The sequence below is a fragment of the Notothenia rossii genome, assembly GCF_949606895.1.
Source record: "Notothenia rossii genome assembly, chromosome: 6".
In the NCBI taxonomy this organism is placed as follows: domain Eukaryota; kingdom Metazoa; phylum Chordata; class Actinopteri; order Perciformes; family Nototheniidae; genus Notothenia; species Notothenia rossii.
In genome coordinates this window covers 61,165,516-61,237,604 of record NC_136909.1, presented here as the reverse complement: position 1 = coordinate 61,237,604, position 72,089 = coordinate 61,165,516, and the positions used below count along the sequence as shown (strand labels likewise).

The 72,089-nt window shown below is 41.6% G+C and overlaps 4 protein-coding genes and 1 long non-coding RNA gene across 8 annotated transcripts in view; 1 reads left to right on the top strand and 4 right to left on the bottom strand.

Moving 5' to 3' along the window:
- Nucleotides 1-3,929, bottom strand: part of LOC307045373 (SERTA domain-containing protein 2-like) — a 57,289-nt gene extending 53,360 nt beyond the window's left edge. The window contains exon 1 of one of the 2 annotated variants that reach the window (XR_013809898.1): nucleotides 3,650-3,929. The gene's annotated coding sequence lies outside the window, so the exon portion shown is untranslated. The remainder of the gene's footprint in view (nucleotides 1-3,649) is intronic. The other variant, XM_079690998.1, reaches the window with a different exon arrangement.
- Nucleotides 3,930-5,215: 1,286 nt separating this feature from the next.
- Nucleotides 5,216-10,774, bottom strand: LOC307044419. 2 transcript variants are annotated; one of them, XR_013809637.1, is made up of 4 exons: nucleotides 10,357-10,774; nucleotides 6,458-6,631; nucleotides 6,202-6,354; nucleotides 5,216-6,069 (listed from the first exon to the last, which is right to left on the bottom strand). It is a non-coding gene; the product is annotated as an uncharacterized lncRNA (long non-coding RNA). The 2 variants fall into 2 exon arrangements; XR_013809638.1 differs by lacking the exon at nucleotides 10,357-10,774 and having other exon boundaries at nucleotides 6,458-7,577.
- Nucleotides 10,775-13,331: 2,557 nt separating this feature from the next.
- Nucleotides 13,332-38,806, top strand: polr1b (RNA polymerase I subunit B). Of its 2 annotated transcripts, XM_079689615.1 has the most exons (16): nucleotides 13,332-13,601; nucleotides 14,531-14,698; nucleotides 16,448-16,525; nucleotides 18,566-18,712; nucleotides 18,798-18,930; nucleotides 19,041-19,177; nucleotides 20,978-21,201; nucleotides 22,922-23,093; nucleotides 29,909-30,080; nucleotides 31,187-31,468; nucleotides 34,354-34,487; nucleotides 34,974-35,144; nucleotides 35,318-35,474; nucleotides 35,766-35,962; nucleotides 36,035-36,285; nucleotides 37,659-38,806. In XM_079689615.1, exons 1-16 carry the CDS (start codon nucleotides 13,425-13,427, stop codon nucleotides 38,539-38,541), a joined length of 3,483 nt encoding a protein of 1,160 aa, XP_079545741.1. In that variant the 5' UTR covers nucleotides 13,332-13,424; the 3' UTR covers nucleotides 38,542-38,806. The 2 variants fall into 2 exon arrangements, with proteins under 2 accessions (XP_079545741.1, XP_079545742.1); XM_079689616.1 differs by lacking the exon at nucleotides 16,448-16,525.
- An 834-nt stretch (nucleotides 38,807-39,640) lies between these two features.
- nanp (N-acetylneuraminic acid phosphatase) lies at nucleotides 39,641-42,245 on the bottom strand. Its single transcript, XM_079689618.1, has 2 exons — nucleotides 42,013-42,245; nucleotides 39,641-40,710 (listed from the first exon to the last, which is right to left on the bottom strand). Exons 1-2 carry the CDS (start codon nucleotides 42,100-42,102, stop codon nucleotides 40,072-40,074), a joined length of 729 nt encoding a protein of 242 aa, XP_079545744.1. The 5' UTR covers nucleotides 42,103-42,245; the 3' UTR covers nucleotides 39,641-40,071.
- A 10,592-nt stretch (nucleotides 42,246-52,837) lies between these two features.
- LOC307044417 (uncharacterized protein) lies at nucleotides 52,838-57,273 on the bottom strand. The gene is made up of 2 exons (XM_079689617.1): nucleotides 57,195-57,273; nucleotides 52,838-55,949 (listed from the first exon to the last, which is right to left on the bottom strand). The coding sequence occupies exon 2, from the start codon at nucleotides 53,781-53,783 to the stop codon at nucleotides 52,851-52,853; it is 933 nt and encodes a 310-aa protein (XP_079545743.1). The 5' UTR covers nucleotides 53,784-55,949; nucleotides 57,195-57,273; the 3' UTR covers nucleotides 52,838-52,850.
- Between the last annotated feature and the right edge of the window lie 14,816 nt (nucleotides 57,274-72,089).

The following is a 72,089-nucleotide window of genomic DNA, read 5'->3' as shown; positions in this document are numbered from 1 at the left end:
AAAATATTAATTTCATTGAGATTTCCACTACATTAGTGGAGTGCTTTGTTTGAACTATGGGTTTTAGGACTTATTCCTTCACCACTCAACTGGCTAATGTTTGACAAGGGTTTACCTCGATAGTAACTCAAAATTAGCTTATCAGGTCATAGACATACTGTATTTTCTCTACTCAAATTAGCATAAAATAGAAGAGGAAGTCTTATTCAAGATATCTGCACCGGAACCCGGACAAAAATCCAATGGGTGTCAACTTTGGGTGAGAACAAATGTACTCATGCTTAACCTTGAGCACCAGCTGCTCTATCTTGTGGAACAACAGTTTCGAATTGCAGGTTGTAAATGAGTTGAATTGAAGAACAAGATAGGATGTGACCTGTTTTCTACTGACAAGTTTACAAAATGTGGACAGGTTTAATTTGCTCATTACTCTACCAGCAGTTTTGAGATGTACCATAGGGAGCTAGTTCTGGGTCATGAATGTATCATGTGAACTCTGGATGGCAGCAGAGTTTATCTGCCAGACGGGCCGCAGCGTCTGAGCTCTAGGCAGAAACTCAGACAAACTACGGCACCTTAATCTGGATTATCTGATGAATTAGAAACCAGGTCGCTTGTGTAATCCCGTTGACAAAGTTGTGGCAGCTTTTCAGCCATTTGATGGTAGCCAAATTATCCAGGGCAGGCATCCCAACATGGGCGAGACTGACTGAAGCAGTACCTTTTTTTTTTTTAATTACCGTTTTTGTTAGTTTTAGGTTTTTTGTGATTTGTCAGAGAAGCACCACACTTTGGTGGAACTAAGGTCTAGGGGAAACTACACACTTTAAAGTCAAAATGATACCAATTCATTTTTTATTTCATAAAGTTCACAAGGTTTTTTTATTTTTCCATCTCAAACCCTAATATGAGAGTAAATATTAAAGCTGTCAAATAAATACTGAAAAAACAATACTTCCATCTAAAAAGTATCGTAGTTTAAAGTAACATAAATGACTATACGTTTTTGTAGGCCTTGAAGTACCTCTAATGCCCCTTTCACACCAAGGCTTTTCCCGTTCTAGCTCCGTGCTAGAGCTTTTCTGGTTCAGAACCGGTTCAGCTCCCGCCCTGTTCACACCGCTCAGAACCCGACTGGTGCTGCGTCATCGTTTGCGTCATGACGTAACCGTTTGCGTCATGACGTAACCATTTGCATGCCTGCTTCATAAAGCCAAACCGCGCGGAAACCCCTCACATCGACAACAACAACAATGGCCGATTGTATTGAAGCGCTACTCGTTTTGCTCTGTCGAAACGAAATGAAAGAAATGGGACGACTTTACTACCAACTTTACATGCTACATTCAAAAGTGTTTTACAATCATCATCGATTTCAACGATGATTCCGTAGGAGAAAGAAGGTAAATATACGTCCTATTCGATGACGTTAGAGCTAGCTGTTAGCCTCTGCATGCGCCAAGCTCAAAATACCCACCGTTGCAGCATTAATTACTACGGTATAACATTAAAACTGATTCTCAATGTTATTTCCACGGATCATGTTGAAGCTGGCGGAAAGGCGGTGTGAACATGAAAAAACGGTGCTTTTCAAGCTCCAGCTCCGAATCGGCCCTGGAACCGCGTTGGTGTGAAAGGGGTAAAAGTTGTAGTACAGTGGGTTACTGGGCTTATTGAACTTTTCATCATTAGGCACGTTCACACCGCAAGTACTTTTCCCACTTTAGTTCATGAGAACTCTTTAGTTCTCATGAATGTACTAACTAAGTACAGATCACAAATGAAGCCGCTGACGTCCCTTCTTCTTTTTCTGCTTTGGGTTTACTGGCAGGCCGCAAACAACTTCACAGCGTATACTACCGCCCGAAGTCCCCAGCCGGAAGTCCCCGGAGTTGGGGACTGGCTTCAGTAGAAGCTGCTGGGACTCCGAGCAGCTTCTACTGAAGCCTTCGAGTAAATAGCCAGAACGCCGACACCTCCTCGTCTCCACCGCTCCCATGTTTTCTTTTGTGTTGCCATAAGTTAGACTCTCTGCGTTTGTGCGCTGGGCTAATGCTAATAATGCTAATGCAAGGATAATAAAATGGCGGCTTCACAAAACTTTTTGGGGAGTTTTTACGGGGCGTGGTTTGCATTCCGCCCAGCCAATCAGACATAGGAACCTTTTTCTCCCACGAAGTCCCTGCTCTCTAGCAGGGATAGAAAAGGGGGTAAAAAAGGTTCTGATGAACTCATTTTAGTTCCGGCTCTTTTTGGTGTCAACGCGACATTTCGGAACTATATCGGAACTAAAGTGGGAAAAGTACTGCGGTGTGTACGCTGCTAATGTGACAATTTACACACTGAACCGGAAACTGAGACATAAAAGAGACGACAAAAACATTTATAATTATAAAAGTAAGATGACACTATCGTTGGCAATATGATATTCTCATAAATAATAATAGAAATACATTTAAAAATAAACAATAATAATTACATCAATCAGAATAATCCATGCAGTAATTGCGTTATAATCAATTAAAAACATGAATTATCCTACAAATATCATTTTCCAAAAAATGAACTTGATGACATTGCACACACACACACACACACACACACACACACACACACACACACACACACACACACACACACACACACACACACACACACACACACACACACACACACACACACACACACACACACACACACACACACACACACACACACACACACACACACACACACACACACACACACACACACACACACACACACACACACACACACACACACACACACACACACACACACACACACACACACGAGAAGAGCACATAACTGACGGTGTGAGCTTTACCAGAACCTGCTTATAATGCATACAGCAACACAGCGGGGAATACACTGCTTTCCTCAGAGTGGAGAGTATATCATGGCCAGCTAATGTCATGGTTTCAATCCGAGTCTGATGATAACCTTTTCTTATGATAACCTTTCAAACTGTAGTTCCTGAATATTGCCTTTTGGAAAATACACATTCAAAGTAAATATATGGATGTTTTAAATGTGACAGTAATTTACAAAATGTGGCATAGGCTACATATAAAAAATATGTCCATATAATGTAAACCACCTGTGTTCTAAGGCAGTCCCACTGTCTGTCAATAGAAGGAGGATGTCAGTACAATTTCGAAAATATAAATCAATACATTTCTTTATAAATCCAATTAATATGATTATTTGGTGCGTCATATGTATGCCGATTTAAAGCACTGCTTCAATAAATATAAAACATATAACTGAAAGCTCATTCTTTCATGTATCAGCTTTAATAAATAGGCAAGATCAAATAATCCAGCATTTCCCTGGTGCAGTTTGGCGGTAAAGGCAACGCGTAACGGGGGTTCCACGCTGCGCGTTTAGACTTGTGGAAGTGTTGACTAATTAAGATAGAAAAGACTACCTGCCCGTTCATTTGACCCGTATATATGTGTTAACGCTACCAATGAAGGAATCATTGTGAACAATGTTTAAGGTGCTGAAACAAGGATGCGTTATATTCAATCCCAAGAAGTTAAAGGGGAACATAACAAGAAACAACCAGGAGCCCCAAACACCAGCAAACACGACAAGAGTTAAAGGCAAAACTCTAGGCACTCACCCTCAATGACACAGCTGTCCAGCACGGTGCTTAAGTAGAAAAAATATTTGACAGCGATGGCTTTGGAGATGTTGTTGTTACAGCAGAAAGCTCACTCCGATGCTGTTGAGAGGTCTACTTTTCCTTAAAACTGTGAGCCTCTGTCCAACGCCTCCAATGTATCAAAAAGCGGCCAATGCGAAGTCATGTAAAGCAGCCAGTCTGGTGATGCGTTTAAGTAGCATGACACGGACAGAAAATAAGCTACGATCAACCCACTCCTCTGTCCAAGGGTCTTTAAAACAGCCTACTCGGTAATATCCGGATCACTTTGGAGTGTAACTGCTGAATACGATTATAATTAAGGCTAACGCTACTTTAGCCTTAACAATACATGCAGGGAATATGTTGCCTAATTAAACTTTTATCAATGGGTGCGGGAGAGTGTGTAGAAACTTTACTGCATGAACGAACAATAATAATGTATATAATGTAGACGTATGTTTATAGGTTTACAATGCTTAGATTAGAAGACTTGTTTGTTTCCTTTCCAGTAGCGATATTTTTCTGACACGAGTTAAAAATATCATTTTTTCCCCATGGTACATGAACGCAGCAGCAGGCAGTATTTGACAGACAGGTCGTGCAGTGACTCAGAGCTGAGTCACAGCGTCGTGTCCCGCCCACACCGCGGTGGCGGCCAATAGAGATTTCTGCGGAAGCGGGTACAGTTAAGCAGCCCCCACACTTATTATACATCCATGCCCCCACACTTCTGTGTGTTTGGTTTATATCCAGGTGTAAAACGAAATAGTTATGTGTATTCATTATGCAAACATGTTTGAGGCAGGGTTGGGAGGGTTACAATAAAAATGTATTCTGTTACAATCACTACGTGATAAAGATGTAATCAGAACCTAATCTGAGAATCCAAATGCAATTAACCTTGTTACTCTCTATTACGTTAAAGCCAGGTAATAGGAGAGCTTCTGAATGCAGGCCACATTGTATTATGTTAGCTTAAAGTACAAATATTAAGTTCTACATTTTTGCTTTAAAAAATGTATGTTAATGTTGTCAGTGACACCTGTGCTGTTTCTACCAAGACCACTCAGCATGTGTGCTTATCAGAAAAGTGTAAATAATAAGATCATGGTCAAATTAAAGGGTTCTTCAACTGAAATCCTTCATGTATTCCTCTGCCCCTCAAACATCTTCTGATTTTAAGGTTGTCTTTTTTCATTAGACACTATTACTGACATGTGTTGTCCCGCTGCGCCCCCAGGTGGTGGAGGTTGGTATTTTCTCACTTGCACTGTTTAGTGGGATTGTTTCTTTTCCTACTTAGATTTTTTTCCAGTTGCTAACACACTAAAATTAGACATAAAGCACAATTATTTAAACTCGCACTCAAAGAGCAAAACCTCAGCTCAGATCTCCAAAACAAAGCAGACTTCCTACATTGGAGTAGTGTCAACAAGGGTAAAGTGTCTTGTACTATAAAGGAAGTCAAGTGTGTGCCATTGGTTTTGTATTGGTAAGTGTTTATAGTTCTGAGTGCGGGCTTCAGTTTGCAAGATATGAGGTATTTTGCACTTACAAACATAGTAAAATACTAATAATGTAGTTGCAGGTAACAGTAATCCACTACTAATAGTATCTCCTGGGTAAAAACTATCCTCCAGATTACACATGGAAGAAAACTTTTAATAATGAAATAAAAGAACAAAGAAAACAGATAACATCTAATTATTGCTCAACATTGGCAGAGCAACAGCCGCTCAGGGCCCTGAACATCCTTACGAAGAACTTCCTGATCCTTTTCCCCTGACTGTTTCTGGCTGAGACTCCACCAGAGCTGATGTGGGCGTCAGCGGTAGAGGGTGGAGAAGAACCTTCACCAGTGGAGGGACTTTTGAGTGCAGCTTTTGTCATGGCTGGAGCAGATTTATCAGCTGCGGCTGTGCCTCTGTAACAGCGTCATAAAGAACAGTCGTTGCTCTCTTTGAGTCTCCACCACCAAGTAAGCTTTCGACAGTGAAGCAACGGGGAGCTGAGACCTCCTTCTTTGGAACAGCTGTCATGGTGTCATCTGTAGAAACAGGGGCACCAACTGAGGCCTCATCAATGGAGAAAACAACAGCTATACGTTTTCTACACCCACGAATGAATCCACGGTGGCAGCGCAGGCTACGTCTATTGAGCTCATGTCGGATGAAGCCCCCTCTGATGTGTCCACTGCAGGAGAATCACCATCACCACCAACATAACCGTTATCTTCCTCAGATGATTCCTCTACCAGAGAGTCAACAGCATCCAGTCCAGTTATGAATGGGTCTAGCAGAGCGTCACTGGGTGTGGTTCTCCTCCAAAGATTCAGGTGCAGCATCTCAGTCAGGAGGACGAACCTTTGCTCATTGGTAGATTAAAGCTGGGTTCAGCTGCATGTGGAAATGAAGTCAAACATTGTTTAAATTTAGTGGTAAAAACGAAAAATGGCTGATATCGAAACCAAACCATGGATATTCCAAACTTGTTAATCATTTACTTGTACACTAAGAGAAGGACCCTACCTTCTGCAGGTCCTCCAGATTTCTGACACTGGTTGAACTCCCTCTGTGTTTTTGCGGAGGGAAGCCAGTCGGTACATGGTTGCCAAAACACCACCCAAAGACCAGATGTCCACTGCCTCTGTGATGGGAAGGCCCATAATAACTTCAGGAGACCTGAGGGTGGAAGAAAAGCGTTTTAATTTTGGAATGTTTTACATATCATGCAGTGATGTGATTCGACAAAAAAAAAAATGATAACTGGAACACAAACACCCACCTGTACGCAGCAGGCTGCATGATGACACCACGCTTGACTTCAGCAGATACAACGGCTGAACCAAAGTCAATCACTTTGACTCTGAGTTGTTTTCCATCAGCAGCATGAGGTTCTGAGGTTTGATATCAGCGTGATCACACCAACAGTCTTCAGAGACTTCAGGGCACTGAGCAGCTGCAGAAACAGAAGATAAATAAAGTTGCTGCAGCTGAAAATTGACAACTAAAACTGGTTGGTGTAAACAACTCATCATGGTACCGTTAGATCCATGGGTGTCGCAGCCATTATAGGAGGGATTAAGTGAGGGACAAGTCCCCCCCACTTTTTGAAATAATTAGTTTAGATCCCCCCACTTTTACCATGTGGAAAGTCCGTGAATCAGTCTATCCACTCGCCGCACTTTGTAGAGCGCTGTGTCAGTGCTTCACTATCAAATCCATTCCACTCGCTTATTGAGAGAATGCCCAAATCAATGAAACTCCGTAGCCTACCCTGTTTTCACTGCTGCTTTGTACCAAGGCAGATTCTCACATAGCGTGCATGTTCAAGGAGTGTTTTCATAGTTGGACAGCTCATTGGCCTGTACTACGAAGCTGGTTCAACCTAACCTGGATATATTTGAGTTAGCCGGTTGGCCTAATCCAAAACATACGCGCTCTCGCTAAACGGTACTACGACGCGGGTTATCAAGTGGATCGCTCAAGACAGCCGAGCCCTATCTAGTTAGGTGCGCGTTCACATGAAAGGGGTGGTATTTGGAGCATTCGACCAATCACAAACATGGAGAAGCGTACTGACAGCGCAGCGTCATACTTCCTGAATGAAAAGTCAACTATAATATTAGACATATGAAGAAGTTAAACTTTAAACATCCATGACTTAAACACTGTATCCAGGATAAAAGCCACATAGTTGCACCTGCAAGGTGAATACAGCTGGTAAAAGAACAAGTGTTTGAATGCGTACATTAACAGGTTTATGATATCACTGCCCCGTCTAAGACACGAGTGGATCTGACTTTAATTACATTTGTCTCGAGTGTTTCGTCAACTTAATGTGCTGCTTAAAATAATACTTCTGCATACAGTATGTGACACTGTGAGTGTTGAAAGGCCAGATACAGCTCAGTTGACTCAGATAAGGAAATATATGATGTGATATGCCGCGGATCGACTGTACTTAATGCTACTCTGATCCGGTTACTTATGTTGTGGCAGATATTTAAGTAGGCTTTCTTAACGCTAATGTTATAATAGTCAGATTGCTCTGAAGATGGGAGGTGATATTCTATTAATGTTCACGTTCACACAGTCGGTGATTTTTGCCGGCCGTCTTTCCTGCAACGGCAGCTTTTCTGTATTTCCTTTCTCCTGTATGACTTGATCGCTTTAAACTCTACACACTGAGCTCTGATTGGTCAGCAGGCAGTGCTTTCACTGAGTTGAGCTCTTAGTCTGCAACCTAACCTGGGGGGTATACTACGAAGCAGGATTTTCATTAGCAAGATAACTTCTGGGATTTCCGGTACTACGAAGCTGGTTCACTTTTTAGCGGGCTAGATCTCCATGGTGACTTATCCTGGAACCTAGTCTGTGCTCCGAAGCAGGATAGGTACCAGGATAAGAGATCAACACAGTGAAAGCACCACGCCTTCTGTGCTGACCAATCAGAGCTCAGTGTGCGGAGGAAATACAGTTTAAACTGCCATTGCAGGAAAGACGGCCGGCCAAAATCACCGACTGTGTGAACGTGAAAATTAATAGAATATCACCTCCAATCTTCAGAGCAATCGGACTATTATAACTATTATTATACTATTATGTTAAGAAAGCTTAATTAAATATCTGCCACAACATAAGTAACCGGATCAAAGTAACATTACGTAGCCTACAGTCCGCGGCACAGTGAGTGCAGACGTCGATGTGTCCCATTATCATTCATATCGCATCATAATGTATCATATATTTCCTTATCTGAGCCAGCTGAGCCCTATCTGGCCGTGCAACACTCACAGTGTCACATATGCAGAAGTATTATTTTAAGCAACACATTAAGTTGACGAAACACTCGAGTCAAATGTAATTAAAGTCAGATCGTGTTTTAGACGGGACAGTGATATCATAAACCTGTTAATGTACGCATTCAAACACTTTTTCTTTTACCAGCTGTATTCACCTTTCAGGTCCAGCTACACTGAACAAAAATATAAATGCAACACTTTTGTTTTTGCTCCTATTTTTCATGAGATGAACTCAAAGATCTAAAACATTTTCTATATACACAAAATAACCCTTTCTCTCAAATATTGTTCACAAATCTGAAAAAATCTGTGATAGTGAGCACTTCTCCTTTGCCAAGATAATCCATCCCACCTCACAGGTGTGGCATATCAAGATGCTGATTAGACAGCATGATTATTGCACAGGTGTGCCTAGGCTGGCCACAATAAAAGGCCACTCTGAAACGTGCAGTTTTGCTTTATTGGGGGGGTCCGAAAACCCAGGGGTTAAACCCTAACCCTAGCCCTAACATGTCACCCATTGAGCATGTTTGGGATGCTCTGGATCGGCGTATACGACAGCGTGTTCCAGTTCCTGCCAATATACAGCAACTTCGCCCAGCCATTGAAGAGAAGTGGACCAACATTCCACAGGCCACAATCAACAACCTGATCAACTCTATGCGAAGGAGATGGGTGGCATGTTAGGGTTAGGGTAATGTTGTGAATCGAGTGGCCTGTGTTTATCGTCCATAACATACGCCTGCCCATACCATAACCCCACCACTAGTGATGGCAGTTTGACACTGAAGCTTCTAACGGAGCTTCAACCCTGGACTTCCTATTCCATAGAAGCAGTGCTTCGAAGCTTGCTTCAAATCACGTGACATGTGACGTCCGAAGCAGCAACTGCTTCAAATCACGTGACATGTGACGTCCGAACCAGCAACTGCTTCATTTCCTGAATGAATCAACTCACTGGATCGCCGTCCAATCAGGTGATTCAATGCACTGCCTCGTCTCAATTCTGACAGGTGACAGGTTGAAACAGTTTCAAATTTGAGCGCTTCAACACTTTATAACCGCTCTAAACAATGCGCAATGTGTGGGTTGTTGTCGTAGTTTGCATTGTTGCTGTTGAGTTGTTGTTGGCATTGCATTTGAATTGGATCATTATAGAGCAAGCCAGGAAGAAAAATAGGTCGTTCTGGTTCGTGAAACACTTCGAAATGTGGAGAAGTTGTGAACAAAAAGACAATGAGTAATATAAAAACACTTCGATGGTCTAAGGAATTGATAGCCCAGTGGATAGAGCCGGCGGCCAAGATGCGGCGATATCCTCCGCGCAGCTGGTTCAAAGCTCGGAATAGTTAAACTTTGAATCATTGCTTTTCAACTTTAATACTTTAATAACTGATAAAATGCCCTCTCCGCCAAAAAAAATGTCAAGCACTCTCTAGTCTCTTCTCAATAACCCAATACACACTATTATCAATCTTTAATTGCAAATAGAACATGATATTCAGTCTTAGTGTGTGTGTGTGTGTGTGTGTGTGTGTGTGTATCGAATATTTTTCAAGGCAAAGATGCGTTAAACCCACTGCAGCCTTGCACTTCGCCAGGAGAGGTCGCTGTAACTGAAGCTTCGAGAAATGAACCTATTTCCGACACAATTGTCCAAGTGGTTCGACGCTTCATTCAAAGCTTCATTTTGCCATCACTACCCACCACCACCATGGGCCACTCGATTCACAACATTACCCTACACTACAGGCATTTTTGCGAGCAACCAATCACATGAATCTCCCGCCCCCGACATACAAAGCAATAGCAATGTTAAAACGAAGTAAACTGGATATAAACTCTCCAAACAGGCGAAAAAACTATCAGTTTCACCCACTGTCTCTGCCACCTCCCTCCATGCCTGGTTCCTCCGGTTTGTATCCCGGTAAATAGTTCCGGTCGTAAAGAACCGGGTGATTTGCTACCGTAATATCTCGTTTGGAATATGAGGAAATGAACTGCGGTCTGGCTCTCCCAGCTTGCACGCGGTTTGATTGGCTGCGCTTGCACTGGTGGGATTTGCATAAACGGGATTTCATTGGCTGATGCCAAGCATCGAGCCTCAAAAGTTGAACATTGTTCAAAAGTTGAACATTGTTCAACTTTTGATGCCGATAGATGCTCGTGATGCTTGCAAAGCCATGCCATGCTCCCCACAATGCAGTTCGGCGAAGATTCAAAATCTTCTACGTCACCCCATTCAAGTGAATGGGCGAAGCGTTGAAAGCATTTTTTGATGCCTGTAGTGTAGACGTACCGCAGGCACACCTGTGCAATAATCATGCTGTCTAATCAGCATCTTGATATGCCACACCTGTGAGGTGGGATGGATTATCTCGGCAAAGGAGAAGTGCTCACTATCACAGATTTTTTCAGATTTGTGAACTATATTTGAGAGAAATTGTTATTTTGTGTATATAGAAAATGTTTTAGATCTTTGAGTTCATCTCATGAAAAATGGGAGCAAAAACAAAAGTGTTGCATTTATATTTTTGTTCAGTGTACATTTGTCTCGAGTGTTTCGTCAACTTAATGTGTTGCTTAAAATACTTCTGCATACAGTATGTGACACTGTAAGTGTTGCACGGCCAGATACGGCTCAACTGACTCAGATAAGGAAATATGATACATTATGATGCCGCAGACTGTAGCCTACTAAATGTTACTCTGATCCGGTTACTTATGTTGTGGCAGATATTTAAGTAAGCTTTCTTAACGCTAATGTTATAATAGCCAGATTGCTCTGAAGATGGGAGGTGATATTCTATTAATGTTCACGTTCACACAGTCGGGGATTTTTGCCGGCCGTCTTTCCTGCAACGGCAGCTTTTCTGTATTTCCTTTCTCCTGTAATATGACTTGATCGCTTTAAACTCCGCACACTGAGCTCTGATTGGTCAGCAGGCAGTGCTTTCACTGAGTTGAGCTCTTAGCCTGCAACCTAACCTGGTCCCGACCAGGTTAGCCGCACAGCCTAAGTTACCATGGAGATCTAGCCTGCTAAAAAGAGAACCAGCTTCGTAGGACCGGAAACCCCGAGTTTTCTCTAAAGTTAGCCGGCTAAGCGAAAATCCTGCTTCGTAGTATACCCCCCTGTTGTGTGATGGGTTTGATTTCCTCCAGAGAGAGCGGGTTGCCAGGTCTGTCATTGAGCAGCTGGTGCTGATTCATGTTCAACCTTTCAAAGTCCAGACATGTGTTCAAAGCTCTCCAAGAACCGAACGAGGTTGATCGGATCGAGACCACAGATGATTTTCAGCATGGCCAGCTGGAGAGAAAACATTAGGCATCTAAGAAACAGTTATTAATAGATGGCATTAAATGAAATGGGCTATTTTAGAGTCTCAGATGATGTACCTCTGTGTGGTGCTTCTGGGACCCCTTCTGAAAGATCTTGATGACCGAAGTGTCTTTGGTTTCCGTGTTGTTGCACTCAGCGACTGAACTGAAGCTGCCGGTGAACGTGAAGTCCTGCAGTTGGTACACACTGTGCAGCACATGCAAGTGTTGGATCTCAGCCTCAAGTCCTGAGACAGATACATGGAGAGAACATGTGTTAAGCCACAACATTAAATCAACACGAAGCAACACAGATGATTTTCAGATCATTTAAATGAGGGGAATTCAACAAAACAATATCAACTAAAAGTTTATAATGGATACAGGTCTGCTATTCTCATTCATTTTGTTAAATATATATATATATTTGTGATGGAGTTATTATTACTTTTATTTATTTTTCAAAAATGAATACACTTGTTGTTTTTCTGTGTGTCCTGTTTGAGCAGTTTATACTCATATCTGTTTATCATGGTTTAACATTTTTGGTGTTTTTTGACATATAGAGACAGAGTTAGGGTATAAAGTTATATCACCACTGCCTTTTGAGGAGCACTTTTTTATTTTTAAATAATTTGTTATTTGTTTGTTAAATAGTTTTTATAACAACTAATAAACCCTGCAGAAATGAATGCCCAGAAACCAATGGGGAGGGAAACAAGTGAGTTCTTCATTTGAACCATGCGTTAATGACACCACAGTTTACTAATCTGGTTTTAAACACAGTTGGGAGGGTTACCTTAACAATGTAGCTGTTGCAATTACCGCTTATATGTAAAACAATGTAATCAGAAAACCAGTGCCCCCCTAACACTGACTTTGGACCCCCCTGTTGCCCCCCAGAAAATGGAAAAAAAAGAAAAGTTTATGATTAAACGATTTCCTGACTGACGGAATAGGCGGAACTAACGCTATTTGTCATTCTAGTCGGACCCATTAGAGCGTAGCAACTGTAACTATAAGTATCTGAAATAAATGTGTACTGAAACAAATACCAATAACCCCAACCTGGCCCCCTCAGTCAAATTGGTCTAGAAATGCCACTGCAGGGAATACAGTTACCTTACATGTATCCTGATTACGTAATCCGGTTACATGTAATCCGTTAGTCCCCAAGCCTGGGTAGAGGGTTTTATTACACAGTTCACCCCTGCCTATTAAGGGGCAACATCTTTTTAGGCTATGCAAAAGTCCTCCCTTGTTAGAATAAATAATAATATCACACATAATAAATAAATCACACACACACACACACACACACACACACACACACACACACACACACACACACACACACACACACCATAAAGCTTTATTTAATCGTTTAGAATATCCCAACAGAAAACCAACCATCACAAAATACAGTTATTATTGCAAAAAACGGACGCCTGGAATAAAAAGCTCAGAGAAGGAAATATGTTACACCACACGGGGGCAGTAAACCAACAACAAATATGTCCTCTGCCACCTAGAAGAAGAAAACATATTCCGGTGTCACGGGGATGTACTTCCTGTGTCGCCATGCACATGTGGTAAACAAGCATATGTATCCCTGGGACTGCAAACATGGACTACTCAACAAAGTGGAATAATTTGCCTAAAGCTCCGAGTCTAAAGAACCTGACAGAGAGGGGCTTCGGGGTCCTGAAGGAGACTCAGCATGCCGCGGTGCAGGACCTGACCAAAGCCCACATCGAGTCCTTCGACCAGGCTCTGACTGATGGACTGAGCCGCGTTGTGCAGGTTACTTTAACATGCTGTAAACTCAGCTATAAAGCACATAACAGCTCAGTGTTCTCAGCAGTATTCAGAGGCTTGACCTTCATAAAAGTAGCAGTACATTCTTGTCAAAATACTTAATTACAAGTAAAGGTCCTGCATGATATATTACTGAAGTAAAAGTACAAAAGTATTATCAACGGTACTTAAAGTATAAAAAGTAACCATTGTGAAGATAAATGGCTTTTATGTCTGTATATAACTATATTTATAAATGTGACATTTATGACAATATTGTTGCATAATGTAGCATTTAACTTGTAGACAGACAAAGTTCTGATTGACTTTTTGTAAAATACTTACATTTTTAGAGATGCATTTTTTTTTTAAACTAGGTGAAGCTATTACATAAATGTAGTGGAGTAAAATTACATTATTTCCATTTTAAATGTATTAAAGTAGAAGTATAAATTAGCAGAAAATGGAAATACTCAATTAAAGTAAAAAATTGTACTGTACAGTAGGCCAACTTGAGTAAATGTACTAGTGACTTTGGTGCTTTTGCTTTAAAATATTTTTGAAATGTAGTAATAGAGTATTATTAGTCCTCATACGTTACATTTTCTCAATCATACTTAAATACTTTTACTTATGTGCCATAGTACTTTTACTTGAGTATTTCTACAGTGTGGTATGAGTACTTTTACTTAAGTAAAACTTCTGAATATTTTTTCCACAGTATATAATAAAACATTTGTTGACAAAATGTGTTTAGCTAAGTTTCTAGCATCAATACTCAGTGAAAGCTAGCACCAAGTAGATTAGTTCTTTGCCCACAAACATTGGCCCTATTATAGTCTGTTTTAGTGACCGTGTTTGTTGCTTTGGAAACCCTTCAGTATTTTTCAAGGATTGTTTCTCATGTTTTTTGGAATGTGTCATATCTCTCTCAGGCCATCCCTCCCTTGGAGTTCACGTTCAGGAATGACAGGATCAGCCTGGCGTTTGTGGAGGCCACCCTCTACAGCCCGGTGGTCGCCAAGGGCAACATCTGCAGGGAGATGAAGGTGTTTCCTGCTGAGTGCAGGGGGAGGAGATGCACATACAAAGGGAAGCTAGTGGTGAGTCTGACACGTGTGTTAACACATGCTAACAATGATATTATCTAAACTCCATGTGAGGTTCAGATCAACGTGTCTCAGAAGATTTGAATGTCCTGGATAAATGGGAGACATTCTCCCATTTGGGGTGAGGTTGCATGGGCTGCTGTGTAGGTGGGGGGTACGTGTGCTATAGGAGACCTCCACGAGACCTCCTTGCTGGCTGGGTTGATGGTGATGGCTGTGGTGGAGCCTTTGTGCTGAGGTGTATCTTGACTTGGTGGCAGCCGCAGATGGAGGTGGAGGCAGCTGTAGTGATGCTGGTCTGCTGGTCTTTGGTGGTGATGGCTCTGGTGAAGGCCCTTGAGCCACAGTAGATCTTTATTAAATAATACATCTGATTTATACAGCATTTTAGTAGGATAGTAGCATTTTAAAGTGTCATCAATATAATAATCAGACCCTGCAGTAGAATAAATCAAGTTTCACTTTAGTTTTTCAAGTGACTCAACTCTAACTCACTAACTCACTCACTCAGCATCATCAAGGTTATTTTTTAGGAATATGAGTATGTCCACATTTCCAGGTAGATGCTGGGATGTTTGGGCGTTTACAATATCCCTTGCTGTGGAAAGAACTCTTGCTTGGTAATGATGTTGCTGGGACAGAGAGATATGCTTTGGCCATGGGTGACAGCAGTGGGTAAAACTGTGCATTGTCTCTCCATCACTTCAAAAACATTACAGTTTTGGCCAAGAAGGTGAGGCTTATTGACAGGGCGAGATATAAATATACTGTCGGTACTTGTCAATGTCTCTAGGTATGTACATGTAGCCCTGTAAATACGATGTCCTTTTGCAGTGTTTCCCCTACCATTGTCTTGGCGGGGCGCTGCGCCCTGCCATCGGAGCCCCGCGCCCTGCCTGAAATTCAAGGTGTTTTTTAATTTTTTAATTTAATTTTAATTTTTTTATTATTTAAAAAAAAATAAAAAAAATAATATATATATATATATATATAGCACCAAACTGCAACTGAAGTAATCTATCTACGGTCACGTTTCACATTGAACATGTGCTCTTTTATTAAATAAACTAAACGCCTATGTTATTTATCCAATGTGCATGTTTCAGTGTCCACTGCCTTGCGTATTCACATTCTCCCTCCGCTCTGTTTTCCGCCCCCCCCCACACACACACACGCGAATGCAAACACTCACAATCAGAGACAAGAGCGGAGGAAAGGAGGAGAACAACAGTCTGCTGTCTGCCCGTTTGTGTCCCCCCCAGTTTCAAATTCGTTTATTATTATTTTTTAACCGCAAGCCGTTATCGTCACGGGAGAAGGACACAAACAGCCTGCCCAGGTGGACGCGCGCGACAACGAACTTAGCGTGCGCATTCTAAAAATAGCTCACAGATGGTGAGCAGGTACCGCGGTTTTGAACTACAGTATTGAATTTGACAGAAAACAACAATGAAACGCCAGCAGAAGAATAGTCTAATGAGTTGGGTGAATACAAAGACAGGAGATGTGAGTTGGTTTATTCAGTAAATTAGCTCAGGATAATTGGATGTTCTGTCTACACCTGTTGATGTGAGGCTAATGCAGGATTTGCTAGTTTGATGCTACCGGCATTTAGCGGCAGTGACTCAACAAATTGCCACTTAAAATATATCGTCAGCAATGTATGACAAGCAGACTGCTTGTTTAATGTTAGACTCACACCAATAGCTCAATATGATCATAACACGATTGCTTTCATATCAGAGATCAGATGAGGTGGAGCTGCCTCCAGCAATAGAGGATGAGGCAGAGAGAAGCAGCAGCAGCACAGGGTTGCAGCAGGTATGTTATATACTGTAGTCAGGTGATTTAAATGTATCAATGAAAGGAAGAATTGTAGGCTACATGATAAGAAGGGAATACAGTTTGAATTAAAGTAATAAAGTACAGTGTAACACTGTACTTTATTACTTTTTAATGTACAAATACTTTGTTACTATACAATATCAATAACAATAATCCACAGCTCCTCTCTCTGCTCCAGAGGATAAAAAAAATTCGGGTGCCCTGACATTTTTTTTCGGGGTACCCGAGCAGCACCCTGCCAAGGCAGTAAACCTAGGGGAAACACTGTTTTGTGTTATCTGTTGTTTTATGTTCATGTTGTAACCCAGGGGTTCCCAAACTTTGCCATGCCAAGGACCCCCTTATAGCATTATCCTCTGGCGGGGACCCCCCTGTTGCCTTTTTTTTTTTTAAAGGATGAGTACATTATGATGGAAAATATGACAAATTAATCATACAGCTTAATACATTTTCTTAATATATATTTGTATAATAATTAATAATCAGTTATTCTTCTAAAAAATGTTTGTATTTATCTTTTGTCATTCATTACATTGATTGTGTCTTCTGTTATAAACATTCTTAACACAATATTAAACAGTAATATCAACAGTAAACATATTTTTAAAGCATTTTAAAAGTGATTTCTGTCTTTATAATATTATATAATTTTTAACAGTAATATGAACAATTAACATATATTTTTAGCATTTTTGAAAACTATTTATATATAATATTCAACAGTAATATTAACAATAAACATATTTATATTCATATATACAAACATCAATATTTGCTACATCCATGCTCTCATCCAGCTGCAGAGCGAAATATTCACTAGCTCTCACTTGCTCCAAAAGCTGAGCAGATACTCAGTTTCACTCTCAATAGCGGCAACTCGATTCTGATTGGCTTGAAGGGCGGTCGTGAGATTTAAAAACAATAAAATAAAATATTAATAAATAAAAAATATTAAAAGATTGGCATCAAAGGAGGACACATAGATTGATAGATATGCAGTCATTAATAACATAAAAAAAAAAAAAAAAAAACTAACTTTAAAAAAAGAAAATAATTCCCCATTCCCTCAAACTTTGCGTGACTGCCCTGGCGCCCCCCTGGCGGGCTCCCGGGGGGTCGGGGCCCCCACTTTGAAAAAACACTGTTGTAACCTACTTGCTGCCATGTTGAACAGGTCTCCCTTGAAAAAGAGATCGATGATCTCAATGGGACCATCTGGTTAAATAAAGGTTAAAAAAAAAAAATCAGTCTCATGACGGTATTGAGACATTTATTTACCGCGATATTCGATATATCGTTACATCCCTAATAATTACAACTATTTTCATTGAAATAAAGTTCAAGTAAAGTGTTGCTCAAGCACAAATAACAATGCCTAACAAAGTCCCATCTGTACATAACAGTATGATACAATAATCAATGGCAAAAACATGTCTATAGCCACTGTAAATGTCTCCGTTGTGGGACGAATAAATGATTATTTGAATCATCTACACATGTAATCTCACTTTTACACACCAAAATAACGTTTACACATAAAACACGTTAACACAGAGTTAATGGAGAGTTTTGTCCTAAGAAAAATTCATGACTATCAATAAAAAAAATACATCAATAAACCTATTGTTCATTTTTGCGGTATTCCCTACACATTGCCAGTACAATATTACTGTAATATTTACACTTACCCATGTCCAAATGGATCCTTGTTGTTGTCTTTGTATTCTTCATCTTCAGAAGAGTCGAAGACTTCAGGTTCTGAGGCTCTATCTTCACTGCTGCTAGCGAAAAACATCTCTAGCGAAGTCGGCAACTGTAACGTTTTTTTAGCCATTTTCTCTTTCTCTCTTTCTCTTCCTCACTGACTCCTTTATCATCGAAAATATATTTAATAATTACGTAAATGATGCGCACCTCGATGCACCAACGGGTTAACTACAATTTTGAGGGTGTTTGTTTAGGACAATAACACTCTGGACTGTTCTTTAATCCCGTTTGTGGTTTGCATAATCTCAGGCGGACGTCAGCTGGTCAATCAACGGAATCCCCAAAGGCATCATCAAACAGTCCATGGGTCAGGTGCCTATCATGGTGAAGTCCAAGCTGTGCAACCTGCACGGCTTGTCCCCCAAAAAGCTGGTGGAGCACCATGAAGAATCAGAGGTGAGTCCCAACTGTCTCATCGTTTGAGGGATAATAAGGAAAGCAGGCCCATTTTATTAATCAAGTCCCTCATTCACTTTAACAGGAAATGGGAGGCTATTTCATTGTAAATGGAAATGAGAAGGTTATCCGTATGCTGATCATGCCGAGGAGGAACTATCCCATCGCCATGTCTAGACCCAAGTGGAGGAGCAGGGGGCAGGGATACACTCAGTATGGTAAATATCACCTGAGAGATGATGCTCAGTAAAATGAGAAGGGTCATAATAGTGCAGGTTCAACATTACAGCCTCATATTGTTTAAAAATTCCCCCCCCCCCCCCCACAGGTATTTCAATGCGCTGCGTGAAGGAAGAGCATACGGCCGTCAACATGAACCTTCACTATCTGGAAAACGGGACGGTGATGCTGAACTTCATCTACCAGAAAGAGCTCTTCTTCCTCCCACTAGGCTTTGCTCTTAAGGTAATAAAAAAAGGTTAATAAAGGTTTAAGGCTGCACGAAGAATCTAAATGTTTACCAAATCGCAATAAGGACTAGTGCAATATTCACATTTTTGAGAAAATAATATTTGTTAACGGCTAAATATGTAAAAAAAAAATAGAATTAGATAGAGGTTTCCCTGACTACAAATTGTTCAACAAAACATTTTAGTTTGGTACAGATCCTCTTTAAGAATCACACCAAGATCATATTGATTTGCATTTTACATAGTCAACCTACGGTGGCCGACAAGTGCAAACGCACTACAACCAAAGACATTTCCAATTAGGGGAAACCCGTGCAGCTTCCAAAACGATGCAAATAAAAAAACACAAATGTGCCAAAACACATACAAATAAAGAACATCTTCACCAACTTGACAACACATGCGCAGCATTTATAAAAAGTGCTGCAAAAGCAGAAAGCTGCAAATACAAAAGCTGCAAGAACCTCACAAACCAACAGATGCTTGTTGGTATTCTGGGATAATTCTGTTGGCCAACTGTCAATGTAAACTTGCCTGAAATGTAAGTTTCTTTGGCTTATTTTAACAATGTGATCGCATGATTCCTTCAGATCTGCATATGTCAACAGCAGTTGTGCGCTTTTTGCAGCGCTTCAATTATGAAGCGCTTTTCCTAAATGGTCCAAGTTGGTGAAGGTGTTTCTTTATTTGCATTTTCTTTAATTGCATGTGCTTTCATATTTGCATCATTTCTGAATGTGCAGAGTGAATCTCCCTATTGAAATGTTTCGGGTCTTTGTAGCTCATTTCTAGGCCACCATATAAATCCCTCCTTTCCTGAATCATAATCATATTGTGATATTGGTCCAATTAATCAACATTTCGGTTTTCTTTAAGAAAATCGTTCAGCGCTTAACAAGATACATTTTTTAGGGAAAAGAGAAATGTTAAAGGTCACATGACATGGCCATTTCCACTGATCATAATTCCATTGTTGAGGTATACTTAAATAGATTTATACTGTGCAATTCTCCAGACTCACATTGGTTTCGCATACAGCATCTCTGTAAAGTATGTGTATTCAGCAGTATTGACTTTCTCCACTAAACGGCTCGCTGCAGCTCTCCCCCCCCCCTCCCTGTGAGCCCAGTGGGCTTTTTGTGAATCGCGCTGAGCTCCGTGGAGGTGTGATTTCCTTGTTTAGCGATACACAGCGAAACACAGCCAAACTCATCCTGAACACACACAAAGTCACAGCCGAATTAAAAACAATACGTGTGGCTTGATATTGAGTAAGAAAAAGGTTGATAAACGCTGTGAGAATGGGTCTGCAGAGAGAATTTCGCCACGATCCCAATTGTCTGTTATCAGCCTGCAGCCAGGGAGGAGAAATCAGCAGAGCTGCTTGCACAGAGTGTGTGTGTGAGGAAGTCCGTGGATTGGTCAATTTGGACCAATCAGCGGGGGCTTAACGTAACTGCTCCGCGGACGTAACGTAACGGCTCCACGGATTGGCCCAGTTGCGGCCAATCCGGCTACTGGCCATTCCTACGACACAGTACCCAGGAAGTAAACAATGGACAATGACGTATCTCCAACGAGGCGTTTTGGGGAGGTATTTTCTGTGTTAGAGTTTTACTCCCTACAGGGTGTACTTTGAGGGTTTTGACTCTGCACACCGTTTACATGCAGAAAAACCTTCATAACACACAAGGGGACGGGTAATAACCGGAAAAGCATGACATGGGACCTTTAAATATCTACATAACATTATCTATTAAAATATGAAGGTATAGACTGTGTGTTTTTCCTCCAGGCCCTGGTGGACTTCACTGACTTTCAGATATACCAGGAGCTGATCAAGAGCCGCGAGGACAATTCATTTTACAAAAGCTGTGCGTCGGAGATGCTGCGCATGGTCATGGAGGAGGGGTGCACCACCCGCAGCAAGGTGCTGAACTACCTGGGGGAGCGCTTCAGGGTGAAGATGAACCTGCCGGAGTGGTACACAAACGAGCAGTGTGCCAACTACCTGCTGGAGTAAGTATGTTTTTATATCATCAACAGCATCATATCAAAAGCAAATGATCTGTACATAAAAACCTACATTAATCTGCTTTGTGTGACATGAAAGCTGACCGCATGGTTGTGTTAATTCTCTCCATGCCGTCAAAAATGCATGATCTATTAGCTTTTTATGTACGTTATTTATTAAAACCTAAAAATGGTAAATTATATGTTATAAAGAATTAGGGCCGGGACTTTAACGCGTTAATTAAGATTAATTAATTACACAAACATTAACGCGTTAAAAAAATTAACGCATTTTAATCGCACTTATTTTTGCCCTGTGGAACGTTTCTCACTGGATGAGCTTCAGGCGTACCGATTATACTGGAGCACCAACTAACGTTCATGACTTCAGACAACAACAAACCACAGTGAACAATAGTCAAACATGAATGAAGAAGCTGATGAGACCGCTTTGGTTGGCCCCGTGGATGGGACATTTTGTTTTAAAAAACGGACGGATGGAAGCCTCGATAGGAGCACGGTTGTATGCAAATTATGCAAAAAGGAATTCGCATATCACCGCAGCACATCAAGCCTCAAGTATCACCTCAATGCAAAACATACAGCAGCTAGCGTGGAAGCTAGCGTGGACGTTAGCCTGACTCAGAGTACAAGGACCCACACCATACTGGCCCTCAGAAATCGGGAGCATTTCAAAATGCAAAATTGGGGGGGGGGGGTGCTAGTGGATCGCCGGAGCTGTTAGATTAACATTAACATGCTTATTGTACTTGTACTGCCTTGCGGCCTGTAGCACCGTCCTTGATGGACCATATGTGTGGACTGGACCTGCATTTTACAGGAAAGGAGTGAGCAGAGAGTAGAGCAGTTGTCGATTCTTGTTCTGTTTTCTGTGAATATCTGCCTCACCCTCTCAGACTTTGAGTTGCGCGCGCTACTAAAGAGACGTGTTACCATGGAAACCAAACAATCGTGTAGCTGTATTAAAGTCCGAGTGGAAACAGTCGTGTGTAAATCTGATTTTGTCAGAAATCGGGAGAAATGCGGGAGAAATATGACCCTGGGAGGAAACCGGGAGAGGGCAATGAAATCGGGAGCCTCCCGCGAAAATCGGGAGGGTTGACAAGTATGACCCACACCCAACCAGATGACTGGTTTCAGGGCCAGGATAACTAAGTCCACGTCTGAAAAAATAACCAGCTCACTGGATTGCACTCCACTGTAGACCACTTGGAGTGGTAGAAGATAAGGGGCTGCAAAAGCTACTACAGATTGCATCGTCTGACACAACATATGAGCTGCCATGCAGAAAGACAGTGACAAAAAGAATCCAGCAGCTTTATGACAATGAAAAGAAAGATAAAGAGAGTTTAATGGAGAAAGCCGAATGTGTTGCCCTGACTGGGGATCATTGGACCTCGGTAAGCAATTCAAATTACCTCTGTGTGACAGCACACTTTATTGACATCTTCTCACTGTTCTCAGGTCAAATATTTATATGTGATTAAAAATGCGATTAATTTCGATTAATTAATTACAAAACCTCTAATTAATTAGATAACATTTTTTAATCGAGTCCCGGCCCTATAAAGAATATAATGTAGGCAGCTTTAAAAACTGAAAAACAACAGATTATGATGCAAAATGTACAACCCCAAAAGTCTGTGTAATTCTTTTTGCGTACATTTTTAGTAAAATGAAGAACCTTTTCTTCTGTTGTGACCAGCGAGTGCATCTGTATCCACCTGAAGTCGGGCATGGAGAAGTTCTACCTGCTGTGTCTGATGACCAGGAAGCTCTTCACGTTCGCCAAGCAGGAGTGCATGGAGGAGAACCCCGACAGCATCATGTGTCAGGAGGTGCTCACCCCTGGGCAGCTCTACCTCATGTTCATGAAGGTATGCTCACTGAGGAATGCAGAAGCAAAATATATGTTTTTACATCTTGCATATAGGACAGGGGTGCCCAACCTTTTTTGAACCAAGAGCTACTTTTAAAGTTGCCAGTCTGCCGAGATCTTCCAGTCCAAATAGAGAGGGGGGGTGGGGTGCTAGCGAAAATGATGCCATTTAAAAACATAAACTGCCGCCAGCGAATCGCGCCGGCCCTTGACGACCGGCCGTTCTGTGATTCTCCAGATCCTACAGACGGCCAGTCCGCGGAGGGTGGAAAATACATACCGGAAGTAAACAAAGACGTGCAACGGGACGGTCTTTCCACGGGAAACAAAACTTAAAATATTAAATGAAACAATCTCATCCCTTAAAATTCACAACTTATAATTATGTATTTACATGTTTAACTCTGTTACATATGCACGCAACGAACAGAAGAGCGTATAGGGCAGAATTAGAAGGGAATTCCGTCTCTTAGTGTTTGTGCACTGTTTTGAAATGCCGCTCCTAAATTACCCTTCTTCGATAAAGCCACGCTCGCATTGCAGATGAGACAGATGGACTTTGAATTGGAATAAACAAAAAAATAATAATTCTCCCACTCAAAGTGAAAATTATATATTTTGAGCTTTTTTGCTTCTGCCATAATTGCGGTCTTGTGTGTGTGCGGACTGTCACTCCTGTTGTAACGGACACCGTCAGCTAACTAGTGCCCACTGCCCCCCAGCCACGCCCCGATACATGGTGTCACACCAATCGCAAAGCTTTGATGCGTTCAAGTGCATTATTCTGGCACAGGAAGATTATGTTATAGGACATTAACGATAAAACAGAATATTGTTGTTCTATTTTTAGACACATCTTGCGATCGACTGGTTGGGCACCATTGATATAGGACAAGACTTGGGTTGTCATCCTTATAAGAGTTTTCCACATTTTGTAAATGATGTGTTTTTGGAATAGGGTTATAGAAATTGCAGTAATCATATACAGTGGGGCAAAAAAGTATTTAGTCAGACACCAATTGTGCAAGTTCTCCCACTTAAAAAGATGAGAGAGGCCTGTAATTTTCATCCTAGGTATACCTCAACTATGAGAGACAAAATGAGAAAAAAAAATCCAGAAAATCACTGTCTGATTTTTAAAGAATTTATTTGCAAATTATGGTGGAAAATAAGTATTTGTTCACCTAAAAACAAACAAGATGTCTGGCTCTCACAGACCTGTAACTTCTTCTTTAAGAGCCTCCTCTGTCCTCCACTTGTTAACTGTATTAGGCCCCGGCCACACGAGGACGCATACGGCTAAACGCATAGGATTAACGCAATCGCAATCACAAAAAAGCTTCCGTCCACACACAATGTTCACTGGATAGCGTCTGTCCACACGAGACAGCTCCTTTTAGCTCCAACCGCTGGAGAAGCTGCAGTACATATGCAGGAGCCTGTATGTGGCACTGTAACTTCCTCCACAAAAGCAGCGAAGAAGCATGATTGTCATGGTTGCCCTTCTGTTTATTCCCCGCGGTGGGGGCCGAGGGAACCGGGCAGAGTTTTTCGCCAGTCAACGTGTGTTAAAGTTGAAATCTTCCGGACAAAATTATAAAAGTGCCGGTCAAAGGTCTTTGCTATTTATTGAGCTTTAAAACAAATGAATAACGAATCTATATAATAATATAATACATGGAGCCTCTCTTTTTCCTACCTCTCTTCGGACAGATCCAGCAATGACTGACCCGGCCGACAGTAAAAATAAACATATTTATAACTAGTTTAGGTAGTTTGAGAGGTAATTAAAATAGCTAAGGGCGATGATCTGACTTGAAGTGTGTGTTTTGCTCCGTTCACTGCTGCATCACAGCGGGAGGAGCTGCAGGTGAGCTGCAGGTGAGCAGAGCTGCGTGTCTCCGTCCTGTCAGATTAGACTTCACTCGCATTTATGTCCATATAGAGAGAAAGATAAATAATCTGAATTCAGTGTGCAGTTTACTTTGAAGCGGGGGCGAGCAGCAGAGGTGGGGAGAGGCGGGGATATTGCGTCATCATAATCAGAAAATTTGGACCCGTTATCGTTTCCGCAGTTGTTTACTGTCATATTCGGTCGTCCTCGTGTGGCCGAACGGTCTATATGACACTAAACAGTAATGCAAACGACCGTTTTCGTCCTCGTGTGGCCGGGGCCTTAATGGCACCTGTTTGAACTCGTTATCAGTATAAAAGACACCTGTCCACAACCTCAAACAGTCACACTCCAAACTCCACTATGGCCAAGACCAAAGAGCTGTCAAAGGACACCAGAAACAAATTGTAGACCTGCACCAGGCTGGGAAGAATGAATCTGCAATAGGTAAGCAGCTTGGTGTGAAGAAATCAACTGTGGGAGCAATTATTAGAAAATGGAAGACATACAAGACCACTGATAATCTCCCTCGATCTGGGGCTCCACGCAAGATCTCACCCCGTGGGGTCAAAATGATCACAAGAACGGTGAGCAAAAATCCCAGAACCACACGGGGGACCTAGTCAATGACCTGCAGAGAGCTGGGAACAAAGTAACAAAGGCTACCATCAGTAACACACTACGCCACCAGGTACTCAAATCCTGCAGTGCCGGACGTGTACCCCTGCTTAAGCCAGTACATGTCCAGGCCCGTCTGAAGTTTGCTAGAGAGCATTTAGATGATCCAGAAGAGGATTGGTCAGATGAAACCAAAATATAACTTTTTGGAAAAAACTCAACTAGACGTGTTTGGAGGAGAAAGAATGCTGAGTTGCATCCAAAGAACACCGTACCTACTGTGAAACATGGGGGTGGAAACATCATGCTTTGGGGCTGTTTTTCTGCAAAGGGACCAGGACGACTGATCCGTGTAAAGGAAAGAATGAATGGGGCCATGTATCTTGAGATTTGGATTGACAACCTCCTTCCATCAGCAAGGGCATTGAAGATGAAACGTGGCTGGGTCTTTCAGCATGACAATGATCCCAAACACACCGCCCGGGCAACGAAGGAGTGGCTTCGTAAGAAGCATTTCAAGATCCTGGAGTGGCCTAGCCAGTCTCCAGATCTCAACCCCATAGAAAGTCTTTGGAGGGAGTTGAAAGTCTGTGTTGCCCAGCGACAGCTCCAAAACATCACTGCTCTAGAGGAGATCTGCATGGAGGAATGGGCCAAAATACCAGCAACAGTGTGTGAAAACCTAGTGAAGACTTACAGAAAACGTTTGACCTCTGTCATTGCCAACAAAGGGTATATAACAAAGTATTGAGATGAACTTTTGTTATTGACCAAATAATTATTTTCCACCTTAATTTGCAAATAAATTCTTTAAGAATCAGACAATGTGATTTTCTGAATTTTTTTTTTTCATTTTGTCTCTCATAGTTGAGGTATACTTAGGATGAAAATTGCAGGCCTCATCTTTTTAAGTGGGAGAACTTGCAAAATTGGTGGCTGACTAAATACTTTTTTGCCCCACTTCACATACGATCGTTTCTGTTGAGATTTGAATGAAGATTAATGTTAGAATTCTAAAGACTTCTATTCATTTTTTGGAAATGTGCACTGTTACTTTAAAGTCCATGTAATGTCCAAAATAAATGTTATTCTGTGTTAATAAATCGCTTCATCACTTTCCACTGTTTCATTTGACATATCAACATCAATGATTCTTTCCATAAATACCCCCCAAATAACATGAAATGTGTGCCACTTTCCCGTGTTATTCCGCTCCGGTAGCGAAAAGCTTGCCAGCCATTAACCCAGCTGTGTGACGTCACACGTGGCAAACACCAGCCTCGTCTGGATTGTTTGTTTTGTATCCTTCCGCTATTTTCGCTCAACATATGTGTAACCGGACCTCGCTAAAAAAAATGTATCTAACAATTCATGATGGGGAAGCGATGTGTAGTTGTGAGCTGTGAATGTTTCCTGATTGCTATAAACATTGATCATGGGTGCTGGAAGATTGTGCACAAAACTCGGGTCAGAATTAAGTTACTACAGGTGTTATGCCAGCTTGAGCTAAATGTCACCAGAGTACAGTGAACTTGCCTAGTGACTGAAATATATAAAAGTTGAAGTGAAATAAGTAAGGCCAAAAATGAATTACGTCTGAATATCTTTATTATTTTTACCACTTTTAATTATTTGTGGGCTCGCACATATTCCAAAATAGACTAATGTACACTGCAATAAAGATCAAATGATACAAGTGAAAAATTAACAAAAGAACCCTTTTTTATTTATCAAACAGTAAATTAATACAATCTTACAAATTTGTGATTTGGAAAATGTTGTTATATTTACATGTTTCTTTGGGAAAATAATATTGTAAATGATGTACTTTGTAAATTATTTACATCATGCGAAACCATTTTAACCAGTTCAGCTGCATGACTTATGTCAAATTACAGATTTGGCCATTGAAATCCCTGATAGCGGCCTCCCGGTTCAGGGTAAGTCTTCCGTATCTCGGTTACAGCACATGCAGGCAGCGGGACTCTGATTTTTGGGCCGAGTACACCCCAGCACCAACGTATAAACTGTCGATAAGCTGTATATCGATACTTCCTAATGAAAAAAAGTATACAGATTATAAATATATTTGGGGAAAAATAAAATGTTATGTAGTACTATTATGTAGCAATGGTTACAAATTGGCTTATAACATGATATTTGTATTTTACTTGTACAAAATAAATATGAGGTTATACATGACTGCTTGACAGAATCATAGACCTCTTATATATTTCCTCACATGTGTAGTTGTTTCTTTTCCCAAGCATACATTGAACTTGCATACACAGAAAAAATTAAAGCCAAGCTGTTTTTGACTGCTTGAAAGAGTTTAATGGTATCTTTAAAAGTGTACCATATCTGTAGCGACTAAAAGTATTATATGAAAGCAAAGCTGCAATAGGCAGTTGGGTCAATCAATATTTACTTACTGGTGTAGTGGGCCATCAACTGCTCTGTGTTGTTGTTTGTATTGAAGATACGCTATTTTCAGTGTCCAAACACTGAGACAGCCTTCTCTAAAGCCTGGGTGGCTAATAATGCACCTTGCTTTCTCGTCGGTGTCTTCTATCTGGCAGAGTCCTGCACGGGTCTGATTTTCAAGACCCGCTCCCGCCCCGCACCCGTGACGTGCAGTACCGAACCCGCCCCGCTACCCGCACATATTGCCAATTAGTTCCGCAACCCGACCCGACCCGCCGGCACATGATCCGCAACCCGACCCGAACCCGCATATATATAAGCAGTGACAACGTGCAATTATTAACACACGCAGTTGCATATTTGGCTCAAAAAGCCTGGGATGTTGTTTATTTTCTCCATCTAGGATGACACCAAAAGCCTCCCAGACGTTGGATTTCGCTCTTGAGGAAGAGTTATTGAAAATGCTGTACTCTCCGCTAGAGAGCTTCACCTCAGCCATTCAGAATGTGGTGCGCTCAGCAGCAGATAGATGCACTGCAGAGGTAATGATTATGCTCGGTACCGCGGAGGAGAGGTCTGAGGATTTAAACATTAAACTAAATTATTATTGTTTAAATATATTTATTATGCAACACCCGCAACCGGACCCGCATCATCTTTGTTTTACCCAGAAGCGAACCCGGAAAAAAGCGTTTGAAAAAATACCACCCGCAAATCACCTTTTTTGCGGGTCACCCGTCGGGTACCCGCGGATACCTGACCCGATGCAGGACTCTGCTATCTGGTCAGTAGGTTGCAAACTGTCTATTTGTTCCATCACCTGCCAGATCTCTCTGCAGCATACACATTCATCTGCAGTGGGCATGCTTTCACAGCATTGACATGTACAGCTGAATATTGTACATAACATTAAAAAACAAAACAATATCTGCCGGACGTGTGAGGAACAGATGACAAATTAAGATCGACATTTAGTGCAGGTCAAATTAAATAAAACAGAATTTACCATTCAGTATTGCCGACTCGAGTCTCGCCGGCTGCGGAATCCGCTTCTCTTTCACAAGTTTCTGCCTCGTTGTTCGATTGCCGGGCAGGAGGCTCGTTCTTATAAGGCAAAATGCCTTGAAGTGAAAGGCTAGCTGGTTCACTCTCTACTTCTGTAACTGAATCCAGATAACCCACCGAATCTGAGCTTGAATGATCGCTGTCGCTGTCTGAAGTTATCGCGTTGCTTGCCATTTGGACTGATTTGATCAAATGGCAATGTTTGCCACGTGTGACGTCACCGCTCGTTCGGGAGTGATCGGGGGCGTACTCGGCAAACTTCGGAACCAACATCGGTTTTTAGCGTATATGTCATTTAATTATGACGAAACTTTCAACATTTTTATTTATTTTTATTCTGGTGATATCTAAACTACATGTTAAAAAACACCTGTGTTAGATGCATTACATGGCCTTTAAGAGAGCTCTTCCTGGCTGTTTTCTAAAAGATGTACATTTTGAATTTAAGTATATTGAAAGTACATTAATAAGAGGATAAGACATGTTGTATTGAGATTTGAATTGAAGTTTAATTTTACATGTCTAAAACAGATTCATTTTTGGAATTGTGTACTGTCACTTTAAGAGAGTTTATGAGTTATTCAGTTCTGCTGTTGGACTGCCTGTTTTTCTAATTGTGTCTGGCCCTTTTAACCTGTTGATTTTACCTGCCGGTGACACTTGGAATAAAAGTTATTTGTGTTTTCCCAATTCTACAACGGATATCAAATTTGAAATGAGATGGACACATGAAGGCTCTGACAAACAGCTAGAACGTATTTCTACAGTTACATCTCTGGTTATGGATTGAACCCCTGCATTGTTCCCAACAGGAGAGGATGTCTGCCTGGTTGCAGTCTGTGAAGCTCTCCTTTGAGAAGAGAGGCAGCAGACTGAGCGCAGTGTGGACCGCTGAAAACGTGATCAAGATATTCAACATGGGCACAGACCTGACCAAACCCTTTGAGTATCTGCTGGCCACCGGGAACCTGAGCTCCAAGACAGGTATAGTGATATGAGTTCTGTTTGAGTGGGGGCTGTACAAAACGTCTTTACATTGAACGTTTCTATTGAGGGTTTCTAAAGCTTTTAATACCTGTCACCATACAGCATTTTTAAATTGCCACTGAGACAGTCGTCCTTTTTTTCGTTAAGTTGAAAAAAGAGAAAACGGTTTCCTTTGATTTCACTTATATAAATGTAATTAATGGTATTGTTGCTGTTAGTCGGCCCTTTTTAATAGACCCGTGCAGGAATCATGGATGTATAAAGAGAACTGGATATCCTGTTCATTCTGATAAAGCTGCTCAGTGGCGCATGAAGCCCGAAATGGTTTGACTGTAGGTACAAAAAGTATCTGACACAAAACACTTAAAGGTGGGGTAGGTAAGTTTGAGAAACCGCCTCGAGATACACTTTTTGTTATATTCCATGGAATGCTCTTAACATCCCGATAGCAATGAATATAAAAAATGTCATCTGTGGAAGCCGTAGCACTGTAAAAAGCACGACCAATCATTTTTGCCGGCCCGGCTAACTGGATGGCCTACCTACCTGTCAGCCTTCCATCTGTGTACAAACTTATCTCGTGCCCTCATTGGTCATGTGCACTTTTGTGTGTCTTGGAGGAGGGGCTCTGTAAGGAAGTGACAGATTTTTTTTCCCCGGCTGTGTATTTGCAAATTCTAGCGCACTCGAGCTGGTTTCTCCAAAATTACCTACCCCACCTTTAAGTAAATATCCCGCTAGTGAATTTCGGAGGCTTTTTATAGCTTACTAATGGTGGTTGCTAACTAGTAGCCAAATAAGACTTATTTTCATCACGCTGACATTAGCCGCCCTTATCTTAGCTTACTGTGGGAATGCGCGGTCATGCGACCATGATGTAGTTTGATCAAAGTTAGCTTTTTAGTTCTAAAAATTGCATTGACGCTTGAGAAATCCCAGTTAGTTAATATGTAGAGATTAGCCCAAAGCAGTGGATTTAAACATGTTGATTACAAGAAAAATAAAGTGTACTTTTCGACGTATGTTCCAGAAACTGGAATCTAAGTAGTGGTATAAAGTCTATGGTTCCCATATTAAACCAAAATCCCTTCCCCCTGTCACAGGTCTGGGCATGATGCAGAACACAGGCCTGTGCGTTGTAGCTGACAAACTGAACTTCATCCGCTACCTGTCCCACTTCCGCTGCGTGCACAGAGGAGCAGCCTTCGCCAAGATGAGAACCACTTCAGTCCGAAAGCTGCTCCCAGAGTCCTGGGGCTTCCTGTGTCCCGTGCACACTCCGGACGGGGAGCCCTGCGGACTCATGAACCACATGACGGCCATCTGTGAGATCGTGGCGCCAACCTTACCCACCACATCCCTCCCTGCCCTGCTCTGCTCCCTCGGTGAGGAAAACACATCTGCTAAATCTGAATTCCTTTATTCACACAGAGGCGGGACATTTACTTTGTTACAGCAAAGGGGAGGCTGCAGATAAAAGACGAAATAAAAGAGTAGACTAACAAATAGAATAAAGAGACAAAGGCACGTTTATAACATTTAAATCAATTAAGTTCACATCCATGACAGAAAAGAGAAGTAACAGTATTATTATTACTTTATTTATATAGCACTGTATACACAAAAGGTAACACAAAGTGCTTCACATACCAACCAATACTACCCCGCCCCCCCCCGTCCCCCCAGCCTTGCCAGCCAATAAATATCAAGTTACACGTAACCTTTGATTTATAAAAACACCTAAAACCAATGGATGTCAATAAACACAGGACTGAATATAACAAGAATAAAATATACATTTTTTAGTTAGCATTCACACACATTCATACACTGTTGGCCAAGCCCTCGGAAGCAATTTGAGGTTTAAGCATCTTGCCTAATGACAGATCAAAACATGGGGCGAGGGGATTGAACCCCCGACTCTGGAACCGAAAGGTCAGCAGAAATCAGGGTCAAAGTTGAAACAATCCTAATTTTCGGCCTTGATGTAACAACATTCATAATTACCGTAATTTTCGGACTATAAGCCGCGCCTTTTTCCCTATTTTTCGACGCTGCGGCTTATATAACGGTGCGGCTAATCTATGGATTTTTACAGCTAACGGCCAACACCTTTAACTCTATGGGCTCTATGGCCGGTCCGCAGACCCCCACCTTTAAGCGGCGGGTTCCAGCAGGAAAAGCTGGAGGCCGGAAAAGAGTGAGACAGGTAGCACGCAAAAGTAAAAGTGGAACCGAGAGTGGTATGCCGCTGCTGCGGCTTATATTCAGGTGCGGCTTATAGTCCGAAAATTACGGTAATTAAATATAACACCCTTTTCACCCCGGTTACACGTTTCATTTGCCCTGTACGATGGGTGTTGTAAGTGATGAAAATGGGGGATTTTGGCTTATCTGGCACCCGCAGCTCACAGCCAAAGTGCGAGTGAGCGTGGGAGAGAGGGAGGGTGCACCCGTACCGGCGCTGTTGTTATTAGAATCTGGTGCTAGCTGCGCTAACGGATATAAGAAGAAGATGTTTCTACAATAATTTGAAGGGAGAGTCCTCTCCAGTCAGACTGAGAGGCTGATAACTACAGCTCAGAGAGGTAAAGGACTCTTGAGTGTTTAGATAGTTAACTTTAGTCTAAGTTCAAACGGTTTGGTCACAATTTATGTAAGCGCATATTTCCAAGGCACTCCTTTATAAATATTGGGATAAACAGGTTTGAAATAATTTCAATGTATACTATAGGACAGAAATATCCTTTAAAACTGGAGAGATTTAAAAAAATGCATAAATAAATGTTAAGGTCAAATAAGATATGAATGAACAACACAAATAAAATAAGTTACACTCATTTGTTATTGGCTATGGTAGGTTATTGGTTATGTTCACATACTTATTTGATTACATCCACTTGTCTAAGATGACAACAGAGACTTTCGACCCAAAACCAGCTGTTGACTTGTCGATGCAACCAGCTAATCGCAGACTCAACCAGAGAGACGGTAGTAGGCCTACATCATCAGCTACCATGTCTGACAGAGAGGAAGACAGTGAGGAGAACAGTCAGGAGGGGGTAGTGATGACAGCTTGTAGGATTACTGGTCGTGCTAATGTTGTCTTGTGTTCAACTCTGCATGTGTGTTCTGTGTTCACCTCTGCATGTGTGTTCAGTGTCGTGTGTCAAATAAAGTCAAGACCCCCTCAAAAGTTACGGTTTATTTCATTTTAAGGATGAGCACCAAGCAACATCTCCAGGTGCTCCTTTGAGAACCAGGGCAAAAAAGTTATGTGCACCCCTGGTTATTGTAGTTGTAAGTGCACTGCCTTGCGGCCTTTACAGGAAAGGAGTGAGCAGAAGGTAGAATTGTCGATTCTTGTTCGGTTTTGTGTGACTATCTTCCTCACCCTCTCAGACTTTCAGTTGCGTTCTACTAAAGAGAAACGCTACCATGGAAACCAAACAATGGTGTAGCTGTATTAAAGTCAGAGTGGAAACAGTCGTGAGTAAATCAGATTTTGTCAGAAATGCGGGAGAAATATGACCTCGGGAGGAAACCGGGAGAGGGCAATGAAATCGGGAGTCTCCCGCGAAAATCGGAAGGGTTGGCAAGTATGACTTTGAGCCCAGTGCTAGGCGAGAATTTATTTGAGAATTGGCACTGGTCACATGAATCCAGTTTGATGAGATTGAATGCAGGGTGTCCGCGGGGTCTTAAAAAGTATTAAAAGTTGATAAATAGATTTAGCGAAAATGAAGGCTATTAAAACGTATTAAACGGCATTTTCCAAGGTATTACATTTTGTAGCTTGTTTCCAATAAGTATATAAATTGTCCAAAGAGGTTGTATTCTACTTTGTGCCTGAATGTAATCATTGCGTAGGTGTGTAGTGTGATTCTGTGTAGTTTATTTATGGCATCCCGTTGGATTTGACGTCATCTGAACAGGACGTCGCGCGCTCACTGCTTGATAGCGCGCGAAGGTCCGTTTACGGCGGTTGTTAAACAACATCGTTATGGGGAGATGCAAGTTTGCGTCCAAATGGTTGGAAGATAAGGAGGAAGGACAATCAATACTGTATATAGTAAATGTGAGGTAAAGTGAGTCGCCAATGTAACCGGTGAAAACTCAGAGTGGCGATGAGGTTTTAAAATGTATGGAAAGGGTCTTAAAAAAGGTCTTAAAAGGTATTACATTTGACTTCAGGATTCCTGTGAATGAAATTCTGTACTTTTACTTTGTTTGACACATTTGAATGTGTATTTCATATTTGTTGTCTCAGGTGTGACTCCGGTGGATGGGACCCCGGGCAAGGCGTACGCAGACTGCTACCCTGTGCTGCTGGATGGAGCTGTGGTAGGCTGGGTGGAGGCAGAGCTCGCCCCGGTGGTGGTGGACTCTCTGCGCATGTTCAAGGTACGTCAACTGTACAAGTTAAACAGTGTCAGTGCCAATCACATCCGCCAGGGCGTAAATATTTATTATATATAATACAATAATATTATTCCGCTGTCACAAAGACTGATACAGGAAATGTTCCAACCAAAATCAACAACCCTGGCCTCTACAGCGCTTGACCTCTGGCTACATTTTTATAGATTAATTATTTACTTTTTAACCAGATTTCACTGTTTTCCCCATCAATACCCTTGAACAAATTGTACCCAAAATCAACTTGCCAACTAATATGATCTATATATATATTTTTAAATATATATAATACATTTCTATATGTACTCTTTAGATATTTACCCTTTTACTGTTCATTTCTATATATATTTACTGTATATCTTTTTTATTTGACTTCTAACTCATAATCAACGTCTTGTAAACATGCTGCTCCAACAAAACTGCTTCCCAATCTGAGGTCAATCTGAATCTATTTAAAACAAATTACTCCAGGTGCTGAAAGAGAAGAAGATCCCTCCCTGGACTGAGATCGTTCTTGTTCCTAAAACAGGAAAGGCCAGCATGTACCCGGGCGTGTTCCTCTTCACCACCCCCTGCCGGATGGTACGACCCGTACGCAACTTAGCTCTGGGCAAGCAGGAGCTGATCGGCACCTTTGAACAAGTATGTGTTTTTTTTGTCATTACAAGCTGATCCATATTAGTGTGTATATATACATATATAATGTATACATGCATTCATATTTCCAGCAGCTGTGTCCATTTGTTTTTGAAAAATTCCATATTGTGTTGTCTCTGAAACTGTAATGTGTTCCTCTTTTCTCTATGTTGTCCCAGCTTTACATCAATGTGGGCATCATGGAGGATGAGATAGAGCCGGGGGTGACCACGCACCAGGAGCTCTTCCCTCACAGCATGCTCAGCGTGGTGGCCAGCTTCATCCCATACTCCGACCACAACCAGAGCCCCAGGAACATGTACCAGTGTCAGATGGGTACGTCAGCGTTGGGAGGGCTATTTAAAAATGGAATCTGTTACAATTACTAATTACCAATAACCGAACATCTGGATATCAAAAAAGATAGGCGGTTTATGTTTTGATTTGTTTTTTAGATTGTTTTTTTAAGAACTTTGCGTATCTTGCATGTATCTTTCTCCCCATAACAATTTAGCCAGATTAACTTCATATCAAATGGATAAAGGACCAGATTGATAGGAGGTTTTGATAATGGAACCGTCATCCATGAAATGTTCTCAATTCTCATCTGTTAATTTCTTCTTTCAGGTAAGCAGACGATGGGTTTCCCCCTGCACTCCTTCCTGGACCGCTCCGACAACAAGCTGTACCGGCTGCAGACCCCCCAGAGCCCCATGGTGCGGCCCTACATGTACGACCACTACAACCTGGACAACTACCCGAGTGGGACCAACGCCATCGTGGCCGTCATCTCCTACACAGGCTACGACATGGAGGACGCCATGGTGAGTACAACACAAACGTTACTTTACCGTAGTAGAAAAATAGTAAATCCTGACCCAGTTTGATCGTATCAGATCGTGAACAAGTCATCCTGGGAGAGAGGCTTCGCCCACGGGAGCATCTACAAGACGGAGCTGGTGGACCTGGCAGAGAAAGTGCGGGGAGAAGACAGCGTGGTGTTCGGGGTCAAGCCCGGGGACCCTAAAGTCAACGACAAACTGGACGCTGATGGACTGCCATTCATTGGATCCACTCTACAATATGGAGACCCGTTCTACGGCTACATCAACCTGAACACCGGCCAGTCCTTCGTCAACTTCTACAAGTAGGTTTCAATGTTTGATTATCTGGCAAAAGCGATTTAGGTTCTTCCATTTTTATAGTTCTACAAGTTTTATTATGTGCACATCTAGAGTCTAAACATACACATGTGCCGTCATCCCTCAGAGTGAAATCTGGTTTAAAAAAACAAACGGGCCAGGGTTGTGATCGAACTGTCAATTTTGCTTAGGAAGGTTCCTATCGGATTCTTTAGATCAGCGGTTTTTAAAGTGTGAGGCTCAGAGAGCTTCAGGGGAGGCGCAGCGGGAGAAAAATATTACGAGAAACAGTGAAATCTAGTTAACTTCAGCTAACTTTATGCGAGCGGCAACATGGATCGATTTTTTGTGAAGTTACCTAAAGTGAGAGAGGAAACAGCGTCTGGTAGAAAAACGGAGGAAGTATGACCACGATTATTTGAAGCTAGGATTTTCTGGAGAATCACAGAACGGCCGGTCGTCAGCGGGCCGTTGACTGCCGGCTCGGTTCGCTGATGTCCGGCACCGCCCTTTATTTTAATTTTTATAATACTTATTTTGATCAAAAGCAAGTACCGGTCAAGGCTGCAGCCAGAGGATGATCTGCTTTTATTCCTGTCTACATTGCAACCCCGCATCATGCGCCTGTGTGCATCGAAGACGCAGACTCACTGTCCCACTAAAGTAGGGGTGAGTGTAATAAAGATGCAAAGTTGACTTTCAGTGTGTTGCTGGGAGCATATAAGGATTTATCCACGATGTTAAAAATGTTTAAAATAAAAATTTTAAAACATAAAGATGAAAAGGTTTTAAGGAGGTGACGCTACTCAGCCAATCGAATGGGTGCAGTCATTGAGTCAGCGCGATAGATTAAAACACACTCACAGAAGAGACAAGAAGAGAGAAACAGTCGGAGTAACTTCAAATGGCGTGCTCAAAAAAGAGAAAGGTAGACATCGAAAACAGAGCATTTATTGACATGTTCTCTTACTGGACCTCTTTGAAATGTAATTGAATACCCCTGCATTATAGCAACAATAATAATAATAATAGCAATAATAATTGGGAGGGGGGGCGCGGCTGTTCTTATGTTCTCTGAGGGGATGATCACCTTCCCACACTTTGAAAACTCCTGCTTTAGATGATAAGAAAGGAGCTTCACTACTTCCTTTATTATCCTAGTGTAAGTGCGTTTGGATTTTCTAAGCAGCCTCTTTTTCTAAATCCTGATGGATTCTCCTATCATCTTTCCTTAACCCCGTTAAGTTATGAACCTCACGTCATTTTTGCGATTTAGAGTCCCCTAGTGGCAGGAAATGACATATCATACATTTTGAATTCTTCACAGTTCCATTTTGCCGCTTAACTTTAATAAACTGTGAATGTGTTTTTCTCTTAGGAGCCAGGAGGCGTGCGTGGTGGACAGCATAAAGGTCTGCAGCAACGACACAGGCACGGGCCGCCTCAAACGCATCTGCATCACCATGCGGGTGCCACGAAACCCGACCATCGGCGACAAGTTCGCCAGCCGCCACGGTCAGAAGGGCATCCTGAGCCGCCTGTGGCCCGCCGAGGACATGCCCTTCACAGAGAGCGGCATGGCCCCCGACATCCTGTTCAACCCGCACGGCTTCCCCTCCCGCATGACCATCGGGATGCTCATCGAGAGCATGGCGGGCAAGTCGGGCGCCCTGCACGGCCTGAGCCACGACGCCACGCCCTTCACCTTCTCCGAGGAGAGCTCCGCACTGGAGTACTTCGGGGAGATGCTCCGAGCGGGCGGGTACAACTACTACGGCACCGAGCGGCTCTACAGCGGTGTGAGCGGGCTGGAGCTGGAGGCGGACATCTTCATCGGGGTGGTCTACTACCAGCGGCTGCGTCACATGGTCTCAGACAAGTTCCAGGTGAGGACGACGGGAGCGCGAGACAAGGTGACCAACCAGCCGGTGGGGGGGAGGAACATTCAGGGAGGCATCCGGTTCGGGGAGATGGAGCGAGACGCCCTGCTGGCCCATGGCTCGTCCTTCCTGCTGCACGACCGCCTCTTCAACTGCTCCGACCGCTCGGTGGCGCAGGTGTGTGTCGACTGCGGCAGCCTACTCTCCCCCCTCCTAGAGAAACCTCCCCCCTACTGGTCGTCCATGCGTAACCGCAAGACTGTCTGCACCCTGTGCGGGAAAAATGACTCCATCGACTCGGTGTCGGTTCCATACGTCTTCCGCTACTTTGTCGCAGAGCTAGCAGCAATGAACATCAAAGTCAAGTTGGATATTAAGTGAATTTTGCCGGACAACCAGAAATATGTCTAAATGCATCAAATCAAAGGAAATTATCTTATGTGTTGTATTAACATTTCTCTTGCTGCAATAAATCATATCCAAAAAACAAACTGTGCATCAGAACAGTCAGGTTTAACTAGTTTTAGAAAATGAAAAAGTAGCTGCATTTATGATGGATATGTTGACTTTGATTATGGTGTGTAAAAAAAAAAAACGTATTTTTTATATTCACACTGAGTGTTAAATAAAGATGCTTGACCAAGAATTTAGATTCTTTACTCGGGGGGAAAGCACCAACTGCACTCCATTACAAACAGTCCTGATTGTTATTATCAGGGGCCATATTCAAAAACATTTAACAACAGTCAAATTGTAGCTTGGAGAACCAGAGTGAATCATTTCTTAGAGTACAGTCAAAGACATGGCACCCTTGTTGTATATATTGCAGCCCGTATTCAGTACTTCTCGCGCAGTTGCCAAGTAACAAGCAGCCGATAATCATATGTTTTTCTTTTACCATGCTGTTAATTAATCCAGCTCAGTACTTAATCTATTTAATATAAATAGGAAAATGTACAGGGCTTTCATCATTCTCAGTTTATAGAAGTAGCTGTGTTGGTCGGTTTGATGGGGGAATTGAGAGTGCATCTTTAAAAAGTCCTCCTTCCCTCTCCCAACAGTGAGGAGCTAAAGGACTAATTGCTCTGAATGGTAAATTCATCAGGATATACTCTTAACTATTGGGGGGTATTATTAGAAACATCTTAAAAGTAACTCTTTGTAGGAGGAATCTTTATGAATACAGCATCAGAAGTATTATAATCAAAACCTATATGAAAGAAAAGTGCTCATTCTGCGGGAAAACTGTTCCTGTGACACGTATATTACATCATCTGAGTCACAAACCTAGTTTGAATTCTGCATGTCACATGTTCACAAGTTGAGTAACCACTGGTTTAATATTACAAATCTGATGAATTTCATACGTGCATAAAGTTATTTTTAATGTATATTCCTCATCCGAACTAGGACTGAAAATCAAACAATTCACTAAAGATATTACAATACCTAAAGAAAATGTTAAAGGAAAAAAATGCTATCAGTTGAAACCATCTTGTTTATTGAGCATTTGTTTGGCAAATGAATTGGCGTAAAATAAGAACACTTAAAACTAATGAACAGTAAAGAGGAAACCAGATTAACATATCAACCATGCCCAACATCATATAACCACATGTATATTCTTTAATATCATGATTATTGTCCGTACATACACACCTGTTCTGACCACCACAGTAAACATAGCTGTGAGAAGAATTCAGTGGAGTAAACAGAGCCGTACTTCCTCTGATACACAATAACTCACATTGATCTCATAAACTCTAGTACAGTGCTTGATTAAATGTATAAAAATGCATTAGACGAAGAAAAAAAGCACCTTGTTGAAAAATAGAAAATAATCGTTTAAAATTCCCATCATTACAAATCTCAGCGACAGTCCCCTCCTTTAACGTGTATCATCAGTTGTCTTCATTTGAGTTGCTGCAGAATATGTGGCAGCTCGAGCACAGTAGGGATGGTGAAGTCTGCTTTCACTGCACCATCATCAGCACCCCCCTCACTGCTGATCCAGACTGTAGCCCGCACCCCGGCGAGTACCCCCCCCTTAATATCTGTGTCCAGAGAGTCTCCCACCATCACACAGTCCTGAGCCTCCACCTGCAGCATCCTGAAACACAGCGTGAAGATGGAGAGGAACGGCTTTTGCTCTGCATGTTCCCCCCCGACCACGACGGCGTCAAAGAACTCCTCGCACCCGGTCGCCTCCACCTTCTCTCTCTGAGTCTGGGCCTCCCCGTTGGTGAGTAGCAGCAGCTTGTGTGTGCGGCGCAGCTCCTTCAACAGGCTGCAGATTTCAGGGGATAGATTGAGGAGCTCCAGGCGGCTGCTTTTCCACAGGAAGTAGCACTGAGCCGCCAGTGATGGAGTGGACCTGCTGCCCACAGCTTCCTGGAGGCTCTCCTCCCAGTGCCCCGTCCGCACCTCATCGATGGATCTGCCGGCTGATGGGTCGAAGCTCTCCTGAGAAAGCTTCAGCTTGAACTTGTCACAGAGGCCGCTGGCGGTGTCGTCGTCCAGGCCCAGAGAGCTCTTCAAAAGTTCACTGGTCTGTGAGAAACAAAACAGATAGGCTTTAAAATATAAAAATGTGTCTTTATCAGTAAACACTGTTGGTGATAGAAGCACATTTACTCAAGTACTGTGCTTAAGTAAAACATGTGAGGTACTTTAATTTATTGAGTATTTTCACATTATGCAAATTCATATAAAATGTTTTGCTGAAGTACTTTTATTTTACAGTATTTTGTAGGTTTTATATAACATAAATCAACTAATATTACCATATATTAAACTACCCAGCCAGCAGTGTAAAAAATAATTACAATAAAAACATGAATAAAATAAAAATGTTGTTCCAAAAACATGACTTTGAAAATCCATATCCCTGTAAAACAATCGTGAAATATTTGATGAACTACAAATTATCATTCTTTACTATATTAACGGTGACATTCTGCCAATGTTGTCTTTGGAGCATGTGACCAGGCATTAGACCACCTTTGTTTACTCACACTCAGTGGTGTGTATTTAGATCGATTGTGATCGAAAAGTGCTAATACTTTGTCAAAATACTCCATTACAAGTAAAAGTCCTACATTTAAAAATATCCTGAAAAAGATATGAAAAAAGTCATCATATTGTGTCTGAAAAATGTGTAATATAGTATGTTGAAAATGTGTAAAAAGTGATGGTAAATTATTTAGAAAGATATGAAAAAGGTAAAAGTTTATAATGTCATAGTTATACTCATATCGTATCGTATTTAGTAATATTATAAAAATTCATAGTATAGTTTGTCAAAATATAAAAGAAGAAAAAGAATACTATAATAATAATAGTATAACGAAAAAGTAGGAAAGAAAGTAATTAACTAATAAAGTATGTCTTAAATATCAGGAAAAAAATTATAGAATGGTTTGTCGAACAAGTCTAGTATGTATGTCTTAAATATCAAGAAAAAGTCATCGTAAATCATTTCTAAAAATACTGATAAGACATAAAGTATTCGGAAATATATTAAAAAGTCACAACACTATTAAAAAAAATACAATTTTGAGAATATAGTATGTCAAAAAATATGAAAACAATTCATAATATAATATGTTGAGTAAATTCAAGTTGTACTACCCCCACCTCCCCCTGGACACCCCAACACATATTACATCCAGTTTAACCCCTGGCGGTATGCACATTAACCGACATTAACATAAACATGACGCAACCTAGCACCTACATCACCTGTTCGTGAGGAAGTCCCTTTCACCTGAGTTCATTTAACACTAACGTTAGCCTCAGTTAACCAACATGTATGTTAAAATGCTAATCGTTCACGGAGAACAGCAGCTTTACCTTCTGTATCGCCACTGCTCCTGCACGACTTGTTTCTATCAGAGTGTTGTCCAAGTCAAACAGTATCGCCTTTACAGTTTGCCCCTCCATTGCCACAGCACACACTGTTCATTCGACGCTTAATTGCGGAAGTGCTGTTGGGTAAACTGCATGGTGGGAGTTGTCGTTCTGATAAACAACAGTAGCTTACTTGTGAGCTTCTTCCCCAAGAGGGCGCCAGATAATCACAAAACAAATTGATTTCTTTGGTGACAAAGCATTGACTTTAGCTGCTTCACGTAAAATCACATTTTATACATTTAATTAGCTAAACATGTTTGTCAGTTTAAGGAGTTACGGGCAGGAGCATTATTAATGATACTAAGTCAATTTACTTGAGCATTGTACTTATGTACTATGTTGGCATACTTGTACTTACTTGAAATTGGTTAAACATGTACAAACTACAAAACTTAAACTCAATGCATGTATTTGTTGTTAAAAAACAAAATAATACCATTCTATAATACTGTGAAAAACAGCCTTTTTTGCATACTAGTTACTATAATGTACTTAAAGTACATTCTAATTATAATACTTCTGTACTTGTGATGGGGTATTTTAGAACCATAGTATTTCAACTTTAAGGGGTAGTACAACTCTTGTAATACTACTATAGCCTACACATAATACTATGTTAAAAATACTTCTTAGCTACTGGAACGTTTATATAAATACACAACTTTAAAAGTACAATTAAGCAATTAGATGTTACAAAAAAAGCCTAAAGGACAAAAAAATTACTTAATGACACACTAACAAACACTTTCCTATAGGAGTGACTTATTAGTCAAAAATGAAATTTCCATAATGATTCCATTTGGTGATGAATGATGCAGCCAGCTTATATTACACTCTGAAATTATTTTTTCAAAGGAATAATCAAAATAAGAAGGAAGAAAATCAGCATCATTATGTGTCTTTCATGCCCTGCCATGTGACTCTTGAGCTTGCATATTGCCAATCTAAACTCATATTCCGTGACAGATACTCTTTCTAAATCAAAACATAACTCCATTCTTATGCAACCTGTCCTTTAACTCGCTCTCAGCTGGCGACGGGCTAGAGGTTCACACGCAGCCGTGTGTTTCACAACCAACCTAATCCTTTCTCACATTATACCTCAGAGCATTGTGATTGCATGTGCCTGTGTCTTTAAAAGGAACCTGACCTTATTCTTCCTATTACCTGGGACAAAAACTGCAAAATATGAACCATACATAAAAAACCCTGCAATTATCTATCAGAACAGACAACACGTAGCATAGTGCCTGCATGCAAAGCAGTGATATGCTTTGAAATGACACTTTTTTTTTTCTGAGTATAACTCACATGTGTGAAGATGGAATTTCCCTTTTGGTGTAGAGGTGGGGGGAAAAGAAGCAAATTACTTCCTTAATAGGCCGCCAGTGACTCTTCCAAAGAAAGTGCTGAAGGACCGGTGAGGCCTGGTGTCTTTGTCTGCACGACACCTTCCTCTTTTAACTGTGTGGGTGGCCATGGCTGCACACAATCACACGCTATCTCTCAGCTGGGCACCAATCCCCCCCAGCAAAGGTTGATTATTCAGGGTGTCATTCCACCTAACAGCACATATCCTCTGCAGAGCAGGAGGGTTACACTGCTGGAGAATGTTTGATCTGCTTAATTTTCCTATTTGTTAGAACATTATATGTGTACAGGGGACAGGTTTATATTGTACGTGACATATTCTGGTTAAGAAGAAGTTTCAGTCAGAGGTTCAGGTGGCCATCGGAGTGAGGAACTTCATATGTGGGATACAAAGGATGCTTAAATGAATGCAGGTTATCTGAAGATAATGGGAACCTTGATTTGATTGACCTTAAGCCTCATTAAAGACAACATATCTGCCTGTCCTATCTTGACTTTCAATGTTAAGAAAAATCCTATTTTTACAAAACAGAAGCACAATTTATGGCTGTGTCCTGTCCCTTCTCAGACCTCTTATCCTTAAGAGGCTCTGTTATACTTTTTGTGGTTTTCCCTTTCCGGTAGTGTGTTATAGAGGTTTGTGTGCATGTAAATGGTCTGCAAAGGCTAAAATCCCAAAGTACCCCCCAGAGGGAGTTTCATTGGACTCCTTTGTTGAAGAAGAAGAAGAAGAAGAAGAACCTTTTTTAATCCCCCGAGGGGGAAATTCAGTTTCCACTCTGTCATACACACATGCGTTTTTATACAGGTACATACACACAGTACACACTTTTTACATCATGCACATACATATATAAATACACACATAGTTACAGTATATGCACACATGCACATGCAGATGAGAGGTCAGAGCAGAGGCAGCCAGTCTTGCCGGCGCCAGTGAGCAGTTGGGGGTTAGGTGCCTTGCTCAAGGGCACTTCGGCAGTGGCCCAGGAGGTGAACTGGCCCCTCTTCAGTACCAGTCAACACTCCGTATTTTTTTTCCCGCATTAGACCCATCCTAGTAGGAGCAGTGAGCAGCCATTAGTTCGGCGCTCGGGGAGCAGTGTAGGGATAGCGCCTTGCTCAGGGGCATCTCGGCAGTAACTTGGTCATTCCGGGACTCAAACTGGTAAACCTCCGGATCCCAAGCCGAGTCCCTACGGACTGAGCCACCACAGCCCTACCTCCATAACATAGTGACATCATTTTGTGACACTCCCGCTTCTATTGGCTCACATTAACATCATCCAACACATTGTACGTGACAGGGTTAAGACGGGACATCTCTAAGCGGTTGAACAATCACAACAGAGCCGGCCAGCTGACCAATCAGAGCAGACTGGGCTCTGGTTTCAGACAGAGGGTGAAAAGAGGTGCTGCAGCACAGGCTGTATGAGAAAAATAAAGAGCTTTTAGAACATTAAAGCATGGAGACATGTCCCAGTAGAGACACTAAATACTGATATACACCTGAAGATGAGCAGAATATGTCCTCTTGAAGACATCCAACCCACAGTGACATTTATTTTTATTATTTCGGCCCACAATAGTGAAACATCCTCCCAGAAAACCTGAGGGCAGCAGAGAGTATTTTTACTTCTAAGAGCCAGCTCAAGAACCACCTTTTTAAATGGGCTTTTATTGATATGTGTGTATATAATGTTTTGTAATACTTTGATTGATTTATTGATTTTAATTTGGCCTCTTGTGTTTGTATAAATGTTTATATATTGTTTTATACATTTTTGTATTGCACATTCTTTCTTTAACTTCTTGTGTTTACATTCATATTTGTATTTTAATTAACATTTAGCTATTGTCACAAAAACCCACTTTCCCCCGGGGTAAAGAAGGTATAATTGTGAACGTGATTTATCAAGTGACGATCTTCAAAGCTATAGCTTAATTCATATCTTAGAAATGATATGATATTTTTACAAAATTAAGTGTGGAAACATAGAAACAATTAAGATATTAGACTGAGGAAGCTTGAGCTCCACGGGAAAGCACACATGTTCAACAGGAAGTCAGGGAGTCACCTACAAACCAAGTATTCCATCATAGAGATAGAGCTCATCATCATCATCGGTGAAAGACCTAATTCATTAACTACAATCCTTGCGTATCGAACATTCTTCAGATGTGAAAGACGTGGATGCTTACAGTGATACTGCGTCAGGAAACAGAGTGATAACCGAGGATCAGCTGTTCTTTCTTTGTCAAGGTGCTTCCATCTAGGCGGGGAGGCCAACTACGGTCACAAACACACATAGATGTGAGATTTTATCGAAGGCTGGGGGAATGTATGAACTACGGTCTAAAGAGAGAAACACTGGTGTGTCTAATAGCACTTGCCATGGTAACAAGGGGCGTCTGGCAACCTGCATGTACACACAAACACAAACAACATGATGTGGGGCAGGATGGTGCCTCTTCAGCCGCTATGCAAGGCGCTCAGTGATGCAGGCGATACGCTTTCCTGCAGAGTAAAGTGTTTGTTGGGCCGAGGTGGAAGAAGTAGTCCGATTATGTACTCAATTAAAAGTCCTGCATTCAAAATTGTACTTCACCATTAAAATATGGATTAAGTACCAAAAGTAGAAGTATTCAGTATGCAGAAAGGTCCATTCGAGCACCAGATATTTAAAACAGCTGCATTTTATTAGATTGGATAAGATTATATGTATTTCATTGATCCCAATTTTGGAAAAATATTTTGCAACGCATTGCACATGAATTTAAAGAACATTAAATGGAATTAAATGGAAAATAAACTCACAGAAATATATTTTAACTACTTTTTTTAAGTATAAATATTGTGTATTATAATTATTGATGCAATAATGAGTTCATCACTTGATAAAAGCTGAGTTTATTTAAATGAATTGAGCCTATAATAATATATTATAATGTATGCAGTTGTTCATATTTTGTATTGGTAATCTAAATCTGCAAAGTAACTATATGCAGTATGTTAAATACATGTAGTGGGGTAAAAAGTATAACGTAGCATGTGAATAAAATTCAAGTAAAGTACTTTTTACTTACGTACAGTACTTGAGCAACATACATTTGATCAAATTCAATTTCTTAGTGGGCTTTTGTGGACAAATGTGCTTTTTTTGCGATATAAACCTTTTTCAATGTATTCATTTTATGACCTCATCACTGATATATGTTTACATACTCCTAATATACTTACTTGATTTGTTTTATATATGTTCCTCATATATTATATATTGACTTATAATAACACTTTAATGCATACTAACAGTGCATTATAATATGCATTATTAGAAGGGTGCAATGCATTACAACTGTAGAAATGATAAAACACTGTAATCCTTGCAAGAAATTACCTCAGTGAGGTAGCAAAGTCTATGAATTATTACCATACTAGAGCTTATAAGTAGTTATGAAATGCTTTAATGATAATTGTTATAAAGCATTGCCAATATTTTTAGTGCATTTTCAAACTATAATTATATAGTTCCATAAGCACATTAAAACACATGTTTAATATGAATTCCAGACGTCATAAAAACGTTTTAAAAACTCCAACCAATACATAAATCAGTTTTCTGAACACTCCTGAATGATCACTACCTTTATTATATCTTCAGTTTCTGTTTATATAAATCACATAAACACACTTACCAAACGCTGCGTAATTGTGAGTTAAGTATTCTATGAGTCTGAATATCTGTCAGAGCAACAAGTCGCAACAACCGGTTCTCTGGCACCGCTCTGTTGGCATGTCCCTGACACTAATTAAAATGTCTACATTTTACAAGGGAATAACGTAAACAACCAAGTATGTGATCTGAATGTCTTTAAAGATACCATAACAATTTATTTAAATGTTATACTGTTTGAAAAAAGTGTATTTATCTTATCTTACTTATTTAACTAACTTATCAACACACAACTTTTCATTTTGGCCAGAGAGGTTTTTTTAACGTAACTTTGTCCTTTTTATATTTATTGCTTGGTTAAGAAAGATGTAAATAACAAGGATACGGGCTTAGGGTTAATAATCAGTAACCCTAAGCCTAGCACTGACTCTAATCCTAACCTCTCCATAGTGGAACTAGTACCCCTATTTTCCAGAAATTAGTTCTGTTGTCTGCTGGTGCTAGTTTGGTGAGCAATTGGTTCCCAAGTTGAACCAACTGCAAACCAGTTGGCTTTTCCACGGACCAGAGCCCCGTAGGAGCCACATCATGATGTCACTGATAACGTGCCTGCATTTCTCAGCAACGCCAGAGAAAAAAAACAACAACAATGGCGGTCGACTTCTCTAGTTTTACTCCAGAGTGTTGTGGCTAATTGTTTGCCAATATAAATCAGCGGAATAGCATACATAGTATGTCATAGATGGGCCTGTTAATGTTGTGTGACATAAATACATGTGTGTGGTCATGATCTAGTAAATCTGCGCTCTCGGCTTGACTGCTTCTGTATCAACTTTATTCTCTTCGTCGTACTCGTCAGTGACTTGCTAAGGTTCATCCCCCAGCTTATGATGTGGTTCTTGGTTCTAGCCCGGCAGATGGTTGGTCCCAAATGCAAACACGTTTTTTGGGGGCGAGAGCCTGCACCGCAGGGGTGAAAACATGAAAAACGTGTTCGCAATAGGGCACCGGCTCCGACCCAGTCCTGGAACCGCTTGGTTCGAAAAGAGGTCAAGGAGAATCACCACTAATATAACAGTCTGTTTGAAGATGACTTTCATCTTTGAGATGACTCGTCACGAGGTATGAGTAGCCTGAAGTAAATCAATATGTGTGTGTGTTTGTATGTGTGTGTGACAGAGTTCTGCTAACCTAGAGGAGTTTTACTACAGATTCCACATCACGTCACTGTTTCCCAAAGGTGCAATTTTCCGGCAGACTGGGCGAGGACAGGCTGAGGCAGGTGGCTGAACAAGGTGTAACAGAGGCTTTGATGCTCCTCTGACACACGCAAGGCTAACCACAACACAGACAAAACGTGCTGTTACCAAGTTGATAACACTGTGGACTTTAAACAATAATTTAATCTCTAATCAAAACACAGGACATGCATTTCAGGTTTTGGAGATCCAGCATGAGTATATTAACTGCAAAAGGTTTACTTGAATGCACATTATTTAATGTTCTGCATCTACGAGTCTCTGAGTTAAAATAATAACCAAACATGGAGTTTGGTGTCCTGTATCATGCCAGTTTTTGTCTTTACAACTATTGCTGTCATTGCAATAAGCTTTTCCTTGTTAGAATTACCTTAATGTTCATGGTTCAGGAGGTTTTTACAGAAAGCTGAATCTTCCAAAGATGTTTCGTCCTCTGAAATCAAACAGAACAAATCATTCAAAATGGTAATTCACTATAGGCCTATCCAGTAGTTTAATGTAAAAATCTGTGTGTCGTCTAAGCAGTTTGGCAGACAAAAGACAAAGGGGCTGCGAGAGCTGATCTCTAGACAAAGTGAAATTAAGTCTATGCTATCTGAGCATTCCCTTTCTTGCCAAAAGTTAGGATGACATGATCAACACCATTATGTTGTGCTTAATATGAATCTACTGCAAGCAACCCATTAGCTTAGCTTACATAGACCAACCTCCGGGTTTCTAGCTCACATGCTAAACTAACTTCAATAGCTTTGTAGGCTTCTGGGAGAATAATCCAAGGTCAAAGCTTTAGAAAAAAAGGTAAAGAGCACAAAGTCCATTCAGACAGGTCTATCCAGACATACAAAGGTCTAATTGATCAGTGGCCTACTGCTCGATCCAACAAACACTTTCTTAGGAAGAAAAAGAGCTAACCATTGCAACACATAGCCATATTCCAAATTAGAAAAAGTGAAGACATAAACAGCATAAAGAAGATTATTCTGATAACCAACACCTCTAAAGCTCGCTTAAATAACATATTTTCTTTTTCAATTCAGCAGACTAGCTATTTACAGTCTTTATGCTAAAATAAGCTAAGCTAAGCTAACCAGCTGCCCACTGTGGCTGCTTATTTACTTAATGGGTTTGAAACACTGAACTTCTCATCTTACTTTAATTATGTATTTAGAAGTGTATCAACAGAAAAAAATCTATATTTTACTAATTACTGCCACCTATAGTTCTTTATAGGGAAGGTTTTATGAAAGTTATTGGATACGATTTGGAATTTATGGATCTATTACTGTACATAAATCATTCCTTAGAAAATTAAACAAGAATCAAAGAAAGGAAAAATTACTTGCTTAATACATAGGCTACTGTCAATATATTTTTCTTCTTTAAGATCTCTCTTGAAACCTACTTCCCTTATACCCTGCCATCTTCCCATGGTTTACATTAGATATGTCTGCAGGGTTGTGCTCAAGGATGAAAAAACAAACCCAATCAAGACCCCCTTTCCTTGCACTCCCTTATTAAATCACAATGTGTGATGCAGACACACAGGGAGTGGAGAGAACAGATGGTGTGTAGCTGCTTGACTCTGACTGCAACGGGTGCTGAACACTTTCCAGTTGAAGGTTTTTCCCTTCAATGGGGAGAGTGTTGAGGACATGTCATGTCCAGTGTCAATGGCCGAGGTTTATAAGAGGCTCCAGATGGAGGGTCTGGTGTTGACGTGAAGGAGACATGAATCCATATCTTCTGTGTGTCATTCCTGCCTATCCTTGTGTATGGGCTCACTATGAGATCATCCATCCATCATATGACTGGCATACAGTGTTCGAATTACCCATTTGCTTTCGGGCTTGTTTTTTTCCCTATTTTTCATTACACATCCTGCTACTAAATACATCACACGCACGCTCTGTTGACTGGCGCAGCAGCGCAGATTCGATCAATTGCTATAAAATCACTCTGCTACTACTACAGACGGTGTCACTACGCCGGCGGCTGTGGCCGTTGTTGAAGCCTCTTCAGGCTCAGCATCGCCAGGCCTCCCTCTCGGTGTGGAAGTTGAGTAAACGATATTGGCAGATTCAGATTTCACGGATCAATAACTCATGAACAAAATGTTATTCAGACATAAATTACGTCTCCTAAGTACCATGGTAAGGTTGACAATGAATTACAATCACATGTTGATAAAAAAAAGCCAATATGTGCTGTCCTCCAAAATGGACACATTAAATTGGTCTCTTTCCGCAGCCGGAGAAGAAACGAGTGCTCAGGGACCGTGTGCAAAGTGCAACACCGAAAAAAGAGAATACAATAATATTCATTAGCAGATAGAGACCAATGTAATGTGTCCAGTTTGGAGGACGGCGCGTATTGGCTTTTTTTGATCAAAATGTGATTGTAGTTCGTTGTCAACCTTACCAAGGTACTTAGGAGACGTACTTTGTGTCTGAACAACGTTTTGTTCATGAGTTATTGATCCGTGAAATCTGAATCTGCCAATATCGTTCCAACTTTACTCAACTCGGTGAGGAGCTGTCAAACTCGACCCTAACGCCGCTTACAACCGGCCGACTAAAAGTTGTTGTCCGTTCACGTTGTCATTTTTAGATTCCTTTGCTTCTTTGCTTGTGAATCCAAAAGCTGCGAGGCAAGGCTGTTTTCGTTTTACCATATTTTTTATCACAAAGCCAGAGCCGGCATCGCCTGCCGTAACCATAGCAACGTAAGTAGCGTAAAGAATGCAGCGCCGCCACGTACAGATGGCAACACCCAGAAATATTCACAAATATAAAGCAAATATTCAGAAACTGTAATGACCAATAACTATTATTTATTTCAAGAACTTTTATTTACAGAAACTCAACATTTCTAATCTGTGTGACACAAATATGCACGATTGTTTTGGGCTCCCCCTATTTATCTCCCCCCCATTTCGAACAGTGCTAGTGGCATAGAAATTAAAGAGTACTTCACAACAGACGTTTAAATGATTTGTGTGTGAAACACTGCTAATAAAACAAGTTCAAATTATATTCCATCAATATTATGGAAAGGTACCCTGCCCAAGCCTCACATTTGGTAACATAAATCTGTGCAGGTACAACAGCTGGTGATACAGTTGCCCAATGAGTGGTGCAGTGATGACATATTTTTGTAGAATGACTTGGAAGTAAGTAGCACATGGGCTACCTCGACAAAAACTAATGGTATTTTTATATTGGGCTTTAGTTTGTTGCAGAATATAACACCTAACACATATTAACACCACTTTTATGATTTGTTAAGGGTAAATGAAATCGCCAGAAGAGTTAGGCTAACTTTACGTTATAAATTGTCTATGCATCACCGCTAAGCTAAAGGTGGCTAATGTTTCAGCTTGATTATTATTATTACTCATTTAGTCACTTGTTAGCAACCGCTGTTTTTTACCACGTAAAATATTTAGACAACTAACAGTCTGGTATTAACTGACGTATTTTATGTCTTGGAGCAAAACGTGAACATTTCTTAAGCTTCTGTTTGTAAGGGTGCGTGGAAAAGGTAGGACCCAAAAGCAGTATTAACAAAAAGCGAGCTTTAATTTACACAAAAAAAAGCCAATGACAAAAGAAAACAAGAGACAAAGTTAGCATTACCAAAAACGGGAGCACGAGTAAATAATCCAAGACCCAAACATGGAGCGTGACATGAAGGGAAAGACAAACAAAGAACCGACACCGAACACAGGAAGAGACAAGACTAAATACAGGGAGGGGTAATCACAAGACGAGAAACAGCCATGCAGGGGAGGAGAAACCCAAGGGCCACAGGTGAACACAATCAGACAACTAGACACACCAGGGAAACTAACGACAGGAAGAAAAACACAGGGAAAAGGACCAGACAATACACCAGGAGGAAAACATGATAGAGAGAACAGCAAAACACCCAAAACAAGACATACAATTCCATGATTGGGGTCTCGGGCGGACGGCCCGGGGGCAAGGCAGAGTCCATGGTGGGGGTCTCGGGCGGAGGGCCCGGGGGCAAAGCAGAGTCCATGTATGGGCGAAGACCACAACGGGCGAACTCAGGGGGCCGAGCATGAGGGTGAAGGCAGCGGCAGAAAGAGTCAGGGGGCCGGGCCCGAGGACGAAGCCCGCGGCACTCAGGGGGCCGGCCTCGAGGGCGAAGACCGGGGCTCTCAGGGGGCCGGGCTCGAGGGCCAAGACCAGACAGCTCCGGAGGCCGGGCAGGACCCGGTGTCGGCCGAACAGGAACCGGAGCCAGTGGGACAGGCTTCGGCAGAATCCCCCACGGAAGAGGACCAGGAGTTGGCAGGACCCCCGGCGAGACAGGTGATGGCGGGGCCTCCAACGGAACAGGACAAGGGGTTGGCAGGACCCCCGGCAGAAGAGTTGTCAGCGGGATCCCCAGAGGAACAGGACATAGGATTGGCAGGACCCCCGGCAGGAGAGTAGTCGGCGGGACCTCAAACAGGACTGGACATGGAGCTGGCAGGACCCCCAGCGGAACCTCCAACGGCACAGGACATAGGGTTGGCAGGACCCCCGGCAGAGGAGTAGTCGGCGGGACCCCCAACGGCACAGGACATAGGGTTGGCAGGACCCCCGGCAGGAGAGTAGTCGGCAGGACCTCCAACGGCACAGGACATAGGGTTGGCAGGACCCCCGGCAGGAGAGTAGTCGGCGGGACCTCCAACGGGACAGGACATGGGGTTCACAGGACCCCCGGCAGGAGAGCAGTCGGCGGGACCTCCAACGGCACAGGACACAGGGTTGGCAGGACCCCCGGCAGAAGAGTAGTCGGCGGGACCCCCAATGGGACAGGACATAGGGTCGGCAGGACCCCCGGCAGGAGAGTAGTCGGCGGGACCCCCAACGGGACAGGACATAGAGTTGGCAGGACCCCCAGCGGAACTTCCAACGGCACAGGACACAGGGTTGGCAGGACCCCCGGCAGAAGAATAGTCGGCGGGACCCCCAACGGGACAGGACATGGAGTTGGCAGGAGCCCCGGCAGAAGAGTAGTCGGCGGGACCCCCAACGGGACAGGACATAGGGTTGGCAGGACCCACGGCAGGAGAGTAGTCGGCGGGACCTCCAACGGGACAGGACATGGAGTTCACAGGACCCCCGGCAGGAGAGCAGTCGGCGGGACCTCCAACGGCACAGGACACAGGGTTGGCAGGACCCCCGGCAGAAGAGTAGTCGGCGGGACCCCCAACGGGACAGGACATAGGGTCGGCAGGACCTCCGGCAGGAGAATAGTCGGCGGGACCCCCAACGGGACAGGACTTAGAGTTTGCAGGACCCCAAGCGGAACTTCCAGCGGCACAGGACACAGGGTTGGCAGGACCCCCGGCAGAAGAGTAGTCGGCGGGACCCCCAACGGGACAGGACATGGAGTTGGCAGGACCCCCAGCGGAACCTCCAATGGCACTTGAGTGGGGACTTGAGTAGGGACAAGAGAAGGGACTCGAGTAGGGACTGGAGAGGGGACTTGAGATGGAACTCGAGAGGGAACTTGAGAAGGGACTCGAGAGGAGACTCGAGAGGTGACTTGAGAGGGAACTCGAGAGGGAACTCGAGAGGGGACTCGAGAGGAGACTCGAGAGGTGACTTGAGAGGTGACTTGAGAGGGATCTCGAGAGGGAACTTGAGCGGAGACTCGAGAGGTGACTGGAGAAGGAACTTGAGAGAGGGCTCGAGAGGAGACTTGAGAGGGAACTTGAGAGGAGACTCAAGAGTGGACTCGAGAAGAGACTCGAGAGGTGACTTGAGACGGCTGGTACGCCGACAGGACTCGGGGAGCTGGCGTCGGCTGCAGAGCCAACAGGAGACGAGATGCTGGAGTCTAGGGCTTTAACAAACGACTAATTTGATAATCGATTAATCTATCGATTAATGAAACGATTAATCAACTATTCAGACTTTTACTGTATGCCTTGCACAATTTCTCAAACGCTCTTATTTAGACATCAACTTTTAGATTTAGCTTGAGGTTGTTTTAGGCATGTGGAAACTAACAATGAAAACAATAAAGATGAATACTTGATTCAAAAATACATATATTATTAAATTAACTAAACACATTTTGAACAAAACTAACATTGCTTTTTATTTAAATAAAATAAATAATATTTCACATCAAAAGAAACAACAGTGTTTTAACAAATCATATTAAATAATGTGATGAAAGAACTGTAAACAGAATAGCTGAAACTTTAACAAAATAAATAACTCAGTTACCTCTAATCATTAACCCATATTTGTATAATTTTGTTAACTCTGTGTGTTGCTGCTAGCATACATAACACCTGACGTGGAAACGTTACTCGTGGATGGGGCGACAGAGCTACTAGAAAGACAGTCGAACCCGGTGTTTTCCTCCGTCTGAATGTGGTGCACTTTTGCTAAATGTTTAGACAAATTGCTCGTGTTACCGCCCTTACAAGCTAAACTCTTATTGCACTTTTGGCAAAGAGCATTGTCCACATCGAGACGGGTAAAGTTTAACCACACCTCGGAGCGCGTTCTCTCCGCCATCTCCGCAGTGTGTTGCTGCATGTAGCAGCTGCGTGTGTGTAAACTGCCCCGCCCCCTCGCACACAGACGGGGGAGAGAGATCTCATCTGATCATCATAGACGCATTTGTTTGTCTTTTTGCATATTAGAAACGAGTTGGCGACCCTAATACTGCGATATAATGTTTTTCTAGCAATAATACATGACATATATTTTTTAAATGTCTCCAGTACCGATAAAAAGACCAATAACGTTGGAGTTTAACGGAGCGTAAAACACACGTGATGACGTCACCAACGAATCGACGACTGAATTAGTTGGCAACTAATTTGGTAATCGATTTTAATCGATTAAGTCTATTAGTTGTTGCACCCATACTGGAGTCGGCCGGTATGCCGACAGGACACGAGGAGCTGGTGTCGGCCGGAGAGCCTACAGGAGACGAGGGGCTGGAGTCGGCCGGTAAGCTAACAGGACATGGGGAGCTGGCGTCGGCTGGAGAGCCACTACTGGAGCCGAAACTGGAGTCGGGACCATGGCTACTGGGGCCGGTACTGAAGCCGGAACCAGGGCTGCTGGGGCCGGAACTGGGGCCGGAACCATGGCTGTATTGGCCGGTTCTGGAGCTGGAAACATGGCTGTGTGGGCCGGCACTGGAACCGGAACCACTGGAGCACGGGCTGGAATCTTGGTCTTGCGTCTCCTAGAGATTCTTTGGAGGATCCGTGGGCCTCCCAAGGCCTGGTCATACCCCAGGAAAGGGTTAGAGGCTTCGGACAAGTCCTCAGGACGACTTGTGAAAAGTTGTAGCCACTCAGGCAACATGCTCCTGAGCCAGGGCTTGCGAACAACCTCCTGACGTGCCTCCTTCAACGCAGCCCCTCTACCCCGTCTAGATGAGGCGTTACTCTAAGCGTAAAAAATGTACTCCAGAGAATACCCAAGACATTCCGCCTGTAGAGCAAAATAATCAGTCTGCTGAGACCAAAGTTGGTCGGTTCATTCTGTCAGGGTGCGTGGAAAAGGTAGGACCCAAAAGCGAGCTTTAATTTACACAAAAAAAAGCCGATGACAAAAGAAAACAAGAGACAAAGTTAGCATTACCAAAAACAGGGGAGCATGAGTAAATAATGGAGCGTGACATGAAAGGAAAGACAAACAATGAACCGACACCGAACACAGGAAGAGACAAGACTAAATACAGGGAGGGGTAATCACAAGACGAGAAACAGCCGGGCAGGGAAGGAGAAACACAAGGGCCACAGGTGAACACAATCAGGCAACTAGACACACCAAGGAAACTAACGACAGGAGGAAAAACACAGGGAAAAGGACCAGACAATAAACCAGGAGGAAAACATGACAGGGAGAACAGCAAAACACCCAAATCAAGACATACAAAACGTGACATAACACAATAATCGTAACAGTGTTAAGCACAGACCTTATTTCAGGTATCTAACAAAAAACACATTCTTATTTTTGTTAGAGAAACAGAACAGTAGAAAGCTGCACACAAAAACACAAAATGTATTTAACGGTAAATGCAAAAACTTGAGAGATTTTCAAGTTTTGTTAGTTGGCATGATATATATGACATTAAATACCCCATTCGTCAATTTGAAGCTTTTTTTCTGTTTAAAAAAAGTGAATTGCTAAGATAAATTCTAAACAAGGCTACTAAATGTCATCCAGACAACAGAGGTGGCAAAAGTATGCACTCTCTTTACTCAAGTAGAAGTACAGATACTTGTGTAAAAAAATACTTTGGTAAAAGTAGAAGTTCTGATTCAACTTTTTACTTAAGTAAAAGTACAAAAGTACAGTCTCTGAAATGTACTCACAGTAAAAAGTGCAAAGCTAATCTAACCTTACATCATATTAATATAATATTAATATTAGGGATGCACCCAGTGCTTAATTTGTAAATCATAAGGTGCCGGAACGCAAAGTACATATGACAGCTCAGGGATGACGAGACGCGTACAGGTCCCGGAACGTATACAGAAAAGGTGCTGAAAACAACATGAAAATGTCCACTTGCAACGCTGTGGGACTTACAAGCCTCAATTTCAAATAGTATCCATGGTATAAATGTTATGACGATAATTTATAATTTTTTAGGCTAGTACGCACAACATAGGTAAATGCCCACATCACCACAGGTGTAACTTCAGTATACAGCCAGCAATTAATTTCTCAACAGGTTTAACGTGTAAAAAAAATATTTATTAGGCCTATTCAAAGATTGGCACGGCGGCCTATTAATAGACAGTATGTTTGCTCACCATATTTAGTTGTTTAAAACACCCCACATCACGAGCATGTCCGGATTGTCCTCTATCTCTTTTTTTCTGCTTTTACTGCGTGTGTCTGTGGCAGTTCTGTGTCCTTTGGCCACCCAGGACCTCACGTACGGGACTGGATTGAATTTAGCCAGGGGGGGTCCAACAAGATTTAGGAAGAGTAAAGATGACATGGGAGATGTGAGCAAAGAGCTACGGTTGGGAGTGCAAATCAAGTTCATTTGAGAAAATCCGCGCTCACATTCAGCACTTGCAATGGGAATGCTGTTGACAGCAACAAGTAACTCCATCAGCTCTTCGGGGGTGTCTTTAACATCTGAGTCTCTGTACGTTCTGTAGGCCCGTATGACTGCGCGCGGGTTGGCAATGTTGAAGCGCTGACACAGTGACTCGACCTCAGTCTCTCCATACAGCGCACCTGCGTCCTCGGGCCAGTATTGTGCGTAAAGCACCTTCAACTCCTCAATGAACTTGTTTTATCCAGTTTTATCTGGCATCCGGCCTCCTTGAGATAACATACGGTCCTCCAAGTTCTTGGCCACAGTTAGAAAAAACTGACCTGTCGCTGGACGTCCCACACTCTTCTACGCTCAATGCGCTCTCCTCTCCTACTGAATCTTCCTGCTGTAAGCCAGCTGATGTCGCGGTTCCGCTCGCCTCTTGCTCCGGCTGTTGTACCGGGCTAGTTGATGCCAGGGTACCCACCCGTTGCTGTTGGTGGTCCACCTGGCTGACGGTAGCTGGCTCCTGTTCCGGCTGGCGGTGAACCTGACCCGCTGCCCGGGCTTGGCTAGCTGTCGGTTAGCTAGCTGGCTAGCTGTTGCGGCGCTAACCTCCTCCTGGTTTTGACCATCAACATGACCGCTGCAGCTGCCCTCGTCGCTGCTTGTGGAGGCTTTTCTGACTCGTTTTGAAGTGTCTATTACCTCTTCCTTCTTTTTGAAGAAAGACAGTACATTTAACTGTCTTTTTGACATGCTTGCATTGAATCACCGTTTCTTCCTCTCTGCGACGTGCTCCTCATGTGGCGAATTTCAAAAGTGAAAGACGTTTGTCCGTTGGTCCAGCTTTTCAGTGCGTCAACACAGATCTCCGACTCTTGGGATTTTTTCTGTAAATTAATATCTGCATATTTTATTTCATTTTAACCATTTTTATTTTTATTTTTTTGTGAGAGGTACCGGATCTGCCCAAATAGGTGCCGGAACACAGGGTGGCCAAAATGAAGAGGTGCCGGATCCTGTTCCGGTGTTACAGTACAAGTTGAGTCATGACAACTGGCGACATTCTATTATTTTCGTCATAGGAATCCGGGGCGTGTACATTGAGGACCCATTGTTGACTTACCAGGAAAGAAACATCGTTTGTCGTTTACGTTCATCTTTTGCTATATCTGCCTCCATAGGATCACTTTGATGCACATTCAGTACTCGTATGTGAGGTTGTGGGGGAGAGGTCGATATCGTGACGCTTACAGGGAGGTATCGAACATTACAAAGTAGGTGACTGTGTAGATGCCTGTTCAAAATATTGCAAACTTGAATAAATCATTTAAATTATATTATTTGTTTCCGACTTTCATTTGTTCATCGTTCTTAATGTGATGTATATTAGCTTTGATAGCTGTCCATACCTTCAGACAGCCTAAAAGTAAAACACAAGTTGTTTATTCACAAACGCTCATCGACATGACTGGATCACTCATGACAAGTTGTGATCAGCTCCGATTAAATTGTGATATCAATTCTGTAGCTATTCTCCAGGGAGCACGTTTTTTTGATGAAATACCTGTATCCCTCTCATCACAACAAGACTCTACACTGTGCAGGAAAAACAATTACATACATGAAAATAACCTTGATGCATGGGAATGAAACACACAAACTATCTTCCGTGGCTATGCTGATATGTCACAGTAACAGTCAACCACATAAAAGTAAGTCCAGCGGGGCACACGTTGATAAAACATTTGTACATCATTCTTAATGTGATGTATAGTAGCTTTGATAGCCTAAAAGTAAAACACAAGTTGTTTATTCACAGCCCGAAAGCAACATCGAGATGACTGGATCATCTGCAGTGTTGGGCAAGTTACTTCCAAAATGTAAGACAGTAGCCTACATTACTTACTAATGTCTTTTTTAAGTAATAGGCTACGTTACATTACAATATTACTGTCTCTGAAATGTAATGACTAACACTACTTTTATATTAGCCTATTTTTGAGTTACTCTACCAAAATAACCTTAAAAGAATGGCTAAGTATTTTAAATGCTAAAATGTAGTTAAGTGCAGCTCATTATACATCCAGTGAAGGACAATGTGGTATAGCATAACAACTGTGTAGGCCATTAAGGCTACTCACAACTTTTATTACACGGCTTAGTTGAATACTCGATTCTGATTCATTGAACCTGTGACACGTTGTTAATACAGTAGTACAGACCACTGTTGATGACTACAATGAAGGTTGCTAAGGAGGATCAAGAAAGAGAAAGCAAAAGAGGTTAAAAGACGGAGCGCTGAACGTCAGATAAATCACCAGAAGAAGGCAGAGAGGAAGTAAATACTAGCAGGAACACGGAATGGGCTCTGTAGTGTGTTTAGTATGTAATAAGCGGGATATTTGTGCAGTGAGGCAGTCATGGGGAAAAGAACATCCGACAGCCTGGATCTTGATGAGCCTGAAGGGTAAACAATTTTTCTCTGGTGTCAGAATGTCTTGCAATGTTGGTAAATGGTTCAAAAACATAAAACCATTTAATTTCGGGTTAAAATGTGTTGTTACTGCGTTACTGAGAATTGTAACGGGCAATATATTAACCACATTTTATTAGTAATGCATTACATTACTTCGTTACAGCTAACAGTTATACATTACTGTAACTCCGTTACTTTTGTAACGCATTACACCCAACACTGTAACTGAAGCACGTGTTCATCACAGGATCGATCACAGCTGGCCACAGCTGACCATCTGGGACAAGCTGTGATCTGCTCCTTGATTGTCTCTAGTGCTATATAAACTGGTGGAAATGACACAAATGTATGAGGATAGCGAGAGAGATATAGCGAGAGACATAGCGAGAGAGACATTTAGAGCGAGAGCGACATTTAGAGAGAGAGACATTTAGAGCGAGAGAGACATTTAGAGTTAGAGCAAGAGAGACATTTAGAGAGAGACATTTAGAGCGAGAGAGACATTTAGAGAGAGACATTTAGAGTGAGAGAGACATTTAGAGTTAGAGCGAGAGAGACATTTAGAGTTAGAGCGAGAGAGACATTTAGAGCGAGAGACAGATACATAGCGATAGAATAGTGAGATTCGACAGAGAAAGATCGATTGTGCGTGAGTACTGAATGTGATTGTTTGTTTGTCCTTGTGTGTTGTGTGTTAATTTAGTGAGTAGTTGTTTGCCTGTGTGTGTGTTGGAGGGACAGCATTTGTGTAGGGCTTAATATTAGAGAGGGCCAGCAAACCATGGATGCAAACATGGTGAAAGAACTGTTGGATTTCCATATCCGCCATATATATCCTGAAGGCTTGACTAACAAACAGAGGTTTGCTATCAAAAGAAGAGCTGAGTCCTTCAGGATTAAAGGTAACCATTTCAGACATGTGGTCTTCAGAACATCATCTGCTTTGATAACACTGTTGATACATGTATAATTATGACATTTCAATACCAGACGGAGACCTGCACTACATATGCAGGAGGAAAAAAAACAGGACTGAGCACCTTGCAAAAGTGGTCTTATCAAGTGAAGAAGCCAACGAGCTCTTCATAGAGTTCCACTGCAGCCTAATTGGTGGACACGCTGGAATGGAGAAAACTCATCTGGCCATCATTCAGCGGTTCTATTGGCCTGGCATGACGGAGGACATCCGCAAGTGGGTGAGTTCAAAATAATGAGGTAAATTACACATTATGGTACAAAAGTGCAACACATAAAGGTTTATAGTGTGTTTTTTTGTTCAGATTGCTGCGTGTCCCCAGTGCCAATCCAAGAGGGCCACTATCAAGGAGAAGAAAGAGTACACTCCTATTGAAGTACAGGACACATTTGCAGACAGTTTCAGCTTTCAAACATGCCAACAGTAATGTACTGCAATGCTCATGTGTATTTTTTTCATCTCAGGTAACAGAGCCTCTGGAGCTTGTCGGCATGGACCTAGTGGGTAAACTCACAGTAACCGATGGTGGCAATCAGTACATTTGTGTAATGGTTGATTATTTCACCAAATGGGCAGAGGCATACCCACTTAAAAATAAAACAGCAGATGAGGTGACCAAGTGTATTCTTGATTTCTTTTACAAATTTGGTGCACCTAAAAGACTGCTAACAGATCAAGGCAGGGAATTTTGCAATAAGGTACTACTGTGAAGAATTATGACTCCCCATTATGTAACTGCTGTGCTAACTTATTTATTTCCTGTTTGTCCCAATGTTCACTTCAAGGTCAACTATAACCTTTGTGAGAAGCTGGCCATCAAAAGAAGCCTGTGCTCGCCGTACCACCCACAAACAAATGGTTTGGTGGAAAAACTAAATGGCACAATACAAAGGTATATTTGTTCATAGAATAACAAACATTACTGTTCCTATATGAACTAATCAGAATTGATAGCTAAAAATACAACAAAAGTAAATAAATCAGCTGCTTTATCATATATTAGAAACCAATTTCTGTTCTACCTTCTTGTGTTTGTACTTGACCTGAATTTAGGTCCCTGAACAAACTGGTGGAGGGTGAGCCCAAACAGTGGGACCAACTCCCTCAAGGGACGATGTTTGGTCTGAGAACGAAAACCCAGCTGACCACCAAGTTCAGTCCTTATTTTCTGATGTTTGGGAGGGAAGCGAGGTACCCGTCAGAGGTGCCCAAGGAGTATGAGGTAAGATCTGATAATGTCCTCATCCTTTTTAATTATTCATACTATTTCAAACATCAATGTTTTCTCAACATTCTGACGCTTTTCTGTGGCAGATAACGGAAGAGAAAGTGAGCAACTTGTTGCAAATGGAGGAAGTCTTCGAGGGACTCAAAAAACAGGAGGCAGTTTTCGCGAGGGTGAAAGGTAACATAGAAAAAAGCCAAGATAAGATCCGCAAGAGGAAAGAAGGTGGGCAAGTGGACAATTTTCAAGTGGGGGATTTCGTTTTAAAACGCAACAAAAGGTCGGAACAGAGGAAAGGAGGAAAGCTAGAGGCAGACATGTTGGGACCATTCAGGATCCTAAAAATTGAGGGGAAGGTAGCGGACCTTGCTACAAAAAAAGGAAAAAAGACAATGAGAGTGAACATTGATCATTTGAAACACTATGTCCAGCCAGAGGAGAGGATCCCTGCTAAATTACAAAAAGTGTTGGATCCTTCTCCTCTGGCTGCTCCACTGCCCTCCACACCCACACCCACACCCACCTCCACACCCACACCCACCTCCACCTCCACAACAGAGTGCCAGGCACGAGGAGCATCCTCTGATGTAGAGACTTGTAAGTAAACTGAAAAAAAGTACACCTTAAAGTATGCATTTCATTAATAACTAACATGCCTTTTTTTATAGTAATCCGAGACATATGGGCAGGGAGGAGACAAGAGACACTGTGGGCCAAGTATGGCCCATACAAAATATACAGTCAAAATCTGTTGGTCTTGGCCCCGGGAGAGGAGTTGGAGGGAGAGGTAAGCCTACTGTATATGAAAAATGTAAGTAGGCAAACTGATCATTCTGAAAATGGGTTCAAAAGATACTGGTGTATTCATAGATTGTGAATGCCTATCTGGCATGGGTTGGGGCCAAAGCTGGGGTCTTCATTGTGGACTCCTACCTAATGACTTCCCTCTGGCAGGGAACCCACAAGGGAGGCTTAAGAAAGGTGAGTAGAGTACTAGAAATAAGTGTATATATGAACATATGTATGTACTGATGTATGTACAAATATTTTTCAGTTGGATTTGTCAAAACATGAGGTGGCGGCCGGAGCTGTCTGTGACGGGGCACACTGGACCCTCATTGTAAGTAATCTAAAATGTTAATGGGTCAAGACATTTTTATTTATTCAACACTGAACACTTTAATAATTTCTTTGCACTTCCATAGATCATGTATCTGAATGAGAACAGGTCCCTGTTCTTGAACCCATTGGGGGCCACGGAAGAGCAATTAATCAGATGCAAAGATGTAACAAGGTGAATAAAATATAAGCTCTAATGTGTTTACTAGACATATTCAGGATTTTTGATTATATTAAGAGGGAGCAACACAAAGCCACATAAATCATGTTCCTGATTACTACTGTTTTACTTGAATACCATTAGATTGTCCTGTGTGAACATGCAGCTCTTCTTGACTTAAAAAAGGATCTGAATTGGGCTTATATACAAAACCCAATCTATCTGTTTCCTATGTAGATCGCTGGTCCGGAAACACAGACCTTCAGTTGGGAGATGGGCCTGCACAACAATCGATCATCCCAAACAGATGGATTCTACGTGCTACGGTGTGTTGGTTCTGAAGGTAACATTTAGTAATGTGTGTGTGTATAATATATAACCATCTGTAATTAACAAAAATTATGAAGATACTTATGACAGACCTTTTAAGCTTGCAGAGCAAATACTGCAAAAACAACAGGTCCAGTACCCAGTGGACCAGGAAGGAGTGGCCTCAATGAGGTTAAAGATGGCAATGGCTCTGGTGAACAACTCAGGTATACAGGACTAGACAGGGGAAACATAAATATTGTGTCTTATTTGGCATTTCAATACCTTAATGCCTGTATTTCTTAATAATTTTTTTACAGATGACCTATCCGAGCTGTGTCGGGCCTGTGGGGAACATAGCATAGGACCTAAGGTTGACCAATGGGTAAGAAGTTGTATTTATTTCCTGACCAACATTTGGCTGGAGGACTGGGATACACCCTGGATTGGTTACCTCTACAGCACTGGGTGAACACTCTCTATAACAGATATTATAAATGTTTACTTTAATTCACCAAACTTGCATGCCTTTGCACTATGGGATGACACTGGAGCAGTTGAAGAAACTTCTGAGCATGGACTCTAAACAGAAAGGAAAACAGCTAAGATCTAAAACTATACATTGCTTGCTTAATGAAATGTAAACAACTTGATTACTGCTTACTCTGGATGAGGGATGTTAAAATGTTTGTCAATATTCTAACAAGTCGTTTTTCTGTTTATTTTTAAGATCGAGTGCACTGGGTGCACTATGTGGTACCACACGTACTGTGTTGGGGAGCCCTCTCTCAATGCAGATTTCTTTTGTAAAGGCTGCACTTCTTAGACACACACACACACACACACACACACACACACACACACACACACACACACACACACACACACACACACACACACACACACACACACACACACACACACACACACACACACACACACACACACACACACACACACAGTTTATTATTTCTGTTGGCAAAATCCTGAATGTCCTCTTCCAACATGAGGGTAACATGATAACAAAGGTATCAACTGTAGCTGTGAACATGACAGGATGTGTGATTACCTAGAAGAGCATCAGGACTGTTTGAGGCATATGATAGCTATGTGATTAACATGATGATTCAGCCTCTATGGAGAGAGACATATGACAAGCATGCTCATTTCTGACGTGGAGCTAATCTGAAGTAAACATTGAATACTGCTTTCTATTCCTCCATCTTGTGACTGTGGAACTCCCTCTCTTGGATATCAGCATGTGAAGGACACTGTTCAGGAACTAGTTGATGCTCTGTATGTGATGACTCCTTCCATTCTGGAGAGGATCACAGATACATGGATCCTGAGGCTCAAGCTCAAGCCGGTGACCAGGGAGATTGTTCTAACAATTTCCAATAAATGTTATTCTGAAACATAACTATCACTGTTGTCTTTCCTTCTATAAATGAAGCCAAAAAGATGTCAAGCTGGCACTTAGCCCTCCAAAAAGTGCATGGTTGCAACTTAGACGGTTAAGCATTTTATATCAGTGGGTCCTCATGGTGCAACACAGAAGACAGACATAATTGCTTAGACACAGGTGTCACATGAACTTTAAATGCTCTGGAAAGTTCCTTATACAACTTTAGCCTTTTTTGTCTCATGAAGTCCCTAAGTGACACACACTGAACAGTCTGGTGGGTCATGGTCCTTGTCATTTGCTTTTGTGTTCCCATAACAACATGTCCAAGATGTCCATGTGCCAGGCTAACACATGTGACAGAACTAGCTACATTTGGAAATGTTTTTTGTTGCTAAAGCTAACATTCAAGCCTTTTAAGAAAAATGCTTACATGACATGTCATTTGTTAAACATTAAGCTGTCTTTGGCTCTTTTCTGATTCTGATTACATATACATATGTTGTAGAAACATTTCTTGATGAAATTGATATGAAACAAATGCCATAAATATTGCTGTGACACTGGTGTCACATCGGGACATTAACCCTAAACATTCACAGTAAACCCAGAGTGACATATTTGTACAATTACAAATATGATTATGATCTGCTCAGTTAATTTAGCTGATTCAATTATATTTAGTTAAAATATTCTTTATTATTCAATTGAAAGTATGTTCAAACAAATGTAAACCAAAACATCATCCTCATTAATGAAGTTATAAATAAGAGTTACTTTACGATTAAAGCCCAATGTGACATATATGTCACATTTCAGATATTTGACACTAGGGGGGTTACTTGTCAGAAATGTGTCTATTTAGTCTAAATTACGTTCCCCTTAATTTCCCCAAAAGTAGAAATGGGTCCGGGTTCTTATGGGTTAAACGTATAGGCTTAAAGGCATAATAGAACTACTGTATTATATGTATTCAACGTTTGCCCCGCTGGACTTACTTTTATGTGGTTGACTGTTACTGTGACATATCAGCATAGCCACGGAAGATAGTTTGTGTGTTTCATTCCCATGCATCAAGGTTATTTTCATGTATGTAATTGTTTTTCCTGCACAGTGTAGAGTCTTGTTGTGATGAGAGGGATACAGGTATTTCATCAAAAAAACGTGCTCCCTGGAGAATAGCTACAGAATTGATATCACAATTTAATCGGAGCTGATCACAACTTGTCATGAGTGATCCAGTCATGTCGATGAGCGTTTGTGAATAAACAACTTGTGTTTTACTTTTAGGCTGTCTGAAGGTATGGACAGCTATCAAAGCTAATATACATCACATTAAGAACGATGAACAAATGAAAGTCGGAAACAAATAATATAATTTAAATGATTTATTCAAGTTTGCAATATTTTGAACAGGCATCTACACAGTCACCTACTTTGTAATGTTCGATACCTCCCTGTAAGCGTCACGATATCGACCTCTCCCCCACAACCTCACATACGAGTACTGAATGTGCATCAAAGTGATCCTATGGAGGCAGATATAGCAAAAGATGAACGTAAACGACAAACGATGTTTCTTTCCTGGTAAGTCAACAATGGGTCCTCAATGTACACGCCCCGGATTCCTATGACGAAAATAATAGAATGTCGCCAGTTGTCATGACTCAACTTGTACTGTAACACCGGAACAGGATCCGGCTCAAATTAACCACTGGATGCACCGAATATTCGGCCACCAAAAATTATCGGCCGAAAACACATTTGTCCGGGTGTTTTGATTTCAAGTGGTGGAGTAATCCCGAAGTGGTGAAAGTCTTTGCAGTTACACCCCCTCGAGAAATGTCAGCTGAACACGTTTTACAAATCGCAATCCGCGCCTCTTTCTCTGATATTTTGAAATATCTCCAAGCGGCAGACATGTTGGCTGTGAGCCAGTCGTGAGCATGTTCGCGCTCCGTGCTTGTCGCCGCGTTTTGATTACGTCATCACAACAACACGTTAGGTTACCAAACTTATAGGTGCATTTGTTGTTGTTGAAGGCCTGGCTGTTATAGTCTTTATTTACACTATTTTGTTGTAGGCCTACTGGCCTAGATGTTTATGCAGTTTTAAAGCACCTTGGCTTTTTTCTGAATGCACTTTGTTGTAGTTATCCTACAGAGAAAAGAAAATGCACTTGACTTGGAATTAATGTACTGTATGCATTCAAAAGTGCTGAATAAATGTTTTATGGACCCATAATAGTGATTATTATTTAAGTTAAGTATATATATATATATATTAGGGCCGGGACTCGATTAAAAAAATTAATCTAATTAATTACAGGCTTTGTAATTAATTAATCGCATTTTTAATCGCATATAAATATTTGACCTGAGAACAGTGAGAAGCAATTTTTTTTTACATGGATTTTAGTATACCATTGAATAATGACTGAATACATAAGCTTAAGCAACAAAACATTGTTTATTTTTTTCAAGATGGTACTTAACCAAGACCAACAGAAAAGTGCAATTTTTGCCATAAAGTGTAGCAATAGCATATTTAGGAATATAGTACATTTCAGAGATTCAGGGAGCCTATAGGTAGGTAGACCTTCTGTAAACTATAACACTTTGTTTTTTAAGTAAAACACAATACTTTCAAGTACATTCAGAACATTGGAAACCCTGACTATTAGAAAACATCTCTCTGTTGCTTCAGAGGCCATAACAGACTTTGTTGATTTACCAACAGTTGATTTAAAAAATCTAATACATTTCAGTCCAACTCTCTCAATAACCTTGGCCAAAACAATAAACAGTTCAACATAAAGTGCCAGTTGCAACAACAACGTAATAAATAGTTCAACATAAAGTGTACCATTTAAAATAAAATAAAAAAGTGCCAGTGATTGACCTCAATCCCTCCTATTCTTCCAATATCCTGATGAAAAATAAAATCTCTCTGTTGCATAGGCCACTGTTTGATCAACGCGAATTGGGTGTGGGTCCTTGTACTCCGAGTCGGGCTAACGTCCACGCTAGCTTCCACGCTAGCTGCTATATGTTTTGCATTGAGGTGATACTTGAGGCTTGATGCGCTGCGGTGATATGCGAATTCCTTTTTGCATAATTTGCAAACAACCGTGCTCTTATTGACGCTTCCATCCGTCCGTTTTTTAAAACAAAATGTCCCATCCACGGGGCCAACCAAAGCGGTCTCATCAGCTTCTTCGTTCACGTTTGACTATTGTTCACTGTGGTTTGTTGTTGTCTGAAGTAATGAACGTTAGTTGGTGCTCCAGTATAATCGGTACCCCTGAAACTCATCCAGTGAGAAACGTTCCGCGGTGCAAAAATAAGTGCGATTAAAATGCGTTAATTTTTGTCTAATTAATTCATCTTAATTAACGCGTTAAAGTCCCGGCCCTAATATATATATATATATTTCTATTAATCATTTTCGGCCTTTCGGCATTCGGTTTTCGGCCAACTGCTTCCTATTTTCGGTATCGGTTTCGGCCAAGAATTTCCCATTCGGTGCACCCCTAATTAATATAAGCAAAAAGGAGCTTAATTTAAACTTATTACTGCCATTCTGAATGTATTCAGCGTGAACAACAAAAACAAAGTAGCCTACCTGTATTTGCTGTCGCCAACATTGTAGATGGGTTACTTTGCCTTAATATAGGCCAAACAAATCAAACAACAATTATTATTAATGTTTTGCGCCCACAACTTCAAACATCTCCCTCAAATAAGGCCATGGATGCGGGATGTCTTATTGGTGGTCTGACGAATCGCCCCCGTCAATTTTATCTTCAGTCATGTTGCTGACTGTACTAGCGTTACTCAAGGACATTAACATGCCGTTAGACCTTTCTCCCTTAACCGTCTCTGTCTAGTCATACGTCTTTTACAGTATGTTGTTTTTGCCTGTCGAGCATGATCTGCAAACCATGGCTCGTCTTCTCTATGTGTTATTGTCACATCCATTTAGTTTTAAATCAGTCTTGATGTCAGGGAAGGCCCGATAAAAATAATTGGTAATTCACTTCACATGCATTAAAACGAAAGTAACAAGCCGGTTTTGAAAATGTAAAAGTAGAAAGTACAGATATTTGTGTTAAAATGTAGGGAGTAAAACAAAAAAGTCGTCAGAAAAATGCCCGGCGTGTTTTGGGAGTAATATGGTCTGTTTTTACATTAGCAAGCATGCTAACACTCAGAGCTAACGCTGTACTGGAGAGAATATGTGTAACGTAATGTCTTGCGGTAAACCCTGAGAGAGAGAAAAGTTTCAGCTCCATACTGTTGCAGAAATAATGCTTGAAGTGGTTCCGAACATAATATGGCATTTAATCACGGCAGCGTTTAGCTGAGTTTCTCCAGGTAGAAACTCTCTTAGCAGGGGAAAGCTGCGTGATGCTACAAAGGGGCGTGGCTAGCAGCAGCTGTTCCATTTAAAGCTATGGTCACAGAATCAGACCTTTTTGGAAAAGGGCTGGAGTAGAGGGGTATGAGGCATGGGTGATCTGTTTGGTATTTTAAGCAAAAAAAACTTCACTGACATGTTTTGTATAGGCCCTACAATATATATATATATCAAATATAGCATAATAGGTCCCCTTTAAGTAAAGTACAGATACCTGAAAAATCTACTTAAGTACAGTAACAAAGTATTTCTACTTTGTTACTTCCCACCGCTGCCAGACAAATACTAACTCCAACCCACTCTTTTGCTAGCTTAGTGGTGATGATGTGAAGTCATGAGACCATGGTGTTGTTGTATTATATAAGTGCTATTCATTTGTAAAGAGTATCTTGCTGAACCAAGCGCTGAGGGATCATAAGGGTTTGTTTACCACAGAGAAATAATACAAACTTTCAGTAAAAATCCAATTGGCTTTTTTTGAGGGAACCAGGGCGATGCTAAATTCTGGGTTAGCATTCAAAAATAGGATCACTGCATTCCTCTATATTAGAATGATGAAAAGAAAAAAGAAAAGGTTATGTTAATTTAGAGTATGCATGGTTTCATGTTCCTCATGCAACTTTAGCCCCATGGTTGGAGTTGAAAAAGTCCGATTTTTTTTTTCTTTTAGCAGTGACTTAATTGGATCGAGTGGGTTGCTAAATTCTGGGTTAGCATTCAAAAATATGATCACTGCATTCCTCTATATTAGAATGATGAAAATAAAAGGTTATGGTAATTTAGAGTATGCATGGAATAATGTTCCTCATGCAACTTTAGCCCCATGGTTGGAGTTGAAAAAGTCAGAAAATATTTTTTCTTTTTGCTGTGACTTTATGGCTTATGTCATTACATAATTGGATCAAGTGTTTTGTTTCCATGGCAAAAACAGCAAGCATGCTACAAACTATACCAACCGGTTCCTAATAACCCACCGCTACACACACTGCACATTATACACTGAGAATAATAAATGACATTTAGATCTACAGGGAGACAACAAAAATGTTTTACTGCAATTTTAAGGATATTCTCACATCTAATGACTTTGGGTTGAATAATCAAAGCCGTTTAGGGGTGCTGGTGAACTACATTCCGCATTCTATCCTGGAGGTCTTTGTGAGGCGTCCCTCATGAAGGAGGATATTGGCTGCTGATAAGAGGCGGTGACAGACTGACCCCAGGGAGACTGATAACCGGACCCTCCTTTTATCTCAGCTGGCTCAGAGGAACGGGACCTCTGACCCGGCCCGCTGAGGCTCAAGGGAACCTTTGTTGTCAACATGACAGCACCGATGGACAACAAAGAGGCCTTCTCTGTCGGGCAACAACCTTCTCTTCTCATCACTTATCTGTGCTCTCAGGACAGGTATACCTGTGTCTTTGTAGAGTCTGTCCAATGATGTGGGTAGAGCTGCACTTTAGCGGTTTTTAATGGCTGAGATGTCTTGAATAATCAGCCATGCTATGGAGTTTGCTTATGATAATAGCGTTTTGGTGTCTTTCAGCTCATTTTTTAATTTTTTTAATTTTTAATTGCAACTTCATTGTTTTGGTTGTTTCCAGCCCAGGGGGAAAGCAGTTTTAAGCCAAAAGGCAATAAACTACGTTCAATATAATATAACAGTACTGTCAATTACCTTTAGAAGGACATATTTATTGCAGATTAGATTTGTTTTTGACGTATCAAATGTGCTTTTTTCAATTGTAGCATACAATACGTCTACTCAAAGAGGAAGTCAGGGAGGATTAAGGACTCTTATTCAGGAAGCCTTCGTTTTTGTCCCATGTTAAACCAAAAGTGGACACATTGACTTTTTCAAAATCCCTTTAACATTTGTTGTATCAAAAATGTGTATAAGATCTAGCCCCAGAACCTGGCTCTACCCAATAGTATCACGCACCGTTAATTCTGTACAGGTAAGGATCGTAAATGACTTACATAGTTTCCAATAAGCCAATTTCTGTTGTTGGGCCACTGATATACAGTATATTACAAAACATTTTCTCATTAAGTGACAAGGTTTAATCCTATGATGATAGAAGTGTATACAAATATGAAGAAATTGTCCTGTGAATGAAACACTGCTATCCAGCCATGACCCACGGTATGAATGACTATGCTTCTTGGGAATTCCTGCCTGTGTTGTTGTGAATGGTGTAACCTGAGGGTGCATACTGTAAAGGACAATTTTCCATGACTAAGGAAAGGTGAGTAAGCTTGTAATGATGTGTTGGGACGTGGTTTTGGGAGGGCTGGTATGGTGTGCTAATGATGACCCAGACTATGGTTACATTCCTGGAAAGAGGTTGGTGACTCAGACTGGCTTGCTGGGGGGGGGGTAGTGTGTTTCTTCCACAGATAATTGTTGCCTAATCCTGACACATTATCTTTCTCATGACATGTGTGTTATGCTGTAAATATGTATGTTGGATTATCACAGCTTTCTTGCTATATTACACATGCAGGAATGAAAAGACAGTTTCAACACAAGAACAAAGCCATTGCACAATAACCACTTATTCCT

Coding starts and splice junctions, on each gene's coding strand:
- polr1b (XM_079689615.1), top strand. CDS start 13,425: ATGGACTACTCAACAAAGTGGAATAATTTGCCTAAAGCTCCGAGTCTA. Junction 18,931..19,040: donor GCAGGGATACACTCAGTATG/GTAAATATCACC, acceptor CCCCCCCCACAG/GTATTTCAATGCGCTGCGTG. Junction 30,081..31,186: donor GAACCTGAGCTCCAAGACAG/GTATAGTGATAT, acceptor CCCCTGTCACAG/GTCTGGGCATGATGCAGAAC.
- nanp (XM_079689618.1), bottom strand. CDS start 42,102: ATGGAGGGGCAAACTGTAAAGGCGATACTGTTTGACTTGGACAACACT. Junction 40,711..42,012: donor GAGCAGTGGCGATACAGAAG/GTAAAGCTGCTG, acceptor TGTTTCTCACAG/ACCAGTGAACTTTTGAAGAG.
- LOC307044417 (XM_079689617.1), bottom strand. CDS start 53,783: ATGTCCTGTCCCGTTGGGGGTCCCGCCGACTACTCTTCTGCCGGGGGT.